Source organism: Carassius gibelio, chromosome B23 (assembly GCF_023724105.1).
Source record: "Carassius gibelio isolate Cgi1373 ecotype wild population from Czech Republic chromosome B23, carGib1.2-hapl.c, whole genome shotgun sequence".
Taxonomy (NCBI): domain Eukaryota; kingdom Metazoa; phylum Chordata; class Actinopteri; order Cypriniformes; family Cyprinidae; genus Carassius; species Carassius gibelio.
Genome location: NC_068418.1, coordinates 6,650,141 through 6,722,229, shown reverse-complemented (window position 1 = coordinate 6,722,229; position 72,089 = coordinate 6,650,141). Strand labels below are relative to the sequence as shown.

The window sequence follows — 72,089 nt, the reverse complement described above, 5'->3', positions numbered from 1 at the left end:
GCTCATAAGAATTCTAGAATAGAGGATACAGCAAGGTAAATTAAGTGTGTGTGTGTGTGTGTGTGTGTGTGTGTGTGTGTGTGTGTGTGTGTGTGTGTGTGTGTGTGTGCGTGTGTGTTTGTGTGTGTGTGTGTGTGTGTAAAGACTGCGTATATGTGGGAAGGAAAGACAAACATAAGCTCTGTTCTAATGTCTAATGAGCTTCCAAACTTGATAGCAAGTATCATGGGTGTGCAACCAATGCAATTACTGTTCAAAACATAGGCAGTACAATTTTGCTGTCTTTTAAGACCACTTCTTTTGGCCCAATACTAAATCAGCATATCACATATCCAGGTAACAAATTAAGGTTAAAAAAAAAATGTTGTTGGAACATTGTGTATAATTGTCCAGTATTCTTGTTGTGGTTATAATAATATTTAAATGTTACAAAAATGTTTCTTACAATGTTTTACTAACTTTGTTTTCACCAAAAATATAATGTTATTTGAAAGATAATTTTTAATGTTCTAATTTTAAAATGTTTTCTTGTTGTGTTTAGAATGGTAAATGTTACTACAACATTTCTCATGATATTCTCATTTAATTTTTTACCCAAAATATAATGCTCTAAGAATGTTTTCTCATTACAAAAATATTTACTAAGTACAATTAACATCATAAGAATGATCCAATAATATTTGTCGCAACATTGGAAAATGTACATTAAATATAAATTTTCATTTTTTAATTTTTTCATTTTTTCACATTTTCAACAAAAATTACTTAAAAAAATAAATGTCCTAACATTGAAATAACTATATAAAAAATAATAATAATTAAAAAAAAAAAAACTTTAATTAAAGTTGTGAAAACATTTCTTGTAAATTTCTTTCACTTGATAAACTGCAAATAAAAAAAGGCTGATGTGAATAGAGTAAATACATAGAGTATTAGCAAAGTTATCAGGCTAATCAGGATTATGCATAGTATGTGAGCTTACAAAAATAGATATTAACATTCATTATAATGTGATAACTTCAATACATATACCGTGATTATATAAAAAAAATAGCAATCAGGTGCTAAAGAGAGCACCCATTAAAATGTATTTGAGCCAATCTTTTGTCTAGTTTATAGGGCCTTTCTCGCTGCAGGAAACTACCGTGACTACTTGTGGAACTACCCACTTTTGTGCGTTTTTTCGCCGCAGGAATTAGGAATTTTTCAAAAACCAAATTAGCTCCTACTCCACAGCAGGGTCTAACCAGCACAACTGGTACTAACCTTGACGTAAGTAGACTGATTCGCATTAGAAAACACCCTCACCCGCCATGATTTAAAACGCCATGTACCATACTGTAAACATTGTGTCAACTTATTTCGCAAGTATGATGGACAGCGATAAATATACGGATGCTGAAGTGCAGGCACTTGTAGCAAATGTAGAATTGCCAGTTGTCGTTGGAGATTCTTAGTCCTCCTTTACGTTCTTTCAGTCGCTTTACGTATACGTCGACATTCCATATCCATTATTGTGAAGCCCGTGAGACACAACGAAAAAACAGCTCCGATCACGGCGTCCTCCATCCTCCTGTTGTTAACGTTATTCTTTTTTGTTAATGTTGTTGAACGCTGCACACAAATGACATAGCTATCGACCAGCTTATGTCACAACCTATAGTACACATATAGTTCTGTAGCTAAAATGGTGCGAAAGGACCTAATGTGCTTCACTCTTTGGGTGTTGCTGCCAATCTAGTGTACTAAATCACTCAGTTATAAGGGTTTATTTTAATATAGGCAATATTTTCAGGAAAGAAAAGAAACAGAAGAAAACTGGAAAAAAAAGTGAATGCATTGGCCACCTCTTCTTTTGATTGTCTTGGGATCCAGGGAATTTTGGTTTTATTAAGAACACATTTACTCTCTAACTGACCCTCTTTCTGTGAGCTTTGCACACACAGTCCCTGCTGACCATTCTCATTAGCTTCTCTTTAAAGGGCCATCCATGGCATACCCAGACCATTGCCTCAAGCATTCCCAATCCAGTCCTGCACTATTCCCAGTACTCTTCCTCAGTATTGCAGGGCAGCAATGAGGCTAATTTAAGACAGGTGAGGTTGTGTTATGTCTGTAGAGATTGACAGGCTACAAAGGGAACTCAAACTGTACTCCTCAGGAAAGACATTACAGTTTGATTTGAGCATTATGCACAAATTCAACCCCTTGAGATTGTGAAAAAGAGAGATGAACAGTGATAAAGATAGTATGTCCTTAATGTGTAAAAATGCTATATACAATTGCGACATTTGACACAGTAGGTTTACAGTTTGCTTTACAGACTTAGAAATTATGGCTGTGTGCAGAATGGAATTACTTACTAGTGTAAATCAGAATGTGTCATGCAACAATAAGTAATTTTAGTATTATGCTACACTGTTTTTACAAAACTTCCATTTCATGCATGCTTAATACAGCAAGTAGCATTGTTTTTCAACTCAGTAATATAAAAGTTATTTTGCATTGTTTTGTTTAGAAAATGAAAATGTATTTAATCTTGTTCAATAATCAGGAAGGACTTTGTTGGCTAATATTGTCCATTGCATTGTGGGATCAAGTATTCTGTGCACTGTGCTCTGTTTTATACTGCAAATTGGCAAACGCAATAGGTCATTTGGGTGTTCTTGACGTGCATTACTGTGAGTCATATGAAAAATGCTTTACTTCATAGCTGAACATACACTTTCAGTCATTCATTCATGTGGATATTTCCCAGTATGTATTTATCATCCTGGCATAGAAACACATAACCGCTGGGATTACAGATGTCTATATTTAGTGTTTTATGTACATGAATATTGGCAGAGAAAATCTGTACATGTGACACAGAGATGAGACACATTTATACACACCAGATTCACAAACTGAGATTATACACACATAAACTGACAGTGGGGAAACTCTTCAACAACGTTGACTTTCATATAGATTTTAAACACATTTTTATCACTAATAAATGTTGTCAATAACAAAAAAATAGCAGTTAAAAAAATAAAACATTAAGAGGTACGAAATAATTTAAAAAGTCTTCTAAACCATGTTTTTAATACAGGGCAGGACAGCGGACAGAAGGAGTCATGGAGCTACCTTTGAGATGGCTGGCGTAAACACCAAAACGAACGAACAAATCAAAAGTAGACATAAGGCAAACAAATGGTGCATGCAGTGGCTAAAAGAGAACTGCGACTCCTCCAGACTTCCAATTCCACGGCACTGAGGATGCAGTACAGGGACTCTTTGCGTAGCAACAGCGATGGCACCCCCTGAGAACAAACCTTCAGGTGCCAGACTCGACTCAACTCGGTAATGTAAACATAAATACAGAGGTTGATATCTCACTCTACAGGCAGTTCAGTAACCGCGACACATGCAGCGTTAGCATTAGCATTGTGTGCAAGTAGTCAGTCTGCAAAACTCTCCTTAGTAGAATATCACTTCGAGTTAAATAAACTTATTTTTTTCTCATTATATATATAATATATTTACTTCTGTGCAGAGTCTGTGCTTTATGAGTCTCTTTTTTAACAGTACTTCCTTGTTTTGACCAGTTTGCTCTGGTACTTGACTGAGTGGCTGCTGTGTCCCACCACATAAACATCCAGGAGATAGCTCTTTCCCGCCTCAAGGCCAGTTATGGTCTCGGTAGTGACTGCCTTCTGCAGGTTGGCGCTGTGGAAGTACTTGCAAAGCACTTTCTCAGACTTGCGACGGCTCTCTGGTCCAGCGCACTGGTTCTGCTCTCGGCGCCGATGCTCTTCACTGTAGCTTTCGGAAACTTCACGTTTGTAAACACAGTATTTATTGCGCTCCTGTGTGCCAAGCCAAGCCACGGTAACAGAGGAACAGGTACGCAACTTATCGAAAGCCTTGATGCGGGTATCTTCAGGTAGGGCAGGGAAAGGTTGCTTGCCTCCGGCACGTGTGCTGGCAAGTACTTTCAAGGTGGAGGCACCCTTGCGGGATCCCCGCAAACGAATCAGGTACTTGGCTTTGGGCTTTCCTCTGAGCTGGAACTGACGGACACCTTCCACATTCTGAGAGAGAACAAGCTTCCCATCACGCCGCGCCTGAACTTGCACTGCATCCAGACAGGCATGGACAAAGAGAGTGACACGCTGATGAGAGGAGACCGGGGCAAAGCGAAGGAATTTGCTGCCTTTCCTCTTAATGAAGACATCGGTTACTTTCCCATCCTTGAGCTCCACAGTCTTCTGCTTGGCTTCTTCCTTAGTGCGGGCGAAAGTGCCCACGTATGCAGTACTCATGTTGGTGCCTGTGTTGACGGCGAACACATCAAAGTAATATTGTGTGTCTGGCTTTAGATCTGTCACGGTAAAAATATTCTTGTTGCCAATGCAGATCTTCTGTATGTCTGCCACTTTGGGCTTGGGGATATATGTGCGACTCATCTTGTTGCTCAGAGCTCTGTTGGTGGTGAGGGAACGATCCTTGAAATCATTCTCAGATGGGACAAAACCAAAATGAACAAAGTCAAAGGGGCTGAAATCCCGACCGGGTTTTGGAGCAATCATGAAGGCATCATCCAAACTCATCTTGGCCTCCGCTGCGCATAAGCTCTTGAAGTTGTGCTCCTTGTTAATAACCACACAGTACTGGATCGGCTGGCCCATGATGGAGCCAGTAGGAGTGGGCTTCCAGGCCAGCGTGACAGTTGTACGACCCAGTGCGGTAACATCAACCCTGGGGTCGTAAGGCAGCTCCGGGTATGGCTGGTCGGACTCGGGAGTTGTGGTAGAGTAAATCTTGAAGTTGCTGTCCTTTTCAGTCGAGATGATTTCCAGCTGGTACAAGCCTGAAGGGGAGCTAGTGGAAATGAATGACTCAACGTCATTTCCTTTGTAGGTAAAGAGTTCGGTCCCCTCATTGGCCGTGACCTGCTGTTTCTGCTGCTCTAGAGGTTCTGGCTCACCTGGTACACAAAAGACACAGAGAGATTCACAAAATTAGACCACCTGGAAGCAAGCACAAGAGAACCAAAAGATGATGAGGAAATGAGTGTCCCCACAGAACAAACCACAAACATCAAAAACAAGGCCCATTCTGTGGGGGTAAAACTGTTTGGAGATGCACATTTTGAATGATGACTTGTTTAAACCACACACAAACATAAGCCACATAAACTGTCGAACAGATGGATGTACACACTTAGGCTTTTTCTGAACATCAATGACTGAATATTTAACATTAAATGCCACATAATGATGCATTTCCCTCACCACTCCAAATCCGCTCATCTAGTTGTTTACTTACCGCTTCCTCCCCACACCCCGATTAACACCACTGGAAAAAAAGAAGCAGCAATTTCCATCTTAACAGAAAGAGCATCTTTTAATGTGTTAATCCTTGTGAAGTAACAGGGAGCTACCTGCTCCAGTGGATGTTAGCCACTCATCTGCTGGCAGCTGTGTTTTGTATCTAAACAACCCTGCACATCAGAGGATGACTTTCACTATGCCTTCCCAAGGAACTCTAAGCTACACAGAGACGCCTTGTGGCTTCGCTGTTCCTTGAGTTCCTTTCCAAGCCCTCTCCATTCAGCTGGGCGAGAAAGCATAATATTATGTTTGTCAACCAGAAAACTAAATGAACACGCGTTGCACTCAAAGACTGGCTCCCAGTGGATATATTCCGTAAACATGGGAAAAGACTTGTGTATGAGTATTTATTTACTGTGGATGTTGTACCTCAAGAAAAGATAACAAAAATTAAAAGCACTTCCATGTCCTTGTTTGGTTTCCATTTATAACATAGTCCTGCAATTATCCAGAGGAGAAAAAAGTTCATAAAGTATTGCACAGAAGTAACTCAAAATGGATTTCTCACTTGTGTTTAAAAATATCAACTTCGTCTCGGATGTGTCTCCTGAAATTCTTTAAGGGAAATAAAATGAGAAAATTGTTGTTTTTATTTAGTTTAAACAGTAGAGAAAGGCATTGGCAAGACCAAGATCATGGGTTCGATTCCCACTGAATGCAAGAACTGATCAAAACAGAGCTTGTATGAAGTTGCTTTGATTAAAAGCATCAAGAGTTTGCATAAATACAAATGTATAGAGTTGTAAAGACAGCTGGATAGCAAAGTGTAAGGCGTTGTTGAACTCTTTTCTGAAACTCTAAGATACTGGGGTCTTTCTCAGAAAAAAAAAATACTGTGACTAAAAGCCACAAAACTCCCGTTTTCATTCATTCACTTCAAGTTTTTATTTGCTTTCCATTTGATCCCATTGCTATCTTGAAACAAATGAAACATTGAAGAGATCTCACTTTCCAATGGTCCATTCCCACCGGAGTAAGTGTTTTTTATTGCAACTGTGAATGACTGAATGCATATGTGAGCAAGGAAATGAGGTGGATGTCATCAACTGTGACTGATTTGTCTTTCAGGATCTCCCAGTCACAGCCAAGTCACGCTGTAGCAGGACAATCATCACACGTTGTGTAAAAATATATATATAAATCCTTTGCATAAAACCCCACTGTACAGCAGTGAATGATGGGTGTCTCTGCATTTCATCAACCAGTACAGCCATACTGGGCCACAGACTAAGAGAAAGGAGGAAACCCAAGGCCTGGAAGTCATTATGGCACAAACAGTCAGAGATGATCAGAGAAGCTTGACGTCTCGCAGGGAGACACTAGTGTCTTCATGTAAGCTCACACATGTACATGTTCTGCGCATACAGTACGCTTCTGCCCCAGCAGCTTCTGCCCCGTTTCGGTAATATACATTGGGTTTCACAGACACATGGAACTGAAACCTTCTGTGCTGCTCCATGTGTGTGGAGAGAAATACAAGGGTGTTTTGTGGAACTTTATTGATTTCTTTTTTAGGATACTGTCCAGATGGAAAAAGAGAGATGCAGAGAGAGGGTGATGGGAAAAGGGAAGAAATGAGAAAAATACCAGGAAGGAGGGGAAAAGAGGAGGGAGTACTGCTAAAAGAGAGAACAAAAATACAAGCGAAAATTTTGCTTTGAAGAGGAATGCCGGTCTCAACCTTTTTTTTGCTTACAGTTGATGGGATCAGTGGGAGGAATTCTATGGCTGTGTGATTGAAAGCATATCTAGGTTACATTTCACTACATTTTTTTTCCATTTTGTGGTCATGTTCTTGACAGGTTTTGTGAGATTCACCCTTATATATCTCTATTCAAGATTCAGTTCATTTTACTATTTTTCAGTCTTGCTTTCAGGCTTTTACTTCAGTAGATGTTTAGATGCAGTCCATCAGCACACCAAGTGTGCTTACACTGGGCCCAAATTCACACTTTACAAATACACACTGACGCACTAGAACCGGGCTAACGATTGACCACAGTGGAAAATACTGACCCGCGCTGGACATGCTCCACAGTACTTCACAGAAAACACACATTTACCTTTTTCATAAAACTAAAGTTATTTTTGCATGAAACTTTCTAAGGGGGGCATCTGTAAGACAGAACCCAAAAATTCCCAATAATTTTAATGCTATCATTTCTTTCAAGTCATTTTACATTTTAGTCAAAACGTAGAAAGGAATTCTTAATCCTCTAAGATCAAAATGATTCTTAATTTAGGAATGACTTCCTTCCTAATCAAGATTAATCCTTTGGAGATAAAGGGAAAGAGATACCACTGTCTACTTTAATCATTAAGCTGTACTGAATGGCTATGGGAGATGTTCTCTTGTTCCACAGCTCTAAGATCCGGTTTTCTAATAATGATTTTGAACGTTTACATGGAAAACAAGTCTTAAATTACTGCAGAGTTGCAACATTGATCGGAAGATTTAATTCGGATACCTGATCCTTCCCCGCTGCGGTCCTCTGGGAGCTCCTGCAACATCAATCTCCACTCGAGAGGAGCATCACAAGGTGTCACCGTCACCAACAGAGGAGTGTTGTCTTCCTCCACCACAAAATAGTACCTGCAAGAGCAAGGAAAGTTAGCATACACTGCAAAAAAATGACAACAACATAGAAATTAAACAGGAAATTAAACCTGACTCTTTGTATACTGTATAGCAGATGTGCTCTTTGCTTGGACTGAATCGCTTTTGATGACCGTGTGAAAACTAGCCATCTGCAGGCAGTTATATTTTAGGTGTTTTAGATAAACATGTGCACTTTGTTAGCATACAATTATATAGAATGTTAAATGACAAGGTGTACGTATAACAATACTTTTCACATGTGGGCCTGAAAAAAAAAGGTCAGGTCCCTAAGTATGAGGCTGCATAATGCATAATGGTGTTGCTAATTTAGCCCGCCTGACTGCAGTCATGTTTCGCCTTTAAAAGTACTTGAGATATATTAAAGCACATCCCAAGACACAATATAGTGAAATTAGAACTAGCTGGCCTTTCGGAGACCGCTACCGAAATAGGAACATATTCCCCAAACACAGCACTGCTACGTTAGCCTTGCTGTCTCAACTCATTTCCGCTAGCTTCGTTAGCGTTTTTAGCAATATGTTTGCCTCTGAATTAGCATACTTTGACAATGCGTTACACATGGGACATGTCTTATAAAAGGCAAACCAAACACAGCTGGTGTATTTTAGCTGTAACCTCTTTCTAATACTATATTGAAATATTAGCTTACTACTTAGTGCCAGTATAGACTGAATACTGCCTACTATTTATTGAAAAAATAGTGTGTGAAACAGAAAGCATCATGTGTTTACATACAATTAATTTAAATTAGATACATCACCACGTTACAGATGCATTATATCTATACAGAGGAATTTATTGTGAATTTTTATTTAGAAAGACTGAAATAGTATTATTTTTTAAATGTACTCAAATAAATTGTGTTTTTTTACAACTTTGAATTTTTTTTTGACAATTTGCATTTCAACTCATTTTATGGCAGGTTGTAACTATTTTACACTCGGAATAACTGGTGGCTAATTTGAATTAGTTTTTTACTTTTACTACTTTATATACCACTTTATAAATGTATTTATAAATGTATTTATTTATTTTCATGAGATCTTAAGTGCTAAAGATTAGGTTTAGTGGTGAATCGTCACACTTTTTCTAAAAAATAAAATAAAATAAAAACAATACAAATCACAAATTTATACAAAATCATCCTGTAAAATAGTAATGTTTTCTTATTAGATAGGTTCGGACTGTTTTAAAGTAATCTATAAAACATATATAAAACATTTAGTTCCAGATCATTCATCACACTGGAAAATGAAGGGCAAATTAAGCATATTGTTTTGTGGGATACAGTGCAGATCAACACAAATGTGTTTAGATATTGCATGAAATATTTACTGTATATATAATTCTAAATCAGTAAAAGTAGCCTGACACTGTTATTCCAAATAGGCTGCGCTTTTAATCAGCCCTTCTGTGAGCAGAAACACCTTTCAAGTCCACATTCTGTAAAATAACTATGACAGATGTATGCTAGACTTCAGTGTAATCAGCTATACTTGAGAACACTGCAGTTCATCAGCGGGACACGACATTTACAGGATCACTGGCGTGCACATCAAACGGAAAATGGGGAGATTCGTTGTTAAAGCGTTTTAAATTGCGAATAGCTCAGCCTGCGACCATCTGTGGTATGCACTGTATGTGATTAATTCATGCTCCTCAGCTAAAATAACCCTGTAGCCTTTTGCCATTTGGGTGCACCTGTTACTCAAAACAATGCTTCATCAAACACACACACATACACGTCGTTTCCAGCATCTCATTCATAATGCATGTCTTGCACTCATCTGATGCATTATAGCTATAATAGATCCCATAGTTCTTCTTCCCTCAAGCAAAGACACTTCCACAAAGGCACATGATTATAACCCTCCTGTATTTTACATATTTCACATTTTACATGAAGGAAAAAAATAATAATAATAATAACTTTCTGAATATAAACTTTTTATTTATTTGTTTATTCATTAATTCAAATTTGTGTTAATATATACTAGTTTTAATTAGCTTTATATAAGCACAAATATGTAAAGAAAAGTGTATGTTTGTGTGAAGTACGATCCCACCTTTTTGGTGAATCTCTGAACAGGTATCCGCTGATCTCGGCTCCATCTGGCAAGACAGAAGAGTCATGAAACAGAGCTTTATCCCTGATCTGCATCTGAAAGAGGCCTTCATCACGCGTGGGCAGTTTCTGTCCCATCACCCCCAAGACCAGCAACACCAAGCCATAACATCCACATATCCACCTCATCCTAGAGAGAGAGAGAGAGAGAGAGAGAGAGATTGACCGTGACTGAACAGGAGAAGGGAATTGCATTCTTAAAAACCTGATGAAATGCTATCAGTTTCCAATGATCTTGTTCCACTGTTATAGTTCTGGTATGGACTTGACTTTTCATGTAGAATCGGAATGATTATTAAAACTGTAGTAGTTATAGTTCTCGTTATAGTCTCTAGAGTTGTTGGGGGAGGGGCATATAAGAAAGCTTTTGATTGGACAAAGATCTGTTTTGTGCAAGATGAGTAATCAATATTTGTGCCAACGGAGAAAACAAAATGCGCGTATCTGCTGAAAGTGAATTTTGGTGTGCACTAATCATGTTGAAGTAATTAAACTCACATTTTGATTTCATGCAGTCTTTAAAGCTGGAGAATAAATACATCAAGTTAAGGACAGTTAAACCATCAGTAGAAGTTAATGACTGTTTAAAAGCTCTAAAGGAGAACAGTTAAATCATTCCATGATGTCCTTATTCTAATCTAAAAGAACAGCAAATTCATCTCAACATTTAGCTAAATGACTGGATTGCACCATCACGCTACAACAAACAAACCAAACTACAGGAGATGTGGGATTAGGAAATCGAATGAATGTCCTCATTGACCACCTTTGAAGTTCTGCTGCTTTTTTAACTCAAGGGGCGGCACAACTGGGGTAAAAGACGAGTATGCGGCGGTTGATACTGCATGCAAACAACATTCAGCAACTCATGAGAACATCCAGGCACTCACAGATGCACACATCTGCTCACTGAAGACACACACACACACACACACACACTCCCTCACTAATCACCATTTGAATATGCCCGTGTAGAGTGTCCGAGCTCACAGTACAAAAATATCCTGCAATATACATATATATATATTGTAACATACATATCTTTAATGTAATTTAAAACAACTAAAATCTCAAACTCAGTCTGGTCACATGTAACTATGTTAGGCTGTGCTTAACTAGCTTTCATTGTTCTGGAGTGGGTAAGACCGCAAAAACGTGTTAGATTGAGCTGGACTAAGTTTATGTATGCTGTTCTGAAATAGACTGTGATGAGACCAGTTAGAAAAAGCTGAACTTGGTTCATCTGCACTGGTCTGAGTCTGGCTGTGTTGGGCTAAACCCTAGGCTGGATTTGGCTTTGCAGGGATCACGTGATAACCTCTTTCTATTGATTTGGTGCCATTGATTGGAGCTGAAGCCAAAGCCCAAAGCCCCTGATATAATCAGGCTAATGATGGCAGATTAGAGCGATACTCCACTGTCATTAACAGCGAGTGAGTGCTTGTCCTCTTATTGACCTATCCAGGAATCCCTTCCCTCCTGCTGCCTTTATTCCCACTTTTCTTGACCTCTTTCACTCACTCTTTATTTGCCAAGCTCAGATAGTGCTGTCTCTTTCTCCTCTTCCGCTTTCATCCATTGTTTCTTTCTTTTACGTGCCTTCATCTTGCCTTTCTTTTAAAAGTTGCACATTATCACTCCCCCCCCCCCTTCCTTTACACTTGGGCTTTTCACTTCAGCCAATCACAAAATGTACTTAACTGCATTTGCACACAAAGCACTGCTTTTATCATGCATTACATTTCCTCTCCTCTGTCTCCCACAACAATAGAGCACTTATTTCTCTTGTGCTCTGATGGTCTAATAGGGTATTCTCACACAGAAAAGTGATGCTCTCTCTTATAGACTTATCTTGTATTGTTAAATAGGTATATGGGGATGTAGACATACTTTGAGGACCAAACTAGGCATTGAGCTTGCTTGAACAAGTATTCTGTGATAATTTAGGAGTATGTGAAATTTGGTATGGTTCGCAACTGGTATGAGAACAATCTTAATTCACAGCCATGTAACAAACAAGGATCTCTTCTGGTCCAAATTAGTGATTTAACATAATATTTACTTGTAGAAATTTAGCCAAGGCTTGCAGAAATTAAGTCGGTGCTCACTGAAGAGCTATGAACTGTTGAATTGGGAAAACAAAAGTGTAGACTGTAACTTGTATGTATGATCCTTGGGTAATAATTATAATACTCTATCTCTTTGGATGTGGTTGCAGAACATTTGCCACAAATTCCAATTTACAACCAAGAGGAGAAAGCAAAGAAACACAGGAACATGGATTTCCTCTGCAACTTTGTCAGGTTTGGATGGAGTTGTGTTTCCCAGAGCAGAAACTCTTTCTTTCTTTCTGAAATAAAACTTCAAAACAAAAGCCCCATCTGGAACAAATAAAAGCTAATGTTTAATTAGAGCTGGGGAGAATGTCTGATCGTAATTTGGGGAAGGATAATTTGAAGGCAGAGTCAGCCGCAATTGTGTCAACTTTGTTTTGCTCCTTTTTATTTATTTATTTTTTTTTATTTTTTTGCATTCATTAGTTTCAACCAAACTTTTTTCCTGTGACGGAAATGGGTTAATTTGGGTCCTGGATCACTTATGCGCCATGTACAAATCTGAGATGTGTGATCAACTGGACCTTGAAGTGGTTTCGGGAGAAAGTGTGCTGCGGGAAGGTCTTAGAGTCAAGTTCATAATGTTAAACAGCTTAAACCCTTTGAATGCAACAAGCTGTATGAATTAAAATTTGTCCTCAAAATTCTCCTAATCACGTGCGAGTAAAACGACAAGGCAATGCTGCTATTTAAACAGCTTACTCTGTAACTTTAAGTAAATTACCTCGTTTTAACTTTCTTGATTATCATTCTACGATCTAAAGAGCCATTCGAGATAATTCTGCAACCCAGATGCATTACAAGAATCATGTGTCAGGTGTTTCAGAAACATCTGGCTGCATTCCACTCTGGATAACACAATTTCCTTTGGTTACAATTCTTCTAATTATCTCTCTAGAGACAGAAATGTCGTTCTCTTCAAAATATGTTTATCCAAATCAGATAACATAACCATTCGTCTCCACTGGGAGTCTAGAGGCTTCGGGCAACAGCAAAGTCTGACTGATTGATCAGCAATTAGAAACAGATAATTCTATCAGCCTGTCGTTAAATGATCCAATCAGTCAAATGATAGACTGATTAATTGCCACAAGAAGTGTTAACTTGCAATTCACCAAAGTGAGACCGGCACTAACAGGCTCAGCCAGGGAAACACACACAGATGAGTAGCACATGAATGGTGCAGGGAAAGCTGTGCTACTGACAGGGTGAAAACACACATCACATCACAGCAGCTACCACCTGTCAATCAAACTGCAGCTGGCCGGGCCACAAACAGCAGAGAGCCATCATTACCGCACTAACCTGTGTGTGGGTGTCACTTCTGTCTCACTTGTGTTTTAAACATATATGACTGCACGTTTACACACACACATACTGCCTCCATACTGACCCTCCTCTCTGTGGAGCTCAGTGTCACATATGTGAACTCTCCTATATCACACCAGAGGTGCAAAAGCCTTCATTTGCACCGAGATAAGGGAAACATTTCAGATTCTGTTTCAACAGGGGAACGACGCCCTGAAACAGGAGAATGGGTGAGTTTCCCTCAGCTTCTGTCAGCGCTTCCCGAAACCTCTGAACAGACATTTACTGTGAGCTTCGTCCCCTGGGCTCCTCACGGCCCTGTCTTGCATACATACGGAGCCAGAGCTGGAAAGCTAATGACAGGGGAAAAGAAACCAACCTCAACAGTGGAACACAATGGAGGCAATGTTGGATTTTAAAGAGCAGTTTTATTCAGTGCAATTCTGACAAGAGTCAGTGGTTAGTCCATCTATTCTGACATTCCCCGTCCTGCTACACCGATAAGCTTGTGTTTAATTAGGGTTAGAAATCAAGTCTGCAGGACACTGTCCCTCCAGGACTGGAGTTAAAGGGGGTGATTTCAGAGGCAGCCACAGGCATGTGTGTTGGGGCACTTTAGAATTAAACCCTGCAGGACACTGTCCCTCCAGGAACAGCATTGGACGTACAGCTGTGTCTCAGTTACCTCATTATATGGTATTTGGTTTGTATGGAAAAATGAATGAGTGTGCAAGTAAACAGCCACTATGTGTCCCTCTCACCTCAAAAGCTATGCTTTCTTATAAATGAGACCAAGCACTTTAGAGTTGAGGTGCTTGACATGTCCTTTGGCTGTCTTTATGCCAATCCTGAGCTGCACTGGTGCTCTTGGACAGCCAAATGGCACAATGACTAATTGTTAGAAGCCGGTTTTGAGAGCTGAAGTCCATCACTCCACCGTGGACACTTGGCTGTCTGCTGCTTGTTTACTTTGGCAAGGACCCAGAATGGCATTTGTTGACTAAAATCTTTGAAGATATTTGTGTTTTTGAGGCACATTTGAGAAAGACACCGAGTAGCTTTGAAGTATAACGTCTCCAGGCGATTTCAGGATTATTAATAAAGTCAGACCTACTTGAGAGTGTCCAGATGTCCCACTCGAAGTATCCTCACACAAGTCTTTATCTCAGGTCTCCCAATTAGTACAATGTTTGGGAATGTTCTTCAGCAGCTGTGCTGAGGGTGTAGGGGCCACTCTCTCCAAGTGCCACACAAACAGACCATTGAATGTGACGGCCCCTGATTGATGTTCACTTCATTGCTGTCTTTGTGAGAAGAATTTGAGATCTCCCAGATATTCACAGACTCGAGGGACAATTTGTCCTCCTCACCCCACCCATATGAGCATATCTAAGGAAGCGCACAAACGGGCATGCTGGGAAATAAAGCAGCCACTGCCGTTTATTTATCATCTACCTACCGAGAATGAAAATTATCTTGTGTGAACGGCGTCGTTTGCATGTTTCGCTGACAGGACGCACTGAAAGAACCGTCTCAAACTGAATTCGAGCTCCGAAGCTTTGCGAACAAACAGTTATGGAAATGAAATCACAGGGGGTCACAAAAAGTTCGAAAAGCTGCGATTAAATCTCTGGTTCTCCTCAACAGGACATGACACACAGTCACGTCAGACCCCACAAAGACCAGCGTGAGGACGACTGTATCTCCGCATCGGACTGTCACTCCGTCGGACACACAAATAGCTATTGCAACAGTGGCGGAATTCTTTCGCTGCCTGAGTTTTCATATGCAAATAAGGGTTTAGATACGCTATGCAACACAGACCTTCCCGTTCTTAGACTTTTGTTCCTGTTTCATTCTTTCCGAGAGAGGATGGGAGGCAGTGCAGCTTGGCCTCGCCGCTAAATACAGTTATTCAAATTCCCTCATTCTGAGTCTGCCTTTCATTACGTCTCCCAGCCCAGAGAAAAGTATCACTCTCACCAGGAACCACATCAGGTAGCCAGCAATCCACTTCGTAGTTGTTTGTGTCTGATAGGAGACTAATCCTTGCAATCCCATCGGAGAGATTAAAAAAATCCACACAATTTACTATTCAAATTTAAAAAAGGAAAGGATGCAAATGGGACCGAGATCTCACGGCATGCTACAGATGGACAGCCAATCTGAAATTTCAAGCAAGTCACATGCAATACTTTTTAATCTTTAAAGATCTACTTTTACTATTATACAATGATTGTTCATCATGCAGTTTTTTTATGGGCTTACATTAATACACACAGAATAGCTGTACTTAAAAAAAAATGACACACTGCAGTACCATTTAAGTAAACATTAAAATTGATTTTGTGAGATTTGTTTGTTATGCTTTTCAACTAAATTTTTACATTTCTTATTTCACTGCACATTCATGAAACAATGTAGATTATGGTTGTTTGTTTTTTTGGGAATACAATTTTAAAACTAGTCCACTTGAAACTTAAATTGAGCAGTCCAAGCTAAATGAAACACTTTCTCTTATTCATTCAAAAACTGTAAAATGAACCTAAAACCTTGATGTTGAGAAATAAAACCGAGCTTAAACCAAACTAACTGCTTAAACCAACGAAAAACGCAGACTTGTGCAAAAAGTTGTTCCTGTCAAACCATTAATTTCTCTAAACATCAAAGAACAGTTAAGTTCGTAAAGCAGTCGTGCAGACATGGACCAAAAAAACGCATCTTGCAGGTGCTTTAATGCGTTACTGTTTGGAGAAGTTTCTAACAAACAGATATTTAAAGAAAAACTCCCTATGTGCATTTGCCTTCAGCGGAGACAGAGACATCTAACACTGTGAAAGACTGAATAACAGACGCACAATTGAGAGGGCGAGGACGAGCTGTGATGAATTGCGTCTGGCGGATGGGAGCGCATGGGAACCGCGTCTCCAACACAATGTCCAAAAACTCCCATCGCGCCTCCTCTGAGATCCCGACGAACATTAAAGGAGCCTGCGAGCTCGGGCTTGACGGAAAGGTGTTTGAAATCTTTCACTTCCCGGAGTTTGCAGACCGCAGAAGCCCTCGCTCTTGTTCTGGCAGAGGGTTCAAAGAGCGCGGGGAGTCCCGCTCCGTTTCCCCGCGACTGCAGAAGTGTTTCAACTCTTTCATGAAGCTTGAAAGCATTTCGGAAATGCAAAGGCAGGTACCTTTGAAAATTGTCTCAAAATAGTGCATATGAGGTTGTAAACGCATCGCATCCTGCGCGCATTTGCTATGAACGGGCAACTAAAACCTAGTCGAGAAATAGCCTACCTAAAACATCTAAATTTTATGTGAAGTTTCTTACCTTGTTCTTTAGGTTTAAATCACTCCAGTGCGAACGTGTCTTGATAGAAATGTTATTTGGCTGTGTTTGTTGTCTTCCAGCAGCGCAAACTTGTCTAAGAACACAAGCTGGAAGTGCAGGGAGTTAGTTGGAGAAAGTGCGCTGAAGTTGCTCCTGCTAGATTCCTTCTGTCGGCTCTGTGCTCACGGAGTTTCTCCCGTCCCAAAGTTGGTATCTAGTCTTAGTGAGTATCCTGAGTTGCTCTGCTCTATAGAGACTGAGTGAAGTGAGAGTCAGACTGCTGTGAAGTGTCTTTCTCTGAAGACCAGCCCACTCTTCTGCCACAGCGCACGAGCACACGCTCCTACACGAGTCTACAGTCAACAAGCTCCAGGGGCACATCACAAAAATAATAAAATATAATAATAATTATATATATATATATATATATATATATATATATATATATATATATATATATATATACATACATAATTTTGAATGTAAAGTAATAAATATACAACAGGCTACACAAATCTGGCAATATAATATAATATAATATAATATAATATAATATAATATAATATTATATAACATATAGTGGTACTTTGGATATAATGTTTTTTCCACAAAAGTAGTTACAGTTAAAAACAGTTAGAAATTGAGTATAAATCATTTATAGTTTATGTAGTTTATATTACGTATAGTATAATTAAGTATACATTTTAATTACTATTTCATTCTATATAATGCATATGTACTATGTGTGTGTGTGTGTGTGTGTGTGTGTGTGTGTTCACTGACATGTCTGCATATCTGAATAACAAATGCTGTTTTAAACTTTGAAAAAAAAAAATACACACACCCATATATAAACGTTATATGCAAAAAATGTGTGGTAAAAATGACCTGATAATAGGCATCATGTCTCAAAACCAAGCGATCTGCATTCTGGGCATCATTTCACAGGTCAAAAAGGAGTGTGAATGCAATTATGATCAAAATGTTAATCAATCCTCATGAAAACAAACATCAAATAAGAGTAGCCTTACTGAATAAACTGATAATTTTCTCTGAAATTCAGGTTGTGTAATAACTCTCATGTTAGCCCTTTAAGATTGTGTCCATACATTTAAATGCACTTATGCATCTCAAAAGTGCTCTGCACTAGGAAGCTCACTAAACTTCACAGTCAAGCCTCCGGAGGCCTGCTGAAGTTGAGTTTTTGTTTCTTCACACACAGGATAGTTTACAGAAGGGCATCTGTCTCTCATCCTGCAGGTAGTCACGCAACTCCTGAAGACTTCATCAGAAGAGCTGTATCACGCTGAAGAAAAACTCGTACAATGCTTCCCATCCTTCTTTTTGTACTTGCAGTATTTGCAAACTTGAATAGCTTGTGATTACCAACACACACGCAATTGTGGGGTTTGTTTGAAGAGCGCAGGCATGGTTTGTTTCTTTTGCTGGGCTGTTTACAGCAGGCCGTTCTCTCCATTGCCATCTCTATGACCCGCATCTATTGGAGGTGTGAAGGGGAGGTAAATATTTATGAAAGATAACAGCAGCTTGAACAAATGCTCTCAGTGATGAATGCTCATTTATGACCGAATGAGTGTCTGAATGAGAGCGTTAAATCTCGTCTCTTAATGCTCCCTGATTTGATCAGAGGCAATCGTTCTGCGAGTAACTTTGTATTTTTGTAAATCTTGTTTTGATTTCATAGAGTGTGTGTGATGAAATGAACTGTTCAGATTGTTTTCAGAAGATAATATTTGACTTCGACTGAGAGTGAGAGCTGTGTTTCAGACAGCAGACTGGTGTTATGAGTGTAAGTGCAAGATCACCATCTAGTGGTTTTGTAGCTTTTCCAGTAAGAGCCGCGTGATTCTGTTCAGATTGACTTCATATGTGAAGTCAACATTTTCAGAAAGGTCAATAACAGTAAAATCATTTACATATGGTGTCAATCTGACCTGGCAAAAACATGCCAACATGAAAAAGTTGCAGTGAACTTCAGATCTAAAAATATATTGTTAAACTTGCAGATATTATAAGGACACTTGTACTTGAAAAGAGTTTGCTTTCCTGACTGTTTTAACACACCTAAGAGCGCTTAAATACACATTTACATGTATTTTACAAGCACATCTTAAATCCTTTTTAATAATATTCCTTTGTGCTTTTAAGTCCTCGTGACGTACACATTTTAATAGAAATGGAATTAAAGTGTATATTAGTTTACTATACATATGCTACATATGGCTACACTTATACCTTCACTATTGCACTTTAAACATATTTTAAGGACAATAGAGGAATGAAATTACATATAAATATGCATATGTATAAGTCCCACTTAAGTCGGTTAAAATAACACTCTTAAATTCAACTAATTGCATTTAATCTAAATTTGAAAATACATTTTCATTTTTTCTGCAAATAGCATGCAATTAAGTGAAAGCAAAAAAATGTTGCATGCCCAAATTTATTATTTAGGTTTAGAGAATTTAAATTTATTTAACAATTAACAATCATATCGAACCCTGTAAGTAGAAAAAAAAATAGATTATTAACACAACACAATGCAAGGCATAATTAAAAATACAAGCAAAATAAAACACAGAAAAATGTATATATAAAAAAATCTATACAGACTTTATAAGACATGAAGTAATGAAGCAGTAGCACTGACATGATAGCTCAGCTTTAGATATGTTTTTGCGTTATTCAAAGCATCTGGTCTTTCTGATTCTGAACCGAACATGAAGATGACGCTTTATCCCATGAATCTCCATGTAAAGGCATGTACTGCACAGATCTACTGACAACCATTAAACCAGATCAGTCCGTGCAGCAGGTATCAGCTGTAGATACGAGGATGCTGCAGGAAGACACAGTGGATCTCAACAGTAAGTGGAATAAATCGATAGCAGACATGCTGGAGACAGAAGACAGAGACATGTTGAAGAGAGTGTTATAACACACACACACACACACACACACACACACACACACAGTCTAATCGTGAAGCACTGCTCTAGCTCTGGAATGCTGGTCTTGAATGAGATGTCACACACACACACACACACATTCTGGTCATTAACCTCATAGACACTTTCACCATGACAACAAGCCCTTCGGTAAACAGTTCAGGATGTTTACTGTTTCCTTTTCCTGTTCTGACTGACACAATGCATGACCTTTGACCTCACCCTCACTGGCTTTCCTTACCACCCGCATTGAGGTTATTACCTACCTAAACTCACACGAACGAGAGCTGAAATGACAGTGTGTGTCTTGTTGAGGAGAGTGTGATGCATACACTGGAAGCATTTATTTGAAATGTAATTCACAGCTTGTATGGAAACATAATTATAGAGATTTGGTTGAGTAAGAAACTAGTGACCTCGCACAACAGCCTGTAGAAACTGCTTTATAATGTGCTAAAAACAGAGCGGGGTAGTTACTGATTACATCTAATCTGGGTAATTAGATCAAATTATATTTTAATACTTTCAACTTATATTTAAACTACTGACAAACTACAAACCCAGTTTGGGAAACCTTGACGTAATATAACATTTAATGCACTTGATTTAGTTAATTACGGCAAATGGAGTATATTCTCTTACCATTTGTATTTTATATCAATATGGTACAAGATTATCCTTTTTTGAAATCAATGTGAAAAATGAGATAGGTCAAAAGTAATCTAAAAGTAATCTGATACCCAAAATGTGTAATGTAACGGATCACGTTACTTACTAAAATATCTGTCATGTAATTTGGTTTCAGTAATGTATTACTATTTGTAAGTAATCTACCCCGCTCTGGCTAAAGATCAGCTAGAATATGCCAGAAACCATATATAAGCATGCTGAGGCTCATTCACTTAACAAAAGTAACTTACGTTTCATATAACATAACTAAGTAATTACGCAATTGGTGATGTTTAAAGGGAGTAATGCAGTATTTTAATGCATTACTTTTAACTTTCCCCAATACTGGACATGATAACATGAACATAAACGCATTTGTTTCTGTTGATATAAATGGACTGTTTCTAAAATTAGCTTCTCTCTCCCAAAATAAGAGGAAGAGAAGGAAAAGAGGCAGAATGGGATTTGATGTGGAAGAAGAGGAAGAAGAAGAAGGAGCCTCGATTGGATCCAGATGCCACCGTGATGGCTTACTCTGTGTCATTATCCAATCAGAGCAGAGTTTAATCTCATTATCCAATCAGACAGTTGTGTGTCTGTGATGTCTGATCTCTGCAGGGAGTGCCGATTTAAACATGAATGAAGCTCTCACTGTGACTCATTAACTGAAAACACACACACACACACACACACAGTTAGTGATAAAATGTGTGTGGTAATGCAGAGATGGATCTATAACTCTGTGAGTTGCCTTCCTGTCTACCGACTACATAAATATAACTGCAAATACAATCAAGCATTAATGGCTCAAATGAATCTCTAGGTGACACATTTGTCATGGATCTTTTCCAATATGTGTTCTTACTGCAAAGTCAAAATTCAGCAGATCTAGGTCTATTATAGCTAAAACAACCCATGTTCACTGTCTTATAACTACACAATGCTTATAAAAGCATCTAAACTCATTTGAAAACAGTTCTAGATATGAACTGTCTCAAATTTGTTCAAGTCTCTTTTTTGGGCAGAGAAAATAAAGGAGAAGAAGATGAGAACGGAGATGAACAAGACTGGATGGGAATGAAATGTTTAAGAAGAAAAGCAAACTATATGGGATTAAAATTTAATTTTCAGAGTTCCTCTGAAAGCCTCCACCTTCCCCAGCTCCACCTGCATAGATTTGCCAAAGGTTATTTTATATGCTAATCCATAAACCCATATGCATTGGCAGTAACAGGTTCCTGTACTTGCTTGTAGCAGCAATAACCAACAGCAGCAGATTAAGATCACATACATTAACATTGTCACATCCAAAACCATGCTAAAAAGAGTTGTCACGATAGAAATAATTAGCACTAAGTTTTGGCTTGGCTTTCTTTTTTCAACCCACTCCCTTCCAATTATTTTCCAATATTTCCTCAGTGATATTAAAAAAAAAACAGCAGCAGTGGTCTGGACAAATTATGAATGCTCAATAGATGAACTTTTAGCTCAATAATAAAGTGAATAATAATATTTAAGACGTGTGGTAATGCATGAGTGGATAACTGTTTCACAAAAGCATTCCCGTTTATCAGTAGACAGCATAATATCGTCTGTAACTTTCAATAAAGCAGATTCAGTACAGTGTACCTTTCTATAACCTGACTGAAAAGATTTGTATAAGCAATTTGAACTCAGAAAAGACTGTAGTTGAGTGAGTACCACCTTTTCTAAAAGGTTTTAAATAAACGGGAGATAGGAAATTGGTCTGAAATGACTTAGCATGGAAACATCAAGATTGGGTTTCTTCAGAAAAGGAGCGATGGACAGTCAGGAACCGTAAAGGTGCTAAGACAGATATTGATAAAAGACAGAAAAACGGGCCCTATTATATCTACAATTTGCTTTAAAAAAAAAAAGATAGTTTAAAGTGTTATCTGTATGCACCAAGGGAGAAAACTTTCAATAAAGCCAACTTTCACTTTGACTAAAACATTTTATCCAATTCTGAGTGAATCCTACAAAATAGTTAGTTATTTTTCACTTGGATTTGGACATGAAAAATTCTCAGTACTAAGTGAATTATGGAGAGCTTGCACTTTAAAATGCTGAGTCAGGTTGACGAGGTTCACTAGTGTTTGGAGCAGAGCGTAGCCTCTCTGCCTGTTTTCCCCAAAACAGATGTGTGTGAAAAGACCTAGCACACTACAATCAACTGAACGTCGGCTAAATACACACATCTGCTCATCTGTAGAAGAGAGTAAACATCTTTTCCATGCAGCCAATGACACAGTTTACAGATTGTAAACATTTGGAAACAGCGCCCATGGGAAAAGACTGAGAAGGACAAGGGCTTTACACATTTAAACATTTGCCATATACATTTTATTTACACTGTATATGCCACATACTGTAGAAAGAAAGCAGAAAAAACATGTATTCATTATTGCTGTTGCTGAAACTGTGCATGTTTTTAATGCAAGTGTGCACCTAAAATGTTGACAAAACATCTTTTCGACAAAGACTTTTCTGCTGTTGATTTGTGATGTTTACAACAGGAGGAAGGACACATACCCATGGGCCACTTTTACTTTTACCTGCTGATTAGATCAAGATGCACCTCAGAAACATGAACATAAACCCATTTTTGCAAATGCAGTCCATGTGTGAAGTTTGACAGGACTGTGTCGCCCTCTACTGCCAGTTGATCTTCAGTCACTTGTTATTATGTCCTCATTACTCAGTCTTCCGCTGGCAAGTTGTTTTTAGTCTTCTGAACATTTGTGCTGTTCTTATGAGCTTTCTATTCATCAAAGGAACCCAGGAATCAGGAGAAGTTTAATATTATTATTTTATATTATGTTCCATTATATTACTTTTTTTTTTTTTTATTGCTTACACTCTAAAAGCACATTCAGTGAAACTAGAAACCACATTCTGCATACCATTCACTCATATACTGAATCTGAAGACCAATTCTTCAAAATTGCAAGCATATTATCTGCTTTACACTAATTGTAAAACCAACTTTACATTCTAGCAAGTCAGTGGTGTCATTATACAGTTCAAGTCAGTCGAGTGTTGATTCAGTCCAGTTCAATAACTGTATGGTTAATCACGTGTGCATACCCACTGTACAGTATGGAGTGTAGTTTTGCACATGCATGAGTGCTTTGACAAACTCCACTGCACACTGAACGAGTAAAAATCACAAGCTAGTAGGGTTTTTACATTTGGAGTTTAAATGGCTAATCATTTCAAGAATTATTAATTATAAAAACACTTTATAAGAGATAAAAAAAAAAGTTCTGAAATAAGTGTTTGCTTTTGCAAGATACATAATGATTTGCATGTCGTATGCATGTTTTGTGTATAAAGTACAAAGAAAAAAGAACCTTAGTTTGTGCAAGCAATTATCCAAAAGTTTGGACACACCTTCTCATTCAAAGAGTTTTCTTTATTTTCATGACTATGATAATTGATTGTAGAGTCACACTGAAGGCATCAAGGGCTATTTGACCAAGAAGGAGAGTGATGGGGTGCTGCTCCAGATGACCTGCCCTCCACAGTCACCGGACCTGAACCCAATCCAGATGGTTTAGGGGTGAGCTGGACCGCAGACAGAAGGCAAAAGGGCCAACAAGTGCTAAGCATCTCTCGGGGAACTCCTTCAAGACTGTTGAAGACCATTTCAGGTGACTACCTCTTGAAGCTCATCAAGAGAATGCCAAGAGTGTGCAAAGCAGTAATCAAAGCAAAAGGTGGCTACTTTGAAGAACCTACAATATGACATATTTTCAGTTGTTTCACACTTTTTTGTTATGTATATAATTCCACATGTGTTAATTCATAGTTTTGATGCCTTCAGTGTGAATCTACAAATTTCATAGTCATGAAAATAAAGAAAACTCTTTGAATGAGAAGGTGTGCCCAAACTTTTGGTCTGTACTGTATATAATACTTACAACACTAACTGGAGACCTACATTTACAAAAACAGTTAAATTGTCTCACCAAACAAATTAAAATATAACAAACATTTATTGCTTATTGGATGCCTTTCATATAGACTATAATGGAACTGGAATATTCTATTGTAGTGATCTGTTTTCACAAATAGAGGGAGACAAAACACTATATATATATATATATATATATATATATATATATATATATATATATATATATATATATATATATATATATATATATATATATTATTTTATTTTTTTTTTTATTTTTTTTAGCTCCAGTGATCTGTTGGAAAACAGCACCTGACTAAAACATCATTGAACGGATTCTGTGAAATAGAACAAAAATGTTTATTATTATGTTTAGTGGAAACTGATAAGCTGAGTGTACAGCTAATTAGCTTTTAAATGAATGATAATAATATTTTATATACAGACAAATTAGTTTAAAAATAAATAAAAATAAACAAGAGGAAACAAATCACATGGAATTAAGTGTTTTAAAAATCTTGTTTTAAAAAAAAAAGGTTTTGTGATGATAGGGTTAGGGGTTGAATTAGGGGATAGATAGCAAATACAGTTTGCACAGTAGAAAAATCACATGTGTAACATGGTTTTGGAACATTTTCATGGTCTAAATGTATGATGTGATTATCATGTGAACAAATGTGACGATACTTTTTTTCACTTTGATATGTGATCACGTGTTCACATGAGTTTCACACATTTCAAACATGAAACTCATATTTTACAGTACAGATTTACATGTGTTTTAAATGTGGTTTTAAAATGTGATTGCACATGGGAAGTTCATGCACACACACACAGAGAGAGAGAGAGAGAGAGAGACTGACACACACACTTTCCCATTGTCTATATAATGCTAATGTGTCTCAGTGTGTGTCCATGTCTGTCTGTGTTGATGCATAATTAACTGTTTGAAGCTTGAGTTACTCTATGCATTATTGAGAGGCAGGTGACAGTTTCCTTTGCCTGTAGTTATACAGTGACCAAAAGAAAACAGATTCATTTCTTAATAAATAAATGAATGAATGGCTGAATAAATAAATTCCCCCCACCTGCAGCCTGCTCATGTTTACTCAGAGAAACATGTAAAACCTCACGAGAGCACACATTTAAAGAACATTGATCACTCCACAGAAACAAAACTCATTTTAGTTTACACTATAGGCTACTGTTATGTCTTGAAACTTAAAAAATCGAGTTTCGGTAGCAGACCAAAATAATATTTAGTGGCTAAATTGTTATATTTCATTTAATGAGGTTTTGTAATTCCTTTAACCCTGTTTGCAAAATTTGGGACATGTCTAATGTGTGTGTGTATGTATGTGTAATATAGTATATTATATACCATGTACTACAATAGTATAACATAGTCACAGGTTTGTGATTTGTGTGGTTAGTTAAAATCATCTGAGCTTCAAAACCAAACCAAATCAGGACCATCTCATCTAATGACATCCATTGTTTATGAGACAAACAGATCGTAAATAAACCTAATGCTGTAGCCTCAGTGAGATCTGTCTTCTCCCCCGAGCTTCTGTCGAGCATCTCAGACACAAAGAGATGTTTTTGTTTCTTCTGCATTATCTTTTTATATATATATAATTTAATAAAGCCACAATACCCCTCTCACTGCACCTGCCTAGCTCCCAGAATGCATCTGGAGCTCTAGACACCTGTCATTATTGACCTCTGACCTCCAGCTGGAGCTCGGAGGTCGCAAACAGACACGCGCACAAAGGTGTAATTAACACACTCAACACAAAGACAGACCTGTCAGTAGGCTTTGGCTTTGCTTTGGATGCGTCGTCAAGTTAATATTGGGCAAACGATAAAATGAACTTCAGGCTGGTTTTATTCATAATCAAATTGTTTAGTGTATAATGTAGTTGAGAAACCTATACTGACAGCTTTAGGGTGTGATTATATTTGCGGGAGGTGTTTTAGGGAATGCATTCTTTTTACAAATTGCTTCGAGTATGAATAAACCTTAAATATTTTGGTAGCCATAAAATGTATTTAGAACAAGGATTTAGAAGAACACTTAAAAAAATATATTTAGTTTCATCCAAACCTACTTCAAAACCCATCTTTCTTTCAAAAAACACAAAAGGAGATGCTTTGAAGAATGTTCACGCTGCTCTTTTCCACTCAGTGGATAAGAGGGAAAGTTTGAATTTCCCTTTCGGCTGTATGATAGGGTAATGTCTTCCTTTCATTACCATCACACTGTCTCTCACGGGTCAGGCCTCCCCTCACCCTCCGCAAATATCACAGATCACGCTGTGATCTCCCTGTGAACCTACAGAGGACAAGCGGTTTGGAAAACGGATGGATGGTGCAATCTGAAAAAGAGGTTTACATTTCTCTCAGACAGTATGAAGAAACAAAACTGTTCGAATTTGACATACGCTACCAGTGCACATTCAGGACAATGAAGCGCACTTCTTTTTCACAAGTATGATATGTATGAACACTTATAATAAAACACATTTGTAAATATAGATAAATACTTCAACAAGCTGCAATACTTGAGGGATCGTTCATGTCTGTACCACAAACTAACCCATAACACTGTAAATTAAGTTATAATTTATGGGTTATGTGTTTATTTAAGTGACTAATCTCAAGTATGTGCAAAACTATAAGTCAGGCAAGCACCATCAATAGCACACACACACACACACACACACACACACGCAAATAGAGCAGCTCACCTCACACAACAAAACAGAAGCGTGTGACTAAGTCTTAATCCTCAAAACAGATTGCTTCATTGACAAGTTTAAAAACATGTCAAGATGATAATGAGACCAAACCCTAACCCCTAACCACCTCGACACACACCCCACACAAACACACCCTTACCCATACAGACACACCTCAGAGGCACACCCTAAAACAACTTCTGTTATCAGCATACTTTATGTCACACACCATTCTCAGTCCATTTAATATGTATTTCTGAATAAAACCGGTTATTTTACTAGATTCTGTCTGTAAATGTCTAGGTTTGTCTGTGTCATGATAAAATGTAGCTCAAACAACAGGGCATTGCTGACAGACTCTGGGTCAGGTTTTGTGTGTGTTTTGTTCATCATATGTTTCCATGCCCTTATTTGGTGTTCCTGTTCCTGTCCTCATTATGTTTATTTGGTTTCAGCTGTATCTAATTAATTATCCTGTTTGCTCTTGTATTTAAACCATGTGTTTCCTTGATGTGTCCCCTGTGTAAAACTCTGTACTTTACTTTTTGTCTCCTTGCACCTTCGTTCTCACGTGTGCAATGTGACAGAACGGCGGACCAAAACCGTAAGCACCCCTTCTCCCGTGTGTTTTATTTTTAAACAGTCTTTTATTTTCCTTTTACCCCCGTGTGTCTCCACAGTATGAGGACTGCTCACTGTGAAGTGTGCCGGCCAGGCCGTTGTCCTATGAATGTTAAAGACTGCTAGAGATGTGTATATACCTTAAAAGCTAATTAAATTACTTTGTATAAAAGCATCTGTTAAATGCAAATAAATATTTAGGTTATAGGTTTGATTCCCAGGACATGTAAAAGGCTGATAGAAACCTATAGACAGTGAAAACAATTTGTCACTTTGGATTAAAGCATTCACTAAGTGCATAATTGCAAATAAAGTCCAAGGTTATGTGTTAAATTCCACAGGAATGTAACAGACCGATATAAATGTATACCTTAAAAGCAATTTAAGTCAGTTTAGATAAAAGCTTCTTCCAAATGCATGCATGTAAATAAATGCCAAGGTTATGGGTTCGATTCCCAGGGAATTTACGTCACATTGGATAGTTTTATCTATTGGGAATTGACTGGATCATAAAAAGTGGTTGTAAAAGATGAGTTTGTGATGTTGGCCTGAAAGGGAACATTGCTTCAGAAGGGAAGTCAGGAAGGGACATGTCAAAATTGACTTGAACATATCACAACATGCCAATGCATATCATGGATGATGGATATTGACTGGCATTCTGGGAAAATTTGGCTCATTCTATAATTGAGAATATTTTTGTTGTTTCAATGTTTTATTGTAAAATTGCAAAGTCTGCTTTATATATTTTTGAAGTGAGTGGGTCTCATGTTTTGTACTGCAGTCTCTTTGAGCCTCATGTATAACGACATTAACTTGTTTTATTACACTCCTCACCCTTAAACTGATACAGCTGCATCTTAAAGAGCCTCTGAAACACACTGCTAATGCTATATGATGTTTGTAGGTGTGAGTGTGTGTCTGAGAGAGAGAGAGAGTGATCCTTTCGAGACATTTAAAGGCTCTTGGGGGTCTTAATCTTTTTGAATCTTAGACACCTTATTGATGCAAATGAAAACTGTGAGAAATAAAATCCAGACTGTTCAGTGGTTTGTACTGCTGTGTCCATCATTTGACTGAAAAATAAAACGAATGACTTTCTAAAAAAAAACTCTTCTCAAGGCTTAGGAAAACAAACTAGACGTGACCTATGACTGTAAAACTACGCAACAGGCTGTACTTTCATCCCTCACAGCCATGTTTTCATTTGCATGAATTAAACATGCCATCTACTCTGCCTGCGTGCATTCAGTTAATTATCATCAACTTGTGCGTTTAAACCCTGATGCATATCTTAATCTTATATCTTTTCCAATCTTAATACCATCAACAGTGTCAATACAAACATTCGCATTTGGTTCAGTCTTCACTGCATGTTCAGACACTGTGAGACAGAGATCTTCTCAGAAATCTGAAAATAGACCATCTGGTAGGCAAGTCCACCATCGATCTAAATATAGCTTTGCACTGCACAACAATTATGCCAACTGACACCAAGTGCCCCCCCTTAATGAGAAGTGCTGCCCAAAACTGAGTGAGCTGCCTACTTACGCAGCACAAGTGTGTCCCCAACACTGTTCTAAAGGGTAAGCATAGTTTTTGTCTTCCAAATTCACATTTACATTAACTGGTCCGAGTGACCCATTTCTGATTTTTTTCTTCCAATGTGGCACAGATTGGATATGACCCATGAACATGTAAACAGGAAAAATCAAACATATTCGGACATTCTCAGACTGGTTTCAGGCCTCATTTATGTGTGGAAATGAATCAAAATCATGCATTTGTATCTCACACATAAGCAGACAGATCGGATATTCCCCTGTCAATGTGTAGATGAGTCGTATGAGTTCTGACACATTTATGTTTACACGTTTATTAATGCGCATTGCCCCTGTAAACAAATAAACTTAACTAAAAGATGCAAGCTAGCCATAAAAAGGGATATAGTCAACAAATCAAAACTGGGCATCAAGACCTGCAGAGTAAATGTGACCTTGTTTACCGTAGCAACATATCTGTGAAATTCTGTGGTCAATTTGAACTGTTCCAAAATCAGTGTCAAATTCCTGAATTGATTTGACTAGATTTCGACAACAAAAACACACAGAACAGCAAACATGACACAAGCTTTAGAAAGTCATGTTGTTAGCTTAGCAGCATGCTAACATCAAACTCAAGTGTCTTATGTAAAACTTGCTGTATTGTGTAGCAAAGCTCCAAATTAGTCATCTGCAAGGTTCCATTTCGGTTAGCAGGCAGGTGCCTGTGTAGAGAGTAGACAGTGAGGCGGCTCGCTAGGTTTTGGAACGCAGCCATATTATGTGCTCATCATCAGATTGAGGTGTCACATTCAGTTCTGTGGCAGCTGACACACTAAGACACACATATACAACCCCCATTCTTTTTAAGAAGGCTATACATTGAGAGGGGAACAGCAGCTGGCAGCTTGCCCTATTATAAACAACCCCCCCCCCCCCACACACATACACACCACAGACACGCACTCAACCCCACCCAGAAATCACACACAATAATCACAGCCAATGATTGCTCAGCAACGGCCAGGACTGCTACACCTGCCCTTAAACTGGGAGAACTGCCCCATCTGGGCAACAAGAGCAGGAGGAGGGGTCCCTGTTTATGGACCCAACAGCTGAAGAGGAACATGGAGGAAGGGGGATGTAAAGGCAAGATCTCAAGAGGATACGAGTGATGATGAAATGGTGTGTGTGTTAGGCCTCAAGGGAATATGCTGTGTCATCTCTCCAGTTATCAGCTGGTGAAATTTCCTCTTTTAATCTATAACTTTTAGCATTCAGTCTAAACCTCCCATTCCTTTTTCTCAATGTTAAACAAAACCAAGGACAATAGCTATAATGATAACCATGAAAGTGTATTAATCGATGGAAATAGACATCCACACCATGACTGCAATTGGAAGTCGTGGCCTAATGGTTAGAGGGTTGGACTCCCAATCGAAGGGTTGTGAGTTCTAGTCTCGGGCCGGACGGAATTGTGGGTGGGGGGAGTGCATGATCAGCTCTCTCTCCACCTTCAATACCACGACTGAGGTGCCCTTGAGCAAGGCATCGAACCCCCAACTGCTCCCAGGGCGCCGCAGCATAAATGGCTGCCCACTGCTCCGGGTGTGTGCTCACAGTGTGTGTGTGTGTGTGTATTCACTGCTCTGTGTGTGTGCATTTCGGATGGGTTAAATGCAGAGCACAAATTCTGAGTATGGGTCACCATACTTGGCTGAATGTCACTTCACTTTCACTTTCAAAGACGTCAAAACTGCAGTGCAAGCTTGGATAAGCAGAGTGCTATCGTCCATTTGTGTGGACGCTAATGAAAACCTTATTCAGTGTAGCGCCATGTGTCTTTTTTGACAGGAATGCAACTAAGGATGTGAAGGATAGATGTAACGTGTTTTCAATGTGTTGTGCTGTTGTTTAACAACTTATCAATTGTTTAGCATGTCTTTCTGAAGAACTTTAAGAAGACAAAAACCGTTTTGAAAGATAAAGTTAAAATGACATGAGCTAGTAACATTATACAGTGTGTGCCACTGTGATGCTGTCTGTCCCTCACAGCCTTGATTTCATCTGTGTTAAATACAATAATGGCGTCCAATCTGACTAAGATCTATCCGATAGTTACCGTTGCTGGTGAGAACAGGCCTTTGGTGTTATTGGTTCTCATACTTGGGATTAATGCTGCACTTACATCTTGTAAGTATCGTAAATCTGAGTTTCCTAATTGAAAATTAAACATGCACAGCCTTCCTAGTTAGTCATGTATATGTACTGTAAGTATATAAAAAACAATTTGACGAATATTGTATGTACTGAACACAGTGAAAATAGCACTTCTTTGACTGAAATTTGGAAACGTCAGCCAGCTGAATATCTTGAAAGTACAGTGAATGTTTGTATGATTACCAGTGAATATACAAGTCTAAAGATCATCTATAACTTCTGGCTTTAATAAGATTTCCTCAAGAAACAGAATTGACTCCTGAATCATCCATGATTACTGTTCTTTTTGACAACAAAGCATTTGAACGTGAAAATGTCCAGTAGCACTTGAAGGCAGCATCAGATTTAACCACCGAATTAAACCTTGGTATAAAACTCATCCTGTGCATAGACATGAAAGGCGCCTCAAATCATATGATCTTATTTTGTAATTCCAAAATAAGCTATTCTTCTATAGGTTAATGACTCTAAAGATTAACTAAGTGCAATAAATGGTAAAACTAGACACACAAACCAATGCTAGCAATGACTACATGCTACATGCTAAAAACACTCTGAACAGCTAGCTTATCAATATCCTGGCAAACCACACACCAGTATTGTTGCTGCAAATTCTAGCAAAACACCACAAAATCTAATTTAGTTTTGCATCTTTTTGTCCAAAGGGTGAGCGCCCTGATAACATGAGTGCATTGCATGGATCTCTGGAAGATGTTTTTTTGCCTCAATACATCTCTAAAACATTTGCAGTCTTACGTACAATGGGCTTGTCTTTAAGTTATTTGTGATTTAGAATGCAAGTAAAATTGCTTTTTAAAAATAGGGTTAAAAAGATGATTTTGTGGACCCAGATAAGAGTCTGCTAGTGGATGTTTATTCAGTCAGTTCTCTCTCTCACACACACACACACACACACACACACACACAGACTTAGAAGGCCAGCTGGTATTTAGTTGTAGGTTGAAATCTATACGGTGGTAATCAGTAAATTAGATTGTAAATGTCTGTTCACCGTATCTCTGACTCTCTCTCTCTCTCTCTCTACAGCCGTATCCCACAATCCCATTTCTGACTAGCTCTGTTTCCCATATCTCATCTATCAGTGTCCCCATTCAAACACAACCATCCATCTCCGTGTTGTTGTGCACGTGTGATGAAATTGCATTTCACAAAGGACAATTACAGGTTGTCTGCTGCAGGTCCTGCTTTTTCCAGTTTATCTCCAACCTCCATTCACCAGTTGGTAATGACCCATAATAAAGGCAACATGCAGGGTTTGATGCTCCTGTTGGACAAACCTTATCTTCATCTTCTTCTCATTCGATGCATTTATCATGTTGCACACAGTGATTGAAGCCCGTCAAGACTCTTAGCAGATTACAGGATGTGTCTTTTAAAACTTGAGGAGTAATGTGCAGCAGAGATGCAAATGGAAAAGTGAGTAGACTTTGATCAATTGTGATATGTGGATTAATTTGTGCATGGAGGTGAAACTCTGATGGGTTTAGATCAATGATTGGATGATTAATCTCTCCTCAGTGTTGCTGCGCTGTGATTGAATCAATGGAGGAATGAGACATTTATGGGAATTATGACAGGGACCATTGTGCTTATATTGATGCAAATAAAGCCTTAATTAATTGTTCTTAGTAGTAGACACCCCCTTCATACACATCCTGTAAAAGCTTTCATTATTGATCAGAGCCGAGCATGAGAAAGAGAGGGGGGGGGGGATGAAGAGTAAGTGGTTAAAACAAATGCCACATTTGAGGTGGGAGGTACAAACAAGACCAGCTGTCAAATGGGATCACATGCTTTAAAAGGTGGACAAAGACGGGAGGGACAGAATAATGTCCCCTCGTTAGAAGCATGAGGATGCTGTTTAAGCATGCATAGGGGGTTAATCTTCTTGACACCCGGGTGCATTTTAATGAGTTATTTTTAGAATCCAGCATCACTGCGCCCTGAGGATGCACATCGAAGGGTCATTATCTCAGTTCACTCGTATTATACACACAGCAAGTATGCACTACAGTACTTATGCACTAAACTATATTCTATAACTACACACTATAATATACTAAATGATGTAGCGCAAACAATATACCGATGGTGATGCCATAGTTCCATGATTATATTAGAAGGAGTCCTGAATGATAACACAAAACAGGTTCTCGTGAGGTTTACATGTTCCTAAATATAACATGGTATTACCATGGTATATTTCCAAAAAACCTAGGTACTAACCCTAAACCTACCCCTAAACCTAACCCTACCCCATGTAGTTACCTTGTATTACCAGAACTTTCTTAGATAGATACACTATAAGTACACTATAAGTACATGTTAGTACACGTACTGTAAAATAAAGTGCAACCGATTTTTGGTAAGTTTTTGTTTCTGTGAAGTACTCTGTATATAATATTCTACTCATACTATGTATTGCACTAAAGAATATAATAAATACTTCACTATGTACCCCATGTACTAAACTTAATGCAATAGACCAAAATACACAATTCTTCAGTGTGCACTAGACAGGATCATTTCAGAACAATATATATGGTAGTATACACTACTTGATATATTACACTACAAAATAGCCTAAATACTTCAGTATAAACTAGAACACTATATAGCGCACACTATATATCGCAGTATCCTGAATATTCTAGACTGTATACCATATAGTCCACGATATAGAATAAACTACCCTTTGTTTTATATATTACAAAATAAATCAAACACTAAATCCTTCTTTATAAAGCAGGCAGCACCTAATAATGAAAACACTACACTACAACTACAACCTAAGTACTAGATTTTGTATATTACCTTACTAATATACTAAATACCACAGTATCAACGACACAGACTATTACGCTACTTAAAGATACTCTAAATACACTATAGTATATAGTATACACTACTACGCTATAATAAGCAATTGCATATGATATAGTGTACTTAATTGAATATACTATACTATTTAATACTGTATTTACTAACTACTATAGTAGAATGTGTACTGAATAGTGATGCGCGGGTCATCTCATAACCCGGGGGCTTATGGGGTCACTTTACTATTTGGGTTGGGGCGGGTAAAGAAATTGGCACTTTATTTGCAGGACAGGTTGGGGCGGGTCATTAAAAATGAAATTTAAAAAACCCATGCATGTTGCGTGGAATTCCCTATAACCTATATTAAATATTTTGAATATATATTTTCATACTTTATTAGGTTCTTTAATAAGGTGACAATACGAAGGTCTACGTAGCAACGTAACTTGCGTGATGTCCTCGGTGCGCAGGTTGTCTCATAGTGTCGGGGCGGGGCAGGTAAAGAAATTTTACTTTATTTGCGGGGCGGGTTGGGACGGGCCAAATAATTTCATAAAAGCGGGACCCGTGCATCACTAGTACTGGACCCTTCGGTATAAATTTGACTGTACAGTACATTATATAGTATATACTGCAAAATGCATTACTATATAGTGCACTAGATAGAATATACTTCACTTCTTGCTGTGTACTGAATACTACGGTATAATCTAGACTGTATACGGAGCAGAAGAACCTGATTTCACCAAGTGTGATATGTTCCTGGATCAACATCTTTGTGGACCCTGTGTCCTTTTACTCATACATTCCATGAACTTATTATAGCAATAACTAGGTACTAACCCTGAACCTACTCCTAAACCTAAACCTACCTTATGTAGTTACTTTATATCAAAATAACTTTCTTAGGTAGGTACACTGTAAGGACACATACTGTTAAATAAAGTGCAGCGGTATTTTACAATATATATATATAATTTTCTATGTATGCAACACAGTTAAGTATACACAACACAATAATTAAATAATAAATTGTATACTATATAGTGCACTACTCAGAATATACTATACTTCTTACTACATCCTGAAAATTAAGTAATATTCTATACTGTATAGTACATTAAATAGGATTTTCTGATCTATATATTGTTCACAACACAATAATGTGTACTGCGCACTACAGTAAAAATGAAACTATAGTGCAATATTTAGACAATACTACACAAAGTATACACTACACAATATATTAAATAAAGTGGATATAAAGTGCACTTCATATAATATACTACACTCCTTACTGTGTACTTAAAATATGGAATAATCTAGACTGTATAGTGCATTATATGGGATTTACTGCACTATATAGTTTTCACAACACAAATAAGTATACACTACATAATATATTGTATAATAAACAACTGCACACACTATATAATACACTACATTGGATATGCTACAGTACATACTATGTACCGAATGCTTACATATAATCTGAATATAATCTGGAATGTGTACTATATAGCACATTATAAGAAATGTACCACAATCTATGTTATACGTATTATAACATATAGGCTACTAGAACATTGCATATTTTACCCTCTGTTACACATACTACAGGTATGTACTGTACTACACTTATATGCTCCATTGTCATCCGCTAACATTATCCAAATGTTTTATCAGGCACCAAAGGTCTGCCGTGTAACACTGTGTCCTATACTACACAATACAGTATACACTACTACACAATAATAATAAACAATTGCATACTAAATAGTGTACTACACTGATTATACAGTACTACATTCACTGCTCCGGGTGTGTGTGTGTGTGTGTGTGTGTTCAGTGCTGTGTGTGTGCACTTTGGATGGGTTAAATGCAGAGCACATATTCGGAGTATGGGTCACATCACTTCACTATACTATTTACTACTTTATGTACTGACTACTACAGTACAGTCTAGATTGTTTAGTAAATTATATACATATACTACACTGTTAAGTATATAGTATGTATACTTAATGTATGTATACCACATACTGTGTACTGACACTATTGTATAAATTAAACCGTATAGTACATTATATATAATATACTGCACTAAGTATATACTACAAAAACATTAAATAGTATATACTATATAGTGCACTACATAGAATACACTACACTACTTACTGTTTACTGAATACTATGGTATAATCTAGACCGTATATTACATTAAATATAAATTACTGCACTATATATTGTTTACAACACAATTAAATATACACTTCACAATAATAAACGACTGCAGACTATATAATATACTACATAGAATATACTACATTACTATGTACTATGCTACAGTACAATCTATACTGTATACTACATAGTACATTAATAGAAAACACTATTTACTATACGTATTATAAAATAAAGACTACTAAATACTTATAAACAGTATAATTGTGTACTGCGGAACACACTGCATACTATGGGACTATACTACACTTATATGCTACACTGCCATGTGCTAACATAGTTCAAATGTCTGATCAGGCATCGAAGGTCTGTCGTGTAATATGATATGTGAATGCTCATAATTCCGTCTGGTTCCCAAGCACAGTACGCCGTTTACTACGGGTTTATTACAGGCACGCATGATGCATGAGTAGAACCTCGGAGAGATTAAAGAGGCTAAAGGTGAAAAGGCTGGAAGACACCCGAACAAGCATTTGAGCGAGCAGCTGCCATATTTCCGAGTCCGACAAGCTCTGCTCTGCTGCACCTCCTGAATAATGAATGAGCGACGCGCACATTGCGGCTCTCTCTGCGGCTGTGAGGGAGGCGGGCGTTATGACGCGGCGGTGACGCGCATGCAGGAGTTTTAATCCTGTGCCGCAGCAGCACATCAGATCCGCCGGTAACGCGAGGAGGGGGATGCGCGGTCGGTCGGACGGCTAGAACGGCTAAAATAAGCCGCAGACAATTAAATCGGCGAACAATATTTACAGTGCGTAAAAAGGCGACCGAAACTCCTCCTCTCTCGCTCCAAACAGGCTGTAGGAAGTTACAGGACACAGTGCCTCTCTTATTGTTCTTGAGCTGGCCTGGGAATAGGAGAGCTGCGCTGTTTTGACGCAGTTAAATGGGTGATTACGGGTTCGGTTTGTTGCAGACAGCGAACATCAGCAGCGGCTCCACACGGTTCGGCGGAGGCGCATTCACACCCTATCCCAGCGCGTCCCCGGTGCGCCCCAGCAGCTCGCCCCTGGTGTCCCCTCTCTTCCCGTCACATCAGCGCAACATGCAGGATGAGCCTGCGGGGCTGACAGCTTCTCAGTCCTACAGCGAGCAGACCAGCGCCGCCGACAGCGACCCGAGCCGCTTCTCCGCTGTAGGTCACGCACAGACAGCCGGTGACCTTCAGCGCGACCGGAACACACATCAGCAGACTGATCCGCCGCCGCAGCAGCCGTACTCCTCCTCCTCCTCTTCCTCCTCCTCCACGGGCCTGGACACTGATGCGCCATCGTCCAAGGTGAAGCCCCAGATGGAGTCCCCCAGCGCGCACCACATCAACAACGGCACTGGCGGCAATAACATGCTCGCGGCGGCCGCGTTCCCGGAGATGCAGAGCCCCGGCGGCGGTGGCGGCTCGGTTTCCCCCTCCCTGCCCACTTTCGGGACGCCGTGGTCTGTGCAGACGAGCTCCCCGCCTCCACCCGTCAACAATGCCGCTAACGCAATAAACCAGATCCCCACCACCGAGCCTGACAACTTCTACCCAGGCATCCCCTCCTCTATCAACCCGGGCTTCTTCCAGAGCTTTTCGGCGAACCCGTGCCCGGTGCAGGGCTTCAGCAACCCATTCTCCCCGCAGATCAACGCGCCGCCGCAGAGCCGCCGGTCCCCGCTCAGCCCGCAGATCCCCCCGCAGCAGGGCGCCTTTCTGCACCAGAGGAACAACTACAACCACCACCAGGTGAGAGCACCCATTTAATCAAACAAACAAAACATTGAGAAATTAACTACATGCTTATTAAGGCCTTTGTAGAATACTAAAGATGAAGGCGGCTGTCATTGTGACGCAATCGCGGCCTTGAAACGGCTTCTGTTGCGTCATAATGCAGCGCTCAATGAAGCCATTGTGACGTCTGTGAGTTGCATACAAATGTGGCCTGTCAGTGCGTCACCACAAACCAGCATTACTGCGTACTACGCAGGATGCACTGCTTAACATAATTAAAAAATTAGTATTAGTATGTTTCAAATAAGTGACCAAGGACCACAAAAAGCAGTCATAAGGGTCTTTTAACAAAAGATTTATAAATGTATGAATGAGATTTATACATCATCTGAAAGCTGAATAAATTAGCTTTCCATTGATGCATGGTTTGATGGTACAATATTTGACAGAGATAAAACTATTAGAAAATCTGGAATCTGAGTGTGCAAAAAGAAAATCTAAATATTGAGAAAATCGCCTTTAAAGTTGTCCAAATGAAGTCCTTAGCAATGCATATTCCTAATCAAAAATAAAGTTTTTATATATTTACAGTAGGAAATTTACAAAATTTCTTCTTTTAAGGGTTTTGTGCTCCAGTGTCGAGCTCAAAAAAAAAAAAAAAAACCATTTATTGTGACAACAGTAGCTATACATGATGCAATGTGATTGGCAGTTATAATCACATAATTTCTGTGCTTTTTAATGCAATTTGATGTTGTGTCATAACTTGTGGTAGTACAATCAAATAGTGAGTCAAGAAAGAGACGTCACAGTGGAAATGCAAGGTCAGATCAAGTTCAGTGCATTGTGGGATACAGTATTCTGAACAGCTTGCTCTGGTTTTGTACAGTTTTGTGCAAATGTAGCTGGTTTGCACATTGTATAATGCAGAAAATAGTAGTATGTTTTTCCATTTCTTTCTGAAAGCGGACAGGGGCACATCAAGCACGAGCTGTGGTGATATCTTTCAAGGGATTCACGTGACATTCCAGGGATGTCTTGACCTCTAGGGCATTTAGTGAAATTTCCTATTGAGAGCTTAGAGGCCAGAGATGTCAACACCCGGCTAAATTGCAGCAGTTTTAGAAAAAGCTGTTATTACTGTAATCTGCAGTTTACGCAAGCATTCCACTTACATGGTGGCCATTTTGGTGAATGTTAGTATTCCTTTGCATTTCAGCATTATTTTAATAATATAAAGTACAGATGGGAATCAGTCTAGCATCTGTTTCCCACAGAAAACTCTCATACAGTGATATGTTATTGACGCATTGTGAATGATATTCCATCGCCGTAGATGTGGTATCTTGGTGTCTGCTGCCAGTAAAGTATGGTAGGCTTCAGTGTCTGTGTGTGTCTGGTCTTGTGGGGGTGGGGTAGAGGCGGAGGGGGGGCGGTCACATGATTTTAGGAGTGGCCCTATATGTCAGAGTGATATTCGCACATGTGAAGTCATGCTGGTGTAACAGCTGTTAAGAGTGAATGTCTGTTAGCATGATATTAGGGTTTAGCTGGAGACACCCTTTATTCAAGAGTCCAGAATCATGTGCATGTAGGTGTGAGAGGCATGACCAAGATCTTATATCACACAATGAGTCCTTTTAATGTCACCCGAAAATGTAGCCTATGTTATCATTGTGGCAAGATTATATATATATATATATTTTTTTTTTTTTTTTTTAATAAAATAATTTAAACAAGGATGCATTAAAGGATGCAGCAAAAACATACTGGAAAAGCATCCACACAAAAAAAAATGAAGCAGCACATCTTTTTTTAACATTGATAATAATCAGAAATGTTTCTTGTTATTTTAACATTTTCATTTTTAAAAAGTAAATTGTAATAATATTTGACATTATTACTGTTTTTGCTGAACATTTGATCAAGTAAATTCAGCCTTGGTGAGCAGAAGAGAAACATACAAATTCCACTAAAGTTTCAACAGTGCATCACAAGACAATTACTTATGTTTGTATTAAATGCCACTGTGGTACTATTTATGTAAATACTTAATAAAATAAAGGTACTTAAAAATAATTAATTATACATAATTTCATTTAATTATTTGCACTTTTTCACTGGAGCTTGATGAAACAAACCAAAAGATAAGATTATTCATATCAAGTAAATGATACATTTGGCATCAGTGCAGAAACACCTTCAAACTATGTAATACTGAGTTAAAAATCCAACACACAAATCAGTAAAACCTAATATCATAAATGAATAGATCTGATTCTTATGACGTGATCTGAAGTCGCTGTTAAACAAGCAGTGAACACACATCTACAGTTGCATCTGAAAGCTGAGAAATGCTGGCTGGATTCAAATGTAGGAAGGCAACACGATACATCTGAAACCAATACCTGTACTACATCCTATCAACCGCAATGACTTTTTAAGGCAGAGTTGATATATCCTTCAATGCCATTGAGTTCAATAATAAAATAGCGCCAGAAAGTTGTAGTTGGTGGTAACTGTAGTAGTTAAATATACGGTTGATTATCACCAAACCACCTTCTGCGCTTTGTTTCTTTTGTCTTTCTTATGTTTAACTAACCTAAAACAGTATAAGCAGTATAGCAATGAGTCTACTGGTTGATGCATGTCTGCCATTACACCATATAGACTTTACATCAGACCACCAGCAGGTTTATGTGTGATTTACTTCTTGCTGCTTAGTACACAGTCTTTCCAGTGTCTAGACGCCATCAATGGCAATTATCTCTCACTATCCCCTACATACACACACACACACTGGCCATTACCCAATTACACACAAAGACATTACGGAGATGGGTGGGACACTTATTTGGGGAGAGTTGTGCACACAATGCGGTGACGACACACGTTGATAATGAAAATGTGTTTGTCTGTTTGTCACTGTCTGGTGTGCATTTGTGAGTGTTTTTGGCCTATGTTCTGGAATAAAGAGAGCGTGTGTTGATGCCACTGTGTGCACGAGATGTGCAGTGTTAGATGCAAAGCTTTAAATCTTCTTACTTGCACAGCAAGGCAAAGCCTGGTCATGTAAGAAACACACACACACACACACTTGCATATGGGCGATTACACCAGTTACTCTCATTCAGATTCCCACACACAGGTTATATTTGTAGCTTTTAGTTTCTGTTAGAAGTGCAAAGTGAATGGAATGTTTTCAAGCACATAAATGCATGTTATTTAAAATTGACCTCAGCAGCGGAAGTCGTCATATTTGGAAAGCAAACTCTTTAGAAAGTGAACTCTTTAAGCACACTTAAAGGGTTAGTTCACCCAATAATGAAAATTATGTAATTAATAACTCACCCTCATGTCATTCCAAACCAGTAAGACCTCCGTTCATCTTCTGAACATAGTTTAATATATTTTAGATCAGGGCTCCAAACTGCGACTAAAACGGTCGCATTTGCGACCATAAATATTAAAATGCGACTGAAGTTTTTGCTGAGGTCGCCACTGGCGACTAGGCCTATGTATTTACATATTATCTCTTAAAAAATTGCATGTAATGCCTTTTTTCCTGATTGTTTTGCATTCACATCGTTTGTTATGTTCACGCATTGAGTGAATGCGCATTGAAGTTTTAGTGGGAAAAGGAGTTTTAAACAGTCCTCATCTGCCGCGCAGCAGCACTGACACACACCTGATAAATGTGCGAAAGAGAAATGATGGAGACTTGAAGAAAAAGTGCAGAAAAACAGCGTCTATTTCGTTCATAATTTGAACAAACTACAACAAGTAAAGATGTCATCTGTGTGGATATTGGCAATATCGTTAGCCGTTCTCGTTTATAATCATAAGGGCTTCTTCTTAACAAGATCTTAGTCCATTCTGTTAATGCATGAACTTAATTATATGAAGTGCACTTGCCGTCCAGTAATCGCTTTGTGCTTTGTTACTTTTTAATTTACAAAGTATCAGCTTAAAATTATTCAAAATTCATAACAAAATTCAAACAATAAATACAGTTTTGCTGCTCTTTAAGGGGCCGTTCAGATATCGCGACTAAAAACGCGTGGAAAACGCTAGGCGTGCCGCTTTCTCCTTTTCAATGCGCTTGGGAAGAAGCGCTCCTGAGGCATCTGCCTTTGCTAAGCATCCATGACCTGCTCTCTCCATGAAGACGCGTAAATTTCAGCAAAGGATAAATGGATTTGCAGCACTAAAAATCGCTTGCAGCAGCTCTGTTACTAAATTTATTTAAAAATGGCTATCCATATACAGCTATGACCAGCTGTTCCTTCATCTTGGCTGAGCTCTCAACTTTGGTACTGGAAAGGATGAAGCTGATTGGTTGGTTCTTGTCACATGACCTGCGGTGCGTGCTTGCGGGATTCTGAAAAGTTGAGATGTTTTTAACTCGATGCGATTGCGAGTAGTGCCTCAGTTCAAGCAGCACGTGAACCTATCATACCTTGCTTACTACTTACTACTGAACATGAATTAACATCAAAAGGTAGGCTATTTTATAAGAGATTATACAGTACAACATTTTCAAACTGCAGAAAACGTGTAAAGCTTGTTAACATTGCTACGTAATATTAACCTCAGTAACCTTTCGGTGTCCATCATCAGTCAGCTAGAAAAATAACTATAAAAAAAGAGCATTTTACTATATTTATGAGCTATTGAATTTTTATATTTTTACTTAACCTGTTGTCTACATGATGCAACTCCTCCTATAAAATGTAATTTTACTAATTAAGAAAAACAGACTGAAAGTGTGAAAGACATGCACTCCTAAAAATAAAGGAGCTTAAAAGGTTCTTCACAGAACAATTTTGGTTCCACAAAGAACCATTCAGTCAAAGGCTCTTTGAAGAACAATCTCTTTCTGACCTTTTCATAATCTGTTATTGTCTTCAAATGTTAAAGGTTCTTTATTAAACCATTTAGGCAGGAAAAAAAAGGTTCTTCTATGGTATCATGAAGCACCTTTATTTTTAAGAGAGTATGACAACATTTACAGGATGCATTGAGGAGGACCCCAAACTATACTCAGGGGCCAAGTGATGCTTATGGTCCATGATAATGGTACAGATTTTGTGTAATAAACAACGCATGACTGTATATTTCAAGTTGGAAAAAACATTTACAGTAGCTCCCACTTTAAGTGAACCTTCATTCCTAGGTCATCTAAAAGATGGATTAAAATGCTGATAAAGTCAACAAAAGATGAGACATAAACACATCAGTATGATTAAAAAGTTAAAATGTAAAATAAATAATTTAAATAAAACACATAAAACATGTTTATTCTGTGGCACCTAAAAAAATCATTTGGCGCCTAAGTTTTTTTCTTATAGGAGCCAATGGCTCCTAAGTCGATTTTTTTGTTTGGAGCCCTGTAGATTTAGTCCGAGAGCTCTCAGTCCCTCCTTTGAAGCTGTGTGTACAGTATACTGTCCATGTCCAGAAAGGTAAGAAAAACATCATCAAAGTAGTCCATGTGACATCAGAGGGTCCGTTAGAATATTTTGAAGCATCGAAAATACATTTTGGTTCAAAAATAGCAAAAACTACGACTTTATTCAGCATTGTCTTCTCTTCCATGTCTGTTGTGTGAGAGTTCAAAACAAAGCAGTTTGTGATATCCGGTTCGCGGACGAATCATTCGATGTAACCAGATCTTTTTGAACCAGTTCACCAAATCGAACAGAATCGTTTTAAACGGTTCGTGTCTCTAATACGCATTAATCCACAAATGACTTAAGCTGTTAACTTTTTTAATGTATCTGACACTCCCTCTGAGTTCAAACAAACCAATATCCCGGAGTAATTAATTAACTCAAACAGTACACTGACTGAACTGCTGTGAAGAGAGAACTGAAGATGAACACCCAGCCGAGTCAGATAATGAATGAAACATTGACTCATTCATGAGTCAAGAACCGTTTCTGTCAGACGCATCCGATTCGTGAACCTAGGAGCTGATGATACTGCGCATGTGTGATTCAGCGTGAAGCAGACCGACACAGAGCGTCTGAACCGAACTGATTCTTTTGGTGATTGATTCTGAACTGATTCTGTGCTAATGTTAAGATAAACCGAAGATAAACCAAGGGCAATCATCGCAAATGACACCATTACTTCGAGCGCAAAAGAACCGTGAACCGTTTTTTTCAATCGAATGATTTGTTCGCGAACCGGACACCGCTACACTGCAGTGTTGTGAACGTGCTCACAACAGATAGGAAGAGAAGACAATGCTAAATAAAGTCGTAGTTTTTGCTATTTTTGGACCAAATTGTATTTTCGATGCTTCAAAATATTCTAACGGACCCTCTGATGTCACATGGACTACTTTGAAGATGTTTTTCTTACCTTTCTGGACATGGACAGTATACCGTACACACAGCTTCAATGGAGGGACTGAGAGCTCTCGGACTAGATCTAAAATATATTAAACTGTGTTCAGAAGATAAACGAAGGTTTTACTGGATTAGAACGACATGAGGGTGAGTCATTAATGACATTTTCCTTTTTGGGTGAACTAACCCTTTAAGTAGCCATTAATATTATATTATCTGCATATACAGTTTTTATACTTGTAAGATTTGAAATACACTACAATTGTGCATTCATTACAACAAAAACAAGGTATGCATAATTTTGTCCAATAAAATGCTCTTTCTCCAATACTACTAATACCACATGTGTACAGGCTTATCGGCCGGGAACATCTAGTTTATTAATTCATGTCAGATTTTATTGAACTGTTGAGTATAGTGTTTGCATTCAAGTGCTTGTGTTTTGTATCTAACTGTACTTTCTGTCTGTCTGTAGCCCATGATGAAGCAGTCGCCGTGGGGCAGCCATCAGGGCAGCGGCTGGACCTCTGGAGGGGTGTCCTGGGGCAGAGACCACCGGCGCGGGGGCGGCATGGGTGTGCCCGGCTCGCTCAACCAGATCTCTCCCATGAAGAAACCCTTCTCCAGTAACGTCATCGCCCCGCCCAAGTTTCCCCGCTCCGCCGGCTCTCTGGGACCTAAATCCTGGATTGAAGAAAACATGTTCCGTACCGACAACAACAGCAACACTCTGCTGCCGCTGCAGGTATGTATGTGTGCTGGGATGAGCATTGAGCTACTCGAGCAGGGATGGGCGGCCCATGATTGAATTTAATTGCTGGGCAGAATGCATCTGCATCAGATGTCTTGTGTTTGTACGCCCGGTACGCCTTGTGTGTGGTGGTTCAGCTCTCTGTTGATCAATAGTACATTCAGGACCTTTTACAGGATCTGAAGACAGTGATGACTCACAGTGAGGTCATCAAGGGTTTTGGTGGTTTCATCCTGAAGGAACCTGTCCTCTCCCTTCATTATCGTTTGTCTCGGGCGGATTCTCACAGACTGAACTCAGTTCTGGACAAAAATAAGCCCATCCAGAGCACTGCTATCATTGCTGTTTGTTTAGTCTAGGCTTGGAGAAATTAGCCTGTCTAGTGTCAGTGTGCTTTTTGGCAAAATCAATTCAATCTGTTTCATTTCCTGTTAGCTGTTAGATGTGCCACCTGGGACCATGACATGCACATTAATCTCACAGAATCTCATACTCGTATGACCATCAACCTCAGTTTATTGATTTTCTCCTGGCACTGGGACTGGGAAGTAAATATTTTCTCTGAAATGGGTTTACAAAGGTATAAAAATGTAAATATACAGTACTGTTCAAAAGTTTAGGGTTAGGTGCAGTTTTATTTAATTATTTTTTTTTAAATAAAAGAATACTTCTGTTCAGCAAGGGTGCATTAAATTGATCAAAAGTGACAAGACATTTATGGTACAACATATTTATATCTCAGATAAATGCTGTTCTTTTGAACTTTCATTCGATCAACTTCAATCGATATATTAGCAATATTTGATGCAAGTTGATAGAATTAGAATCAGAAATGTTTCTTGAGCAGCAAATCATCATTTCAGAATGATTTCTGAAGATCATGTGACTCTGAAGGAGTCATGACTGGAGGAATTATGCTGAAAAATCAGATTTATGTGAACAGTTTTGAGTGATGGTGGCAAATTCTTCTGAATTGATTATTTAACACAACAGTTTGACCTGTTTGAACAGTCAATAGCCGCATTTCCACGGTCGGGCCAGTGCGAGCCAGGGCTTAAAACAGGCCGGCTGGGGCTAATAGCCTTAGTTCAGAATAGTGCAGGGTTTCCACAGTCAGGGCACTGAAGCTCCGCTGCGCCTCACTAAAACACCCCCTTTACACACCTCTCAGAACAACGTCATGAAACCCCATCATTTCACCAACAAAGAGAAGTTATCAGAAAACTAAGAAACAAGTCTCTGGAACATGTGCGATCACACACGATAAAAGCGGCAGATTGTTATCATGCTTTGGTAAATATTCAAATTCAAAAGCATCAATGTTTTACTATAGAATAAGTGATACATTGATCATAATTCATTAATTTATCAGGACTCAAAATTAGTCACAGAAATAAATGTATTTCTATTTTATTTAGTTATTATTAACGTTTTTGAAAATAGCCTGCTTATTCAGTCGAGTCTGTTTCTGTTTATTTGTAGCCACCGTAGCCTATACGTCATATTTAGAATGAATGATAATATCACTATTTTTATAAAAGCTCCCGAACAAAAGCATTATTATATTTTTATGATAGGCTACGTGGAGCTAAACTCTCGAGACGAGACTTATGACAGATAATATAGGTTACTTAATTACACGATTGTGATAGAGAAAAAGAAGCTGATGTCCGATTTATCCAAGCGGTCATATTTACCATGTTTACTATGGTAACGTTAATGTTTAGCGTGCATAGTCTTTTGCATCGCTTTTAAATATTTCTGCCTTGATTTGTGATTATAATCCACATCGGATCAAGTTATTTCAAACACTTGCTGCTAACTAAGAGTGAGTTTTGAGCTCAACTTATTTTAAAACGTCTTTAATGCTGGTGTTAAAGCTGTTATCTCTCTGAAATGATCTGCAGCGCTGAGCTCTCTAGACGCGGAGAAACTCCGCCTTTGTTCGTAACTCCTCCTCCAGCCCCAGCTGGCCCGCTTTGGCACAAGGTTTTCGTCAGGCCAAAAAACCCTGGCCGTTGGCCCGGAGGAAGCCCCGGCGAGGCACGATCAAGCCCCGGAAGTGATAGTGGAAACGCGGCTGGCCCTGGCACGCACTAGCACGCCCGGTTTAAGCTCGACAGTGGAAACGCGGCTACTGTGTCCCAAATGCACTTTAGTATCAACACGATACCATATACTGGTATTTTAGCCATCCTTACACTCAACTGTCGGCTAATCTTATTCAGGTCCTTGTGGTTAATAGCTGTAGATCGTCATACAGTATTGTTCAAAATAATAGCAGTACAATGTGACTAACCAGAATAATCAAGGTTTTTAGTATATTTTTTTATTGCTACGTGGCAAACAAGTTACCAGTAGGTTCAGTAGATTGTCAGAAAACAAACAAGACCCAGCATTCATGATATGCACGCTCTTAAGGCTGTGCAATTGGGCAATTAGTTGAATTAGTTGAAAGGGGTGTGTTCCAAAAAATAGCAGTGTGGCATTTAATCACTGAGGTCATCAATTTTGACAAGAAACAGGTGTGAATCAGGTGGCCCCTATTTAAGGATGAAGCCAACACTTGTTGAACATGCATTTGAAAGCTGAGGAAAATGGGTCGTTCAAGACATTGTTCAGAAGAACAGCGTACTTTGATTAAAAAGTTGATTAGAGAGGGGAAAACCTATAAAGAGGTGCAAAAAATGATAGGCTGTTCAGCTAAAATGATCTCCAATGCCTTAAAATGGAGAGCAAAACCAGAGAGACGTGGAAGAAAACGGAAGACAACCATCAAAATGGATAGAAGAATAACCAGAATGGCAAAGGCTCAGCCAATGATCACCTCCAGGATGATCAAAGACAGTCTGGAGTTACCTGTAAGTACTGTGACAGTTAGAAGACGTCTGTGTGAAGCTAATCTATTTTCAAGAATCCCCCGCAAAGTCCCTCTGTTAAAAAAAAGGCATGTGCAGAAGAGGTTACAATTTGCCAAAGAACACATCAACTGGCCTAAAGAGAAATGGAGGAACATTTTGTGGACTGATGAGAGTAAAATTGTTCTTTTTGGGTCCAAGGGCCACAGGCAGTTTGTGAGACGACCCCCAAACTCTGAATTCAAGCCACAGTACACAGTGAAGACAGTGAAGCATGGAGGTGCAAGCATCATGATATGGGCATGTTTCTCCTACTATGGTGTTGGGCCTATTTATCGCATACCAGGGATCATGGATCAGTTTGCATATGTTAAAATACTTGAAGAGGTCATGTTGCCCTATGCTGAAGAGGACATGCCCTTGAAATGGTTGTTTCAACAAGACAATGACCCAAAACACACTAGTAAACGGGCAAAGTCTTGGTTCCAAACCAACAAAATTAATGTTATGGAGTGGCCAGCCCAATCTCCAGACCTTAATCCAATTGAGAACTTGTGGGGTGATATCAAAAATGCTGTTCCTGAAGCAAAACCAAGAAATGTGAATGAATTGTGGAATGTTGTTAAAGAATCATGGAGTGGAATAACAGCTGAGAGGTGCCACAAGTTGGTTGACTCCATGCCACACAGATGTCAAGCAGTTTTAAAAAACTGTGGTCATACAACTAAATATTAGTTTAGTGATTCACAGGATTGCTAAATCCCAGAAAAATTTTTTTTTTGTACAAAATAGTTTTGAGTTTGTACAGTCAAAGGTAGACACTGCTATTTTTTTGAACACACCCCTTTCAACTAATTGCCCAATTGCACAGCCTTAAGAGCGTGCATATCATGAATGCTGGGTCTTGTTTGTTTTCTGACAATCTACTGAACCTACTGGTAACTTGTTTGCCACGTAGCAATAAAAAATATACTAAAAACCTTGATTATTCTGGTTAGTCACATTGTACTGCTATTATTTTGAACAATACTGTATATGCTGTTGTATGAACATATTTAAAGTGGCTCTCTGTCGTCAAGAGCTATGGTTGGTAATATTGGTATGGTCTAATGACTCAGGATTCATTGTTCATTTGTACTTCATTTCGGACCAGATGAGTGTTTGGCACGTCACAGCTAATTCCTTTAATGCCCAGCCTAACAGAACTGAAATTAGGAACCTGCTATGCATGCTCTCTGGCCTTTATCACTTTCTTTTTTCCTCCTCTCTCAGGAAACAGGTCTGACTCTACTAGTATCTACGGTATTGTTCATTTCCATAAACAGGGTGCTGTTTGGAATTCCTCACATTCCACGGCCTCTCCTCTTTCCTCCTGTCCTCTCCTTCCTTCTCCGCGATTGCTCTGCGTTCCTGAGATCAAATGTGTCATGTTCTGAAAAGACAGATAGAAATGGAGGAAGGAGGAAAGGATAGAGATACTGTGTTGTTAGAGTTTATTCATTCGATTTCACAAGAAATGTTTCGTAGGTTGAAATTTTAATGTGGGTGACAGAGCTGTAATCGAGATGAGTTTGAATCAATACTGAGACCAGGGTTGAACATGCTCCCTAGTCCATGGAAATATGGGGACTGAGTCCAAAACCATTTTTCCGTATATAATTTAGGACCATGTGGTGAGACCAGGTTCAAATAAGCTGCTTTCAACTTTCAAGACATGACAAATTATTTTAAATGGAGACAGGAGAATAGGAAAAACAGGTTATAAAAAGGTGATTCTAAACGTTTTTCATAAACATTTCGAGTTTGATTTTGAATGGTAGCTTGAAATCCAAACTCTCAGATCATGAGTCTTCAGGCCTTGTGTTCTCCGCTGGAGAACTGAAGCACTTTTCTAGACACTATTTCTGGCAATGTTGCTAAAGCTATATTTAGCTTCTTCAGCCCTGCGCTGTCTGCAAGCTCCACTGTGAGGGCCTGTGAATAGGAATGGATGTTGAAAGCGGCACAGCAATGAAATAAGCTCTTGCTTTTTAAAAGCTTTTCTACCTGTGGGAGACAGATGGCCGTGTAAGTGCCAATTGAAAACAGCTGCATGTGACGCAGTCAACACTGTGTGCTTTCCAAACCGCATCCATCATAAATATACACTAATGTGTCAGTCAGTGTATCTGCAGCAGAAATTATAAAGCCTTTAAATGTAGCCCTGCGCATTATATAGAAGTAAGAATTTGCTCCCATGACTTGATTATTTCATAATCATATTATAATAACTTGTTCCCTTGTTTTAATCAAATCGTGGCCACATATTCATTAGTTTTATTTAGGTTGTGGTGCTGTTAAATTGACCAGTGCACGTTAGTATTTTGTCTTACAAATAGATTAACAATTGTTTGGTTCCTCAAAGAACCAATCAGTCAACAGTTCTTAAGAGAATGTTTTTTTTTTTTTTTTTCATATGGCACTTTTCCACTGCATGGTACGGCATGGTACGGTTCAGTATGGTTCACTTTTGTTGGGTTTTCACTGGGTACAGAACCTGGTACTTTTTTTTGTACCACTTCAGCTGAGGTTCCAAGTGAACCATACCATCATCAAAACATGACGTGTAGACTTTGCTGATCACTGATTGGCCGGAGAGAATCTTCACTACCTGCGTTACTGAACTGACGACACAAACACAAAAGAACCGCTAGATTGAAATCAGCACAACCAGCGAAGGATCGAACGCAACTTTAAAACGAGTGCAACTTTTTTAACAACCTAAAAATGGTTGTTTCGTTATCATTTGAGGAAGTACAGACGTTCCTCTCGTTGAAAGCCGATCCAGCAAGATCGGCTTGATTGGGTGACGTGGAATTAAAACGTTTTTCACGAGTCGTGGCAGTAGAGGAGACGCAACAATAATGACGTGAATAATCCCGCCCACTCCAACGCAGTACTAAACTGCAGTGGAAACGCAAACTGAGCCGAGCCGAGTCGTACCACGTAGTGGAAAAGCGTCATGTGAAAGAACACTAGATCCTTTTGTGCGATGGAAATATTCCGTGAATGTTCTTAATGGAACCACTGATGGCAATAAAGAACTTTTCATTTTAAGTGTGTATAAAAGGTTTTGTTGCATTTTTTTTTTATCAAATTTTTTATCATTTTGATGTTCATACTACACATTGTTGGTGTAGTATGACAGAAAATAGTTTAGTTTGCTTAGGAGGCACTCTTATATGATGTCCATGCCCAAAGTTATGCCATTTTCCCAGCTGAAGTGCACTAGTGTTGGCTGATTCTCAATTGTCATGTAGTCCTATCGTCAGCCTCTGAGATCGCTATATACGATATTATTGTGCTAATTAATTTAACTATTTATTTACTCAGTTAACTTCATATTGTAGGATATTTTAGAGTAAAAATAGTCAACAGTCAACTAGAACAGTCAACTAATGAGGTACAGGACTTGATTTTATCGCTCAAGATTTGATTGAATGACAATTTGTAGGGCTTTTAATAATTTATTACTAGTTGGTTACATTCTTGGTCTTGGTTACATTACATTGTGAAGAAACATAGGTTGCTACATGTTTTTTAAGGAGAATTAAAACATTAAGACTAATGTACACTGCAAGATCTAACATTTGCATTTGTTTAGGTAATTGTCAAATAGTTATATTGGTTACTAAAAATGCCAAATTTTAAAAACACAAGAAGTATCATTTAACATACTTTTTAAAGGTAGTTTTTATGGAATGGATTGTATTATTTGTATTTGGTATTTAGTGCATTTAATTTTATTATCTTTAAATGTTATATTGAACAACAAACTTTTGTTAAAATGACTTTACATGTGCGTTAGTATGTTAGTTAACACATCAAAATAAGTGTATAACAATTGTTACATTTTAGATTATAAAAATATTTAAAATGTATGTGAAAATATGCACAAAGTGTTTAATTTGACATCATATTACATTAAGTCCACTTTTTAAAAGTGTACCTAATACATTTATTCATGCAAGAGTGCTCTCTTTAAATACACTTAAGCAGCCTTTTTTATTAATGTCACTTGTTAAGTACACTGGTAAGTGCACATTTAATACAAAGTCCATTTCTTTTCCAGACGTGTTTTCATAATGAGGGTCTCCTGTGTTTATCCTGAAGCTCATGGTCATGGTCTTGGTCTTGTGTCAGACACAGGTCTGTCAGGGCCAGCGGGTGGCGGAGAACTCTGTCTGTGTTCACATTCCTGCTTGGTCTCACTGTGGTAATGACACAGATATCTGTGGCATGTTGTTAGGCAGGTGTTGTGACTGGGAGATGGGACGCTGTTTTAAACGTCTACAGAAGGGAAGAGGGATATTCCGGTATTGCAACTGAATAACAAAAACAAGCGACACTCACAAATCTCCCACACAAGCGTTGGTTTCGTTCTGCCTAAAAACAGCCATGCGGTGAGACTAGTTTGACTGAGTCCAAATTACACTAAACCTAACAAAGCAGCATGGTTAATTCCATTCGTTACAGCTCCACAAACAACATTCCAGTGGCATTCAGTATTCAGGGATCCAGCGGTGACCAGTACGCAGAAGAAATGCCATTCCATGCGTTCAACTGTGCCCATTTGCTCCTGACTGCATTAGCGTGCTGCATGCCATCCCATAGTTCCCAAACACACTACATCTGTATTGCACATACTGTATTGACACATTCCTCAACTCTCTTTTCCTCAGGATCGGTCCAGGATGTACGACAGCTTGAACATGCACTCGCTGGAGAGCTCCCTGATTGACATCATGAGGGCGGAGCAGGACCCCCTGAAGGGTAAGATCCATTCCCTGCTCACCCTGAGTGTCTTATAAGGCTTTTGAAGACAGTTTAAACTATTTATGGCTCGTATGAGGTCTGTCTTCATCACTGTCAAAGAAGATCTGGAATTTCTACTGATTTGGCTTATTTTCATGGATTAATTGAAATAAAAGGAGAATATGTTGTAGAAGATTATGTTAAGATTTGCAATGACTAGTGTTGGTTCCAGAGATAATGGTTTCTTAATATAAAAAATCTGGTTATGAAACAGATCATTTGTGCTCTAAAATCTGATCGGATGACGTTCAGAGAAGTTGTAAAACTAGTCAGTATACACACACTTATACACATAAAACACAACAAACATTTGAGGCTTTCATATTTTTGTCTTGTAACAGTTTTTATTCATAAGTTAGTCTATTTCGACCCCTACTTAATTAACATATTATGATGACAACATATTCCACACATTATTGCTACTATTATCTTTAAATAATCAGATTGAGCTCTTGTGAAAAAGTAGCATACATTTTATGTAATGTTTTCAAACACACAATTGCATTTTAATCGTAATGTATTATAGTTTAAATGTATATTAAATGCAATAAGGTGAATTTTTTGACTCCCTGAAGTATGACGTAAGCACATCTTTATATGTAATTTCATAATTACAATATAAATACTTTTCATAAAATGTACTACAAGTGCACATTCAATACAATTGAGTGCACTTCTTCTTCACAAGGGATGCTAGGCCTCTGAAACGCCTCTCAGTTTTCACCCCGTTCCTTCATCCACCTCCATATGTTTTGGTATCATACGCTCACTTTTCATAATCAAGTGAAGTCTCGATGGATATAATCGAGTCCTCTCTAAACATCTTACACACTGAATATCGTACTGTAAAATAGGTTGCCAACAGCGTTTTATGTTGGAGGTTTCAGGCACTCCATGCTTCGTATCTAAGCATGGTAGAAGCACTGTAAAGCACTCTGTCTCATGTCCTTTGGCTTTATTTTGTGTTGCGTGGCGAGTGTCACATGAGGGTGGATGTGCGTGTGGTGCTGTGATCAGGGTGTGGCACTGCTCTCGCTCAGCCTGCTGGAGCAGATGGACCAGACACACGGGGAGAGGGAAGGGCATGGGGATGGCTATATTTAGCACAGGACACACTCTGCCACCCTGTGTGTGACAGATAAAAGACGAGAGTAAATGTGGGTCTCTACGGTTTACGCAGGCCCTCCTTTAAAGTCAACATGATCATCTGATTTCGTGCATGACTAATAATGCAACCGTTCTAAAATATTGCTAGCGTTATTGTAAATGCTGGTTGCTGTCATTGTGCACATAACAATATATAATAGAAATGATTCCAGATGCTATGGAATATGCTGTTTCTGTCACAAATCAAGTCATATAACTTTCAAATAGCATTTCATGTTGACTGTAATCTGTAAATTGGGTGTTAATAGTACAAACCACCAGATTGTGATCTACACGTTTTATTAGGTAAGCTACCTGTGCTTTAGCTTTTCAAACATTGAACAGATCATGGGAGATGTGCCGAGCGAACCACAGTTTTAAGAAACCTGTTTAATGAACGATGATTCAGTTAATGGGTCGAATGCATCAGGGAATGTGCTGACTCTCGCAAAGCGTTCAACACAACGCAGTGCTGTTGAAATATTAAAGACTAGGCAGAGATATCAGACCGCTACTCAGTATCGGTTTGTCTTGTAATCACAAAACAGTGAAAAGAAACAATAGTTTGATTCACTGTGGATAGATGATGAGAGTTCTGCGAAACATTGTAATGTCTCTAGGAGAATCTGCGTTCAATAACTGGACAACAGATGGTGTGTGTGTGTGTGTGTGTGTGTGTTAAGAGGACTTACACATCTGATTCTCTGTGTACCTGGATGTTTTCAAAAAAATCTGTCAAACTAGATTATGGATAAATCTCAAGACAGCATGTCCAGGTTTCCACATTTGACCCCAAAATCAAAAAAAAAAAAACAAAAAAAAAAAAAAAAAAAAAAAATATATATATATATATATATATATATATATATGGATCTAAAAAAAAATATATATATATAAAATAAATAATAAATAAAAATACTAACTTCTCGACATTTTCACTGGTTTTAATTTTAGATGTTTATATATTTAACACTAGTTTTTTTTTTTCAATTTACAAAAATACGTTTTTACATTTTAAAAATACAATTTTCAACTAGACAGTATACAAATTAGCATAAATTATGTAATTCCATAAATATATGAAAATGCTTTTGCTTGAAAACAATGGAACACAATGCAAAATAAATAAATAAATACAGACTGCTTTGGTTTTCAGCATATTATTACTGATACATTTCAAGACTGACACGAGCCATTTTGCAATTTCGACAAAACTTAATGTGTTAGACACCAAGATAACATTATATGTGTGACAAACAGAATTTAATTTAATGCCCTTCTCTCTATCTGATGGGGCCCCTCGCTTTGGTTGGGCCCTTGGAATCATCCTAACCACCCCCATGTTGAAGAGTCCCTGACAAAGACAGATTCAAAGTACATTTTTACTTAAGTAAAGTCTTAAGGCCCTGTTATACTTCAAACAAAATCAAAGAATAAACAGAAAATGTCATTCATTTTCAAAAGACTGAAAGGAAAGAGTAAAGATATAAGGTAGCAAGTACCAAATACATGTTTCAAAGAAATGTTACACCAAACTGCTGCTGTTGTTCTTTCAATAAGCAAATTTTAAAGGGTTTACAATAAATGAAATGCCAAACGAATATACAATAATAAACCTTTGTTTTTATCAAAAGTAAATCACAACACCACATAAAATATAAAAAGACATACTTTTTCCAGTTTAATAAAATAAATGAACACTAATAAAATAAAGTAACAAACTGACCAATATATTTTTTTCCACATCATTCTAAAGTTCTCAGACTACGAGCCATTCACACATCTCATAAAGGACTGATTATGGACTGGTTCTTTTGTATTGCAGACCTGATAGTTGACTTGGCGTGAGCGTCGTGACTCATGTTTACATTAATCTACACCCCGCCTCCAGCAGTGCGGGGGTGTTGGAAAGTTTGTTAATAGTATAGCGTTGTTGCTCAGCCTTTTCAAACTTCTTTTTGCCCCAAAACGAAAACAAACTTTGTTTGAAGTATATCGTTGCCTTTAAGTACTCATGTGTCAACTGGTATGTGTCATGTGACAGAGCTTCAGATTTGATGCTCTTTGTTTGCAGATGTCACGTGACTAGGGTCAAACTTAAGCGTGACCTAGGAACACAACAAAGCTAGTTCATCATTTCTAGAAACATTCCTCGTGAGAGACAAAGCCTTTGTTTCACAATCCCAATAGAATCAGAACCTCTTATAAGGCCTGTGATAATAACTATATTAGCATTGACACCAATGCACAATATCAGTCTGTGTATCACTGCAGTTATATCGTCTGCTTTTTAAATGCTTTAAATCCGAGGGATTCTGATTAGCTGTCAGGGTTTGTATCATTCATTAGTTGGAGAAGTCATTGCGAAAGTGATTCCAGTGATAAATTATCCCTCTGTGTTGTTATCATTGTAGTTGTGAATTAAAATTGTAGTTTTGTAAATGGTGTGAACGTGGCCAGTTTGGATTCTAGCATTAAAATATAAGAAAAAATACTACTCTTCATAAGAAATGCATGAGAGAACCAACCCACTGATTCGGTGTTGTTAGCATGTTGCTTATCTAAAGATACAATGTTCAACACATAAAAACACAAGCAGAATAGCAGAGGTTGTTAGCCAGTCTGTTCCAGTGCAATATGGGATCTAGATGCTTAAAATGTCATACATATGCAGCTCTGTAGGTTTTATAATGCTGGCATGGGGCTATATGTTTCACACTGCTCTCTCTTTCTCTGTCTCCTTCTCACATGTTCAGGCCGTGTGGGATGCCCCCACCCAGCCGCTGATGGCCTACTCATGCTCAATGGTAATTATGACAGTGAGCTGCAATACTTTTTCTTCTGTCTGTAATACATTACAATACAGTCCGATGTAGGACTGGAAATCTATATATTTGTGAAGTAGACAGGCTGCCTTAAACAAGTTGCTAATCACATCGATGTTACGCACTCTAAGTATGACTTCATTAATTTACCTTGATTGTGTAATGCTTGTTGTCTTAATTTTATTTTACACATATTTTCCTGTTATTTTTGCATCCGAGTTCCACGAATAGTTCCGCAATGGGATTTCAACAATTTGACATTTTGATTTAATGCATGGTGAGGTAATCCTGTCTGACCAATCAGCTTGCTGCATTCAGACAGAGCATCTGCCAGTAGGGCTCTGTCCGTTTTTAGCCAGCGTGACTCGTCGTGTTCGGATGGGCTGAAATTCGCAACGCTCAGTTTGGATCACAGTCTCTGATGCTGGGCAGGATTGTGCTCTGCTCTTTTGTGATGACTTATTTCAGTAACAGCTGTTGCTGTCTTTTTTGGATAATCAGATCATCATAGATTATACTCTAAAAATAACTGTTGTTGTAGCCAAAAGGCTTTGTTTTGTTTGCTTCAATCAGTGGTGTTTACTAAGTAAAGCATCATGATTGCTGTTGCTCATATTTAGGGTAAGTGATCTGAACAAACCCCTAAACAGATCTATTCTACCTGGGCTCATGGCATAAATGTACCGGTGTGCACTTTTTAGCAAGATACGAAATACGTACCAATAAGTACTTATCACTGCAGTTTCCAAAATAAATGAAAGTAAAAAGTGAAAAAAAAAGTGACGTGACATACAGCCAAGTATGGTGACCCATACTCCGAATTTGTGCTCTGCGTTTAACCCATCCAATGTGCACACACACACAGTGAACACACACAGTAAACACACACCTGGAGCAGTGGGCATCCATTAACCTGTTAGCCAGCATCCCCCATTATGGGACTCACAGCTGAAAGTGCTGTACCTAACTTATAATTGTAACAGTTTCCTACTTCAGTGTGTTACAAAGATAATTTTGGTGTCTTTAGAAAGAAGACCCTTTGGGCTTTACTTTTTATCAACCAGATTTGATAATGCTCAAAAATATTAAAAGTTATAGACACTGAAGTGCCTTGAATTCTTTTTAACACACTTAAATATATATATAAAAATACATGAAATTAGTCCTGGAGCAATCTAGAACAGTAATGGGTTGAAAGCCACATGTCTCTAGTTTCTATTTCAAATATGGGACAAAAGAGGGGCAATCAGTCCTTGTGATTATTGTGAGCTACGTTGATCTTAGAGTTCTTTGGTTATAATGGTTCTGCAGTCTACTTAGGCTTACAATGATTATGAGAAATGCAGTCCCGATCATGTTCATACACCTCTCTGACATCTCTGTCGTATGTGATTTTGAACTGGTTGTGGAGCTTGTGTGGATCTGGATCACATGAGCGAGAAGCACATGTGTAAGTATAGATCACATGATCTTTAAGAGCTTTCACTAATATTAGTCAATTGATCCAGTGGAACGTGTGCTGTGCCTCATGTGATTATTTGGAGTGACGTGTGAAGAGGTTTTTTGAAATATGCTTTTATGAATAAATTTTAATTATTGCTTATTCATGCATTATTGGAAAACAAAAGTTCCTCTCACTGATCTATCAGTCTTCTGAAAAGACAGTTTTATGCTGGTTTTAATGCTAGTCTGTTTAGGGGTGGGTAGTATTTCAATTGCTTAAATAAAAAAGGTGCAAAATCTTCAACCTTTTCAAGCCAGTTTGAACACAGTTAATGTCCTGCAGCTTTCCAGCACAGTCTCATAACAGTTCATAACCTTGCGTTTTGGTAAATTGGTAAATTATATTAGATTTTATTTATACATTTCATACAAACTGCCCACACTACACTGAGGGTTAGGCCTACAGGTTCATGCTTTTTTTTTTTTTTTATCAAAAATGGTCTTGTACGTTTTCCAACAAATCACATTATTAGGTATTTGTAGTAAAAATGGTTAAAATCGGGTTTCACCTAAATGGTGAAATAGGCTACACCAAAAAATATATATTTTTAAATAAAATAAATAAATTGAAAGTTTGTTTTGGCAAGTTTTCATGCAAACACAGTTGGTGTCTTGATTGCAAACAGTTGGGAGAAAACTGGATCTGTGTTTGAACATTGGATCCATCCATTAGGTCTTAAAGTGACAGCAACCTAAAAAACCTGCTGCTGTTTGTGTCCTTATTGTTAGTCAAATTAAATTAGCCAAATGAAATCAAAATTGGTATCCGTTTTACTGGTATCTAAAATTTGGGCATTGTAACAACCTTATTTTCAGCAAGAAATAATTGTATTATATATATATTGGTCATAACACCATCTGCATGCTACTGTCAAGTATATCTGTTGCTAAAGCTAAACATAAAGTTAAGCTTTCAGTCAGTTGTTTCATAGTCTCCTGTATTGTTTTTGTTCACATGCAGCCAGGAGCTATGGGAGACGACGAGGTAAAATCCACTGTTTGTTATGCTATCTGTGTTAGCATGGCAGTATTCTGTGTCTGTGTATGGTGTATATGTGTGTACGATGCTCTTTGTGAACTTTTCATTGACCGCTAGCAACAATTTGATGAGTTTTTCAATATAATGGAGGCTTACTTGTGTTTTTGAGGCTTATTCTGACTGTGAGCCCCAGTTCACTGACACAAGCCATGATTTATACATGCATTGATGCATACATAAATTACATTGGTATCTATCTCAGGTGGTCTGATCACAATCGAACAGCGTTAAATTCAAGAGTAAACAGGGATCAGATTGATCCAGTCACTCAAAACACATTCAGGTGGTAGTTAGAAACAAATGTGCTATGTCAAATGTCCAGCTTTCCCTAGAAATAAATGAATGACTACGTGTTAATGTAATACTGTATACATTCATTGCACTAAAATAAGGGTTATTATGAGATTTTCCTCTATAGTGGTCACCAGAATTGTATTTGAGATGTGTAATGCTGATCAGATCACCAAAGGTGGATGTTAATACCAGGCAAAAACAAGAGTCCTCACCTGTCATTTACTTTTTAACAGGACGTTCCTCCCTCTTCCCCATTGATGACGGCCTTCTAGATGACGGCCATGGAAACCAGGGGGTCCTGGGGTCTCCTCACTGTTACCCCCATCAGAACGGGGAGCGCATCGAGAGGTTCTCCCGCAAAGTGTTTGTGGGCGGTCTGCCCCCTGACATCGATGAAGGTTCGTTTTAACAGAGCTTTAAAGTGTAACGCATGTATTTAAGGATGATTATTTGTTATGGTATATGACATACCTATGTGATATTTAAAATTAATTAGACATTTAATATTGTGTTTTCCAGCTTTAGAGTTCTTTACATCATAAAAATCATAATGTATATTTATGAAAAGGATCTGCAGCAGTTCCTGTTGCTCTCTCTCGTCTCTGTCTGGTTGTCACGATCTCATCTTTTCCACAGATGAAATCACAAGCAGTTTTCGGCGCTTTGGTCATCTGGTTGTTGACTGGCCACACAAAGCAGAGAGCAAGTCTTACTTCCCCCCTAAAGGTACTTCTAGTTAAATCACCACATTCATAGCAAACACAGCAACAGAAACCTGCATGTACATACTTTGTACTAGACATTATTACTGTTTTTCACATAGTAGAACTATTAGAATTCTCTTTCTGTTTTTATCATTAAGTACATTTGAAATTGAATGATCAAATATGTACTAATGAATGTTCTCTAGAACTAGCGAGAATCTCCCAGTGCCTCTGGTTCTTGTGATTAGTTTTTATTCATTCAGTCAGAAATCATGTTACACCGAGCTGTCATGGTTACAGTGAGTTACAGTGACAACTGTTGTGGGTTTTTGTCTAGGATATGCCTTCCTCCTGTTCCAAGAGGAGAGCTCAGTTCAGGCGCTGATTGAAGCCTGTCTGGAGGAGGACGGGAAACTCTACCTGTGTGTGTCCAGCCCCACCATCAAAGACAAGCCCGTGAGTCCACACACACACACACACACACACACACACACATACATGCTTAAGTGGATGTTAGTTAACACATCAAAACAAGTGTACTCCTTTAAAGGGCTTCCTATTATGCAAAATTAACTTTTACATGTGTTTGAACATAAATGTGTGTTGGTAGTGTATGTACACAACCACCCTACAATGATTTAATACCCATAAAATATTAGCATCTGTCAAATGTGACATCACATTTTACGAGCCCAGCCCTCGACTGTTGATGGACACTTTTCTTTTGACTGAGATAATATAAAATAATATAAACATGCAATTTCTTTAACAGCTGTTTGCCTTCACAGACGTGTTTTTAACATAAACTTGCATGTATTTGACAGTTTAAGTCAATGTTCAAAGTAAGACATGAAAGAGGACTCAGTTTAGTACTTGCATGCCATGTGACAGCTGCTTTCTGTGTGTTTGCTTTGGATGTGTGTGCCCAGGAAACCATATATCAGAAGTTTAAACTGATATGGTATAAAGGGGACCTATTGTGCCCCTTTTTACAAGATGTAAAATAAGTCTCTGATGTCCCCAGAGTGTGTACATGAAGTTTTAGCTCAAAATAGCCCACAGATTTTTATAGCTTAAGTTGCCACTTTTAGGGTAGGAGCCAAAACGTGCTGTTTTTGTCTTTGTCCCTTTAATTGCAAATGAGCTGGTCTCTGGCCCCCTTTCAGAAGAAAGCAACGCTTCAAGAGCTTTTGCTTCCACCAGCAACACACAACAATCTCACAAGTTTGTGAGGCGGTATAAAATGATTGGCATGACTTTATTGATTTGTTTTTGGTACATTTATTTCCAAAATGCAACTTAACCACTGTGTCCTTAGCGGCTTAGATGGAGGTAGACTGTGGAGCTCCTATGTTCATTGGTGCATACCAAAACACAACACTTGTAGCCTCCTTTGCACTGATATTGTATATCTCCAATAATGGAAGACTGCTACTTCTCTCTCAGGGCTATGTTTATGCTAATAGGGAAGAGAGCATCAAAAATGGGCAGGATTTTATCCCTTTCACAAACTGCAGCTATATAACTGTGTTCAAAAACCTTATAAAAGTGATTTTTGTGTAATAGGTCCCCATTAAAATCCCCATTTTTGCAGAGATTTTAAGTACAAGCTATAAAGGCACAGCCCTCCTCTGGAAAATGGGGCTGGGAGCAGCTGCTCATTTGCATTTAAAGAGAAATGCAAGAAAACGGCGTGTTTCACTCAAAACAGACATTTTCAAAATGATACAGTAAATGTTCACAGACCCATTCTGGGGACACCTGAGACTTATATTACATATTGTAAAAAGGGGCATGATAGGTAGCCTTTAAAGCAAGATAAAATATTATAAAAAAATCATGAAAATGTTTTCTTTAATATTATATTTTAGAGTTGAAGTACACTACAAGTGCACATTTAATGAAAATATGTCCAATTATTTTTTTATGTTGTTATGTACACTGTGTTTTATATGTGGGATCTGTATGTGCTTTTTCAGGTCCAGATTCGTCCCTGGAATCTGAGTGACAGTGATTTTGTAATGGACGGATCTCAGCCACTGGACCCCCGCAAAACCATCTTTGTAGGAGGAGTGCCACGTCCACTCAGAGCTGGTACACTAAACACACCACTAGTTGTTATATTTGTTATAAATTGCTGCATATGATGTACACTGTAATGGGGTGACAGGGTTAAGAGATGTGCAGATCCAACTGGAAGCTTTTATTAATAAACATGGTCAAATCACAGGCAGGGTTGAACACCAGCCAATGGGTATGGTACGGGCAAGACACAAGATAGTCCAAGAAACAGGCAAGGGTTTAATCAACGGCAAACATAATCCAACAGGGCAAGGCAAGAGATAATCCAGGTTAACAGAAATAGTCCAGGCAGAGGCAAACAAAGTCAGAAACAGCAAGACAAAAGGGTAATCCGAAAACACAGGCAAGAATCTGAACACAGGAAAACAGGCAAGGCGAGACTATGACTAAATTGTAAAACTAGAACAGGCTCCATAGACTAGCTTTCGCTTTGAGCGTGATATGCGCTTACAATACTCTGAATGAATGGGTGTTACATTGTGTGTAATAGCTTTCAGGAGGTTCATAGACCAGATTCGTGACATACACAATGAGATGCCAATTATCACTACAAAGATCCTAAAATGATTTTTTTTTAATGAATAAATGTGGCTGGTTCCATAACTACTACAACAAGTATTTAAAAGTTAGTTTAGTAAAAGTGTGTAGTAATATATTCTCCTATTCAATAGTCTTTTGTAAATTTTTTAATGTATTAATTTCATTTTAACCGATGTGACCATTTCAAATTAAGTCCTCCATGTTTTATTTTTTATTATTAAAAAGACAAATTTTCTGTTTCTCTGCAGTGGAGCTGGCGATGATCATGGACCGCTTGTATGGTGGGGTGTGTTATGCAGGTATTGACACTGATCCAGAGCTGAAGTACCCAAAGGGGGCGGGGCGTGTGGCCTTCTCCAATCAGCAGAGCTACATTGCTGCCATCAGCGCCCGATTCGTCCAGCTGCAGCATGGTGACATCGACAAACGGGTAAATACACAGCACTTTAGCACAGACCATGCACTTCCACTCGGACTCGCGACCACATCAAATTATAACTTGCACATTTTCAAAAATGTTTTGCAAATGCAATCATTTAGGTTGCTGTCTAGAACCCTGCACTTGTTTGTTAGAGACTATTAACATCCAGGGGTGCATTTCCCAAAAGCAACAATGGTTGCAAGTTCAAGTTCAGTGGAATTAATGACAATAGTTAGCTAATGATGCATTTGGGAAAACTACTCTGTATACATCAATAGCGTATAGCATGCATACCTGCACATAGTATGCTATTTATTTATTTATTTATTTATTACCTGTGTACCTACAATACCCAAGCCACTTGCTAGATTTGGCCGAATGTGCAGTATAACAAAGAACTTGTGCCACAATGCAACTGATATTTATTTCAGTTCATCCGTCACATTGTGCTAAAGGAAAATGCCAGCGATTTTTCCATATTTCACTATTTTCTTCCCTCAAATTAGACGAGTTAATACGTACCTCCCCCATCTCAGTGCATGCACTTAATCACTGTAATACGTGGCGCCACTATGTTAGCATTTAACTTAGCACCATTCATTCCTTAGGATCCAAACAGGGATGAGTTTAGAAGCCACCAAACACTTCCATGTTTTCCCTTTTTAAAGATGGTTACATGAGTAGTTACACGAGGAAGTATGGTGACACAAAATAAAATCTGGTGATTTTCTAAGCGGATAAAAAATGATAACTATAATGTATGGCGGAAGAGCACTTCGCAGCACTTCAACCTCGGCGCAGTAATATCATCACTCCTGAAAACTCCCCCAAACTACTACCATTAGTGTTTTTTCTTGCGCTTTTTTATCTACTTAGAAAATCATTCTTTAAGAAACAGTAAAAAATGTGTGCTTTGTTTTTTATAACATTATATTATCTCCAAGTAGATTTCTATAAGATTTGATTAACACTATAAATGCACATTCAGTTCAATTAAAGCTGCAGTAGGGAACTTTTGACGCTCTAGTGGTCAGTAAACAGTACTGCTTGCGTCTTGCGGAAGAACATTGTAGCCGGAACTACTTCTCTCTGTTTATATCTATGAAGAATCACAAAGGTACTGGGTTACTCCGCCGCGGTACCCCCGAAGCAATCTAAAATAGTCTGAATATAAACACTTATTATAGGTGCACCCTAGTGATTCAGGACAAGCCAAAAACACGGTTTGGAAAATGGATTCATGGTGTACTCGCTTATTATGTTCATTTTTCTACATTCTGAACACAAACAAAGTTACGGACCGCAGCTCTGATTGGTTGTTTTTTACCGGGAGCTGATGACTTTCTGCAAATGGCAATAGGACACTGGGAGGAGCCAGAGGAGCTTGATTTTTTCACAGATTATCTGTCTCATATTCTACTGTCAGGACATAATGACAGGTTTAACAAATATGTAAAAAATATATTTTTACAAAAGTTCCCTACTGCAGCTTTAAGTAAACTTCTAGCATTGCATTGATGAATATAACTAACCACATGTAATAATTATACCATACCATATCTCAGTTTTAGATATTTTAATACTGTATTTTCCAAAAATATTACAACCTTTGAATAATATAAAAATGTTGAGTAGTCCAATGGTATAAATGTGTCATTATTATGTACACTTTATAGTCCAATTCATATGCACAAAATAGCTATAATTATGGTCTGCGTTGGGAAGTTACGCTAAAAAATACTTCAACAATGTAATAAGATTAAAATACGAATTATTTTCTCTATAAATCATTGCATTATTTATTACAAATTGCTTTTCAAAATCCATATCAACCTCAACCAGTTAAACAATATAAGGATAAACATGAAACTGATTTATACAAAAAAACTAAACAAAACAAAAAATATAATAAATATAATAAAATTGTATAAATTATTATTGAACTGACTAAATTATTTAAATTATTTTAAAAAAATAAGACTTATTCCTTTCTTTAAGGGAAAAGTAATTTAATTACTTATGAATGCATTATGCCTGACACTGATCATGGTACTGTTTATGTAGCTATATCAGCCCCTGCACTTTAGCAGAAGTTGAATTTAAACTACCGTGTTCTGCTTTTCATGTCACATAGGTGGAGGTGAAGCCGTACGTGTTAGATGACCAGCTCTGCGATGAATGCCAGGGGGCACGTTGTGGCGGAAAGTTCGCCCCGTTCTTTTGCGCCAACGTCACCTGCCTGCAGTATTACTGTGAGTTCTGCTGGGCAAATATCCACTCCCGCGCCGGACGCGAGTTCCACAAGCCGCTGGTCAAAGAGGGAGCCGACCGTCCCCGCCAGATCCACTTTCGCTGGAACTGAAGACAGGGATCCCGGGAACGCCGGGAGCAGCAGCATGCAAGGCGATGCAGAAACAACACATCTGCTGCGGGAAGAAAAAGAAGCTTAGTTTGGCTCCTGAACCCAAGCTGTCAGTATAGAGTACATAACCATATACATTATAGAGAGAATATATATGACTCTAAATATATAAATATATCTTTATCTTTTGTAGCAGCCAGAAACACTACACGCCTCAGTTTAAACTCACTACAAGTTTATTTCACCATACCACTTCTTTCTCCTCCCTCCCTGCACATCTCAGGCTCGGAACAGAGTTTTTGTGGTGCGATCGTGTTTTTTAAAAAGGAGATTAAGAAAAAAAAAAGAGATTGATTTTTTTGTAGTTTTTTCAAATTATTTTTATATGTGAGATTTAAAAAGTAGAAACGAGAATGTTTTCGCTTGGGGGGGCAGCCTGTCTGTACTGTTCATTCGTTCTGTCCGTCGTGTGTCCGTCTGCTGCTAAATCCCCCCCTAGTGGGCAAAGTGCGCAATTGTCTCTGGAAAACCCTTGATGACGTAATGTCTGATGCCTGCCCTGGATCTCTAACCAAAGGTACCAAAATGCACGGCCTGAAAACGAGATGTTTGCCGTGGAATATACAAAAAAAATTGAAAGAGTAATATTCACCCCCCCCCCCACCAACTTTGATGTTTTGCTCCAATGTGCTCTTAGCAGGAATAGGAATGATTCAATAACGAATTACTGAGACTTTCCATTTTCCACTGGCAAAAAAAAAAAGAAAGAAAAAAAGACAATACCTCAGAAAATTATTCTGGCTTGTTATTGCTCTACTCTTGCAATTTAATCACAAGCTATAGAAGAAGCTTTGCTGCTAAATAGGATATAATGAATAGATAGTGTCGGTGTTCTATGTAATGCCATTGTGACATCACTGGCAATGTCATACACAGAAATGCAGTCCGTTCCCTCTCGCACGGCATGGCTGATCGTCGCCATGAAAACACAGAATGTGAAAACTTACATGCATGTTTGTGGCTGTACATCATTTGCATGCAGTGTAAAGGTTAACAGCACATATAAGATAAACAAAAACAAAAAAAAATATACAAACAACACATGATGCATATTAACAATAAACAGAGGAATTTATGTAGCATGAGGTGTAAAAAAGGTCAGACACTTAGATATATAAGATAATCAATACTAATAACGAAAGGAAAAAAACAGTGTAAAATTCTTCGTAAAACCTTTGCATGCGTTGTTGTGATAATTCCTTTACGAACTTATTACGAGAGAAGTGATGTTAGTTTAGAGTAGTGAGTTCTGCCATTTTGTAACTTGATAATAAGTCAAGAGACGATGTGGTGTCCTGTGGTTTTCGTGTCTTGTCTTCGTGCCGTGTGAATCTAGTTATGAATTGAGGTTTCAGTTCTAGAGAATCGTCTCTCGACAATTAACCTTTGCCCTCCCTGAACACCCCTGAATGCCACCCCTCATATTGCGATAGAGCGCAGGACTTTAATATGTGTAGTTCGTAGGAATTCGCAGAAGGAATCGTACCCGTGGTCGTTTTGTCTGTGCGTGGTGGGTACGTGTGGTTCGTAGTTTAATCTCCAGACGAAATCTATTGGTAAAAACAGACCTAGAGAAAAGAGAGGAGAGAGATGTCACAAAAAAGGAACTCTTTCGCGAATAGTTTTGTAGAGTTTGCATTTTCACTCGGATCAGTCTTATGGACAATCTCAACAGAAGCAATGGCCGCTGGTGCCGTGACCCGTAGTTCGGTACTGTACCGCTCTTTCTGTCTGTATGTCATTCTTTTTGCACTCTATATATTCTTGAGTTCTTGGCTTTGGTGCCCTTGTCGTACTGTCCAGATTGTGCATGTGATTTAATCTTTCAAGTGTCAACAGTGAGCTGAGATTGTGTGTTTATTTATTGCGTATTTACAGTTTGTATTTATTTGTCGACGTGTCACCTTGTTTTAGACTCTTGAGGACACGTGATGCACTACCTTTTCGACTTCTCTCCTCTCTTTTCTCCTTTTAGAGAACCAATCCCTCTTTCCCTGACCTTTGGAGTCGAACGCAAAACGGTCTCTTTAATTTTGTATCACATCACCTTTTATTTTATACTATTTGGAAGAATTGCGACCTATTTTAAGTCTATTGGATAATTTAAATATCTTTATTTTTTGCATAATAACTTATTTGATTGTGTAAGATGCTGGACCCAGATTCTATTTAAGCGATGACGGCGATGTGCCGTGTACTCGGATTTAGTAGTCAAGGTGTTTCTGGGAGCTAAACAAGATGGCCGCTTCATCGTCATCGGTGTCTTTCGCTCTGTCGGTGACAAGTAGCACGCTCCATTTTCCGTGTTCCACACTGTCATGTATGTGTGGGTTTTCGTTGTCGTCATCGTCGTTTTGAAAAATCATATTTATTTGACTATTTTTGTAGACAGATAACTATTTGATTTAAATTGTATTTTTCTATTTCCTCTCTCACTTGATTAGCCCACGTATTTATGGTTACGTTCACATGCCGCGTCACGCTGGAAGACGCAAAAGGCAGTTTCTTGAATCATCCGTGCAGTTATGTGTGTTAATGTGTGTGTATATGAATCTATTTATGTATTATTGCTTAGCACACATCGATTTGATTACAATTTAAGTTGGTCGTGTATTTAATTTGAAGTAAGGAAGCATTGAGGGTTCTACTATGTTCATGGAAAACACTTGAGACTCTCCCTGGTTAGATGGAGGGGTATCAGCCCTCCCCTCACTGATACTCAGAAACTTGAATATAACACATTTTGAAAGGCTTACTAACCTCGAATCTGTGTTGTGACGTGCAATACTGTTTCTAATGTTTGTATAAAAAGTGAGAATTGCAGTGTATACCTTTTTAATGCAGATTTATTTTTTTCATTGCATATTTTGCAAATTTCTGATTCACAGTGTCATTTTTTACTGTCAGAAAAGATGAAACCCCTTTTTTTCATTGCAACTATTTTTAAATCCAGATATCTTTGTACTGATGTAAATGATTGTAGTTATTTTGGATAGTGTTTTGCTAACAAACGGATAAACTTTTTCATGCATATTTTCTATTTCTTTTTTGTTTGTTGGTTTGTTTTTTGTTTCTTGTTTTTTTTTTTTTTTTTACTCTAATAGTAGCAAAATATTTGGAATAATTTTTCATATTATATGTCATCATTATTTTGTATTTTTATGTGGAAAGATATGAATATATAATTTTATGATGCTAACTGCTAAAATATTATTTCAATTTGAATTATTTTTAAAGCTAAAATCTTTGTAATATTGTTAATGTTCTAGTTTCTAAATCAAGATTGTGTATAGATTCACACAAGTGGTTTATGAAGTGTTCAGACTGTAATTATTACTGAATGGCTCTTTGATATGCAAATTGAATATCATGTTGTTCATTATTTTGATTTGTTTTTGTATTTAAATGGGGTGTTGATTACAATCTTTTTTTTTTCATTTCCTGAATAAAAACCCATTCTGTTCAGACACAAGCCACGTCTTGGCCGTATTGTTTCGAATGAAATATCTGTAGTAAGCTTTTGTTTTTGTTTTTTATTCTTTTTTATTATTATTATCATTATTATTATTATTTGTATTCCTGGTCGTTTTTTTACATGTAGTGAGAAATTGTTTGTAGTAATGGAAGGGAGAAAACAAATTTTTTATAAAGATTTTCATTTACTGCCCAGTAGTGAATTCAAATCCATGAGCCTCCAGGCGCCCCCTGGTGGAAGAAGCACTTTGTTGTTGTTATGTTTATTTTATTTTATTTATTTATTAATTAAATCCAGTAGTAAATACGATGTTTTTAAAGCTTCTGTTTTCGATTTTCTAAAAAGAACATGACAATAGAACTTTGCAATGTATTCAAAAGCTCTAAAACTATTGCAAACCAGTACAAAGTGTATTATCAATTAAGCCATTGCCTGATATGAGAGAACAAATAAGCAGCAATTACCTGCAAGTTTGCACATACATAGATGCATACATACTTATGACTGTTACTTACCTGTAATCTTAATCTGAATGAATTGAGCCGCCTGTCAGTGTACCTGGCCCAGCCGAAGTAAACTCAGAAGGAGAACTGAAACGGAAACTGCGATGATGCACAGACTCGAGGTAAATGCACTAATGCGCACTTAAAAAAAAAAAAAAAGAGTAAAAATAACAATAATATACTCTAAAAGGTAATGTAAAAGTCATTCAAATGGGTCATAAAGATGTTACATGAGATGTTTCAGAAGTTCCAGCTCAGGTGAATGAGGACCAAGCCCTCTGAGAGGATAACATGACTGTCACTCCTGTGTCTTGTGTTTTTCTCCTCATCTGCCTTCCCTGACCTAGTTTCTCCTATGCTTCCTGTCTATATTCGGTTTTCCTGTTCTGTTCTGAGTGTATTAGCCCTGTAATTTATGAGTCCTGGTCCTGTCTAAATGTCTATCCCTGGTGCTACATGTGTATTCCTTGTTGTTTTGCTTTCATTAAAGACTGTTCTTAATTGAATCTCCTACGTCACCGTGTCTTCTCGCTCCAGCACAGTAGGCAACTGTGACAGAAGACAGGAACGAACAATAAGCGGCGCCCCTTTTCCTCATTTTTGTTCGCGGTTTTGAAAAGGGCTTCAATTCCCAGGTCCAGCCCAAGGAGGGCTTTAGTTCCTAAGTTAAGCCCAGGGATGGCTTCCGTCCCGACTGCCAGCTCAAAGAGTGCTCCCGTTCCAAAGTCCAGCCCAGAGAGGGCCACAGTTCCTGAGTCAAGCCCAGGGAGGGCCGCTGCTCCTATGTCAGGCCCACGGAGGGTCTAAGAACCTGGATTTTTCCCCAAAGGAATTTTTCTGGGAGGGCTAAAGGGCTCCTGGTTAAAGGGCTCTGGCCATGATGGCCGGACCGAGTGCCGAGGTCAAGGCCATGGAGTCTGCTCCACCATGCCCCCTGAGCTGCCATCCACCATGGTGCCCTGAACTGCTTGATCTGCATTGGGTCTTGGAACGGGTACCGCTCTGGAGGCCTGCTGTCCCGTGTAAGCCTTTCCTCCACGTTGGACAAGCCTTTGGAGAGGGGGGAGTAATATCAGTCCAGTGTTCCTGTGTCTTGTGTTTTTCTGCCTATGTGCCTTCCATGATCTAATTTCTACTTTGTTTCCTGCTCATATTTGGTTTTCCTGCTCCTGTTCCCATTAAGTTCCATTTTTTTTAGCTGTGTCCCAAGTAATCTCCTCATCTAGTTCTGAGTATATTGACTCAAAATGAAAGGTTAAAAATAAACCCTCTTTTCTTGGTTTTTCAGCATGAGAATTGTGCATGTAAAGTTTTAAAAACTAAATTAGGTTAGTGTTAGACATTCTTGTTTCTCTTCTTATTTATTGTTATCTGATATGCTGCAATTTTTATTTGATTTGATTTGGTGGCTGTCACAGTGATGTATCTCTGACAGTGAAGGGGTAGGGGTATCTCAAATCTCTTTTGGTTGGAGTCATGGGGTAAATGGAAGGTATATATAGCCCTTCAAACTAAGAATTTTCAGGACCATTTTGGGGAACCGCATTTGGGTCCAAACTCACCACCATAAGATATATATATATATATATATATATATATATATATATATATATATATATATATATATGTACGACTGGTAATTTTTCTCCAGTCAACGGTGAGTGGCAAGTGTGGCAAAAGTTTAGATTTAGGTCGTGTTTGCAAGTGAATAAATTAGGACAAAAGTATTAAGCGAGTGTCTACTACAGCGACTCAGGCATGTGCTTTTGCTCTGTGGACAATTCTTCAGTTGCTCCACTGCACACCTCCGACCACTTCCTCATTACTGCTAACCTAGCACTTACTCCTGAAGCTGCAGACACTCCAACGCAGGTCACCTTTCTACAGAAACTACACACTCTCTCTTTCTCGCCTATCCTCTGTGGCTTAATCCTCACTTCCTTCAC

The 72,089-nt window shown here is 38.3% G+C and overlaps 2 protein-coding genes across 6 annotated transcripts; one reads left to right on the top strand and one right to left on the bottom strand.

The window, feature by feature from the left end:
• Positions 1-2,796: 2,796 nt before the first annotated feature.
• Positions 2,797-17,157, bottom strand: ndnf (neuron-derived neurotrophic factor). Of its 2 annotated transcripts, none has more exons than XM_052593189.1 (4): positions 16,874-17,157; positions 10,065-10,253; positions 7,847-7,971; positions 2,797-4,972 (listed from the first exon to the last, which is right to left on the bottom strand). In XM_052593189.1, the coding sequence occupies exons 2-4, from the start codon at positions 10,250-10,252 to the stop codon at positions 3,564-3,566; spliced, it is 1,722 nt and encodes a 573-aa protein (XP_052449149.1). In that variant the 5' UTR covers position 10,253; positions 16,874-17,157; the 3' UTR covers positions 2,797-3,563. The 2 variants fall into 2 exon arrangements, with proteins under 2 accessions (XP_052449149.1, XP_052449148.1); XM_052593188.1 differs by having other exon boundaries at positions 2,797-4,975; positions 16,874-17,150.
• Positions 17,158-37,301: 20,144 nt separating this feature from the next.
• Positions 37,302-69,637, top strand: cpeb2 (cytoplasmic polyadenylation element binding protein 2). 4 transcript variants are annotated; one of them, XM_052594823.1, is made up of 11 exons: positions 37,302-38,385; positions 45,202-45,471; positions 53,057-53,147; positions 57,092-57,142; positions 59,625-59,648; positions 60,230-60,394; positions 60,633-60,722; positions 61,038-61,156; positions 62,680-62,794; positions 63,571-63,752; positions 65,878-69,637. In XM_052594823.1, the coding sequence occupies exons 1-11, from the start codon at positions 37,549-37,551 to the stop codon at positions 66,103-66,105; spliced, it is 2,172 nt and encodes a 723-aa protein (XP_052450783.1). In that variant the 5' UTR covers positions 37,302-37,548; the 3' UTR covers positions 66,106-69,637. The 4 variants fall into 4 exon arrangements, with proteins under 4 accessions (XP_052450783.1, XP_052450785.1, XP_052450784.1 ...); XM_052594825.1 differs by lacking the exon at positions 57,092-57,142; XM_052594824.1 differs by lacking the exon at positions 59,625-59,648.
• The last annotated feature ends 2,452 nt before the right edge of the window (positions 69,638-72,089 follow it).

What these genes read in the sequence shown, in the direction of transcription:
- ndnf (XM_052593188.1), bottom strand. Translation starts at nt 10,252, where the DNA reads ATGAGGTGGATATGTGGATGTTATGGCTTGGTGTTGCTGGTCTTGGGG. An exon ending in TTCAGAGATTCACCAAAAAG is followed by an intron (nt 7,972 to 10,064) that starts GTGGGATCGTAC and finishes TTGCTCTTGCAG; the next exon opens with GTACTATTTTGTGGTGGAGG. An exon ending in CCGCAGCGGGGAAGGATCAG is followed by an intron (nt 4,976 to 7,846) that starts GTATCCGAATTA and finishes TCTTTTGTGTAC; the next exon opens with CAGGTGAGCCAGAACCTCTA.
- cpeb2 (XM_052594823.1), top strand. Translation starts at nt 37,549, where the DNA reads ATGGGTGATTACGGGTTCGGTTTGTTGCAGACAGCGAACATCAGCAGC. An exon ending in GGAGCAGGACCCCCTGAAGG is followed by an intron (nt 53,148 to 57,091) that starts GTAAGATCCATT and finishes TCACATGTTCAG; the next exon opens with GCCGTGTGGGATGCCCCCAC. An exon ending in TGGCCTACTCATGCTCAATG is followed by an intron (nt 57,143 to 59,624) that starts GTAATTATGACA and finishes GTTCACATGCAG; the next exon opens with CCAGGAGCTATGGGAGACGA.